Source organism: Amblyomma mixtum, chromosome 2 (assembly GCF_055824585.1).
Source record: "Amblyomma mixtum isolate Tamu chromosome 2, ASM5582458v1, whole genome shotgun sequence".
Taxonomy (NCBI): domain Eukaryota; kingdom Metazoa; phylum Arthropoda; class Arachnida; order Ixodida; family Ixodidae; genus Amblyomma; species Amblyomma mixtum.
In genome coordinates, this window is record NC_143013.1 from 226,572,396 (window position 1) to 226,639,729 (window position 67,334).

General features: G+C 46.9%; 1 protein-coding gene across 6 annotated transcripts; it reads left to right on the forward strand.

The window, feature by feature from the left end:
- The first annotated feature begins 28,814 nt into the window (after positions 1-28,814).
- Positions 28,815-59,949, forward strand: LOC149362793 (uncharacterized). 6 transcript variants are annotated; one of them, XM_089573218.1, is made up of 7 exons: positions 28,815-29,240; positions 32,531-32,722; positions 34,339-34,415; positions 40,149-40,319; positions 45,067-45,337; positions 46,214-47,304; positions 59,561-59,949. In XM_089573218.1, the coding sequence occupies exons 3-7, from the start codon at positions 34,353-34,355 to the stop codon at positions 59,813-59,815; spliced, it is 1,851 nt and encodes a 616-aa protein (XP_089429344.1). In that variant the 5' UTR covers positions 28,815-29,240; positions 32,531-32,722; positions 34,339-34,352; the 3' UTR covers positions 59,816-59,949. The 6 variants fall into 6 exon arrangements, with proteins under 6 accessions (XP_089429344.1, XP_089429343.1, XP_089429345.1 ...); XM_089573217.1 differs by lacking the exon at positions 28,815-29,240 and adding an exon at positions 30,317-30,468; XM_089573219.1 differs by lacking the exon at positions 28,815-29,240 and adding an exon at positions 30,317-30,468 and having other exon boundaries at positions 45,115-45,337.
- The last annotated feature ends 7,385 nt before the right edge of the window (positions 59,950-67,334 follow it).

Here is a 67,334-nt window from a genome sequence, read left to right on the forward strand (position 1 = left end):
CATCAATGTGTTCACACAGCAACTTACAACATTTCACCGCTCCCTCACATTGTCAAAAACGGACTCCTTCGGTTTTCTACAGCGGTCGTAAATACACTGTAACCGCGCAGGAACTTCAAAAGCAAGATATTACCACAAATCATCTGAAGGTCGCAGCATTGTCATCAATGCGTCCATAACACTAACCTATAGTATTTTACGGTTGCTTCAAAATTAAAAGTGATGTCCAAGAACCCTGGACTTGCAAACTTCCATCGTTACATGGTGCTTGCTGGAAGCTGTGTTGAATTGGTTTGCAAATGATCTCTATACCGCTGACTCGCACAAAAGCGGCTAACGAGAAAATTTTGAACTCCTTGGAGAGGTTGCAGTTGTATTGAAACCGTATTTAAAAGTCTTGCTTAAAACAGAGGGACAGATATGCGAAAATATCAATACACACGCGGGCAAGGTGCCCAGTGACTTGAGAGATGGAAAGTGGCCCAGCTTATGTCCTCTTATCAGGCGCAGTGAGAGTTGTAATAGGACCTGAAATGTACGGACGTTGTCGCCCATTTTCCTTAAGATTTTGGTTTTCCGTGAAGTTATGCGCCAACATGTTTAGGTCATCACTTATGTGTGTATAAAATAAAGATAACGAAACCAATTCTTGTTTGACAGCTCTGGCATTGGCTTATTTCCTCCGGCGAGATGCTGTCGAGATGCTCATGGGTAAAAAAAAAGCAATGGAGATGCTTAAGTCACCTTGGTGACTTAAGCCTTACTAAGGTCTCATATGACTGCTGGACATGCGCCCTATTCTCAGGTTATATACGCTGATCCCTTCTGAACAAAACTTTAGTTGCGAGACAGCACCTGCGTTGTGCACTTCTCATTCTTCGCTAGCGTCTTGTTTTCGCTGTTTTTCTTTCAACATGGGCATTACACCGTCAAAGAAGTTAATTTTCTCAGTCTGCAGCCATAGGTGCATTAAAATCCCCCCGCCCCAGCCTGCTTTTGGACAAAAGCACACAAAGTTTCAGGGGACGCGAGCCCTCCGCGTCTTTATCTGGTGCTCCCCACCCGATGTGGCCGGATCGCTTTTGTTCACTTTCTCAGCACCGTATGGGGGAATGGCAGTATCTTGCCTTCAGCTTACATATTGAAACCAACCACCCGACTACGAAGGCTTCTTGGTTTCTACTGATGACCGCGCTGCGTAGGTTTTCTCCGCCCTATTCTCTGGTTGTCCTCCAGGCTTTTGCGTGTCCAGAGCATCGGTCCTAATTGTCGAACGCATATATCTCAGCATTTCGCGCTATCGTCTTTCTTCTGTGCGCTGTTCTATACGGTAAGCTCCTCGTGCGTTTGGAGTAACACTTCTAGCTCACATCCGCTCATCCATTGCTATTCTTCGCTCAGCTTGACGTACCAGCTGCTGCATCGGCTAGTTGTGCCTTGATCTGGTCGGCTACCAGTAGATCTAATACCTGGGAGAACTATGACAAGCCCTGCAGCCTCTAAATATGAAGTTAGGCATCTGTGAAGGCTGGTGCCACGTGGCAGTACTTGCCCCGGAAAGCCTTTTTTTAATATTTTGCCGCTGAGTTTCAGTTCATCCAAGACCACCGTCATTATCTCATCATAGTCCCCATCTATGCTGTGTCGATGGATGGCTGAGTTGATAGTAGGTCACAAGCTCAGCCAGCGCTATGAACACGGGAACACCAGCGCTTCTTTGTAACCTAATAAATCTCGGCAAACCTCGAGATGGACCTCTTACACTTTGGTACCGTATTGGGTCAAATGAATTTTCCTCCGTTAGCCAAGCACTGGGCTGGAGTGGGAGGCACAACGGAATGCACAATTGAACCCGAATTGTGTCACCTTTCGCACTGTGTACGTTATATCAAAAAGTAGACTCCTGTCAAATGTACTAAAAAAGTGCACACCGAGGAAAATTGTTCTTAGTGCAAGCGTCGGTCGCGTGCCGTTGTCAGTCTTTTCATATGGAGTACACTTCACTTATTGGTGTTATGAAGGCATCCGCTGCTGCTACGCATTGCGTTCTGAAAAATGCGTGGAATCTTATTCACTTTCTAACAGTCGGAAAGAGGGCAGTTTGTCATCGATTTCTAGATCGGACGCTTGCACGTGGGGCAGCTAGAAGAAAGAAGGATAAAATATGATTTTATCGCACGTTGCGTCCGTTGCTATTCCAATATGCGAACCCACTTTGCAAAGCGACGAAAATCAGTAGTTGTGCAACATGGGTGCGTAACCAGACAATGATACAGCGTCATTTTTGAGAAACTACTTCAACATCGATTTTTTATCACCGTATAATTTAATACCTCATATATGGAGAGAGCGAATGGCAACATTTTATCGCCAGTTCCCAATATCATAAATCATCATGCCTATGCTGATGTGCTGCGTATTCTGGGTTTCAAAGACGCGGAATCTTTGCTAACTGCCACTTTTCATTAATTCCTCGCTGTCAAAGATTTAAAGATGAAAATATGACCACAATAGCCAAGATTCCTCACGTCTAAATGAAGTCTTGCAAAAGAAGCCTGTGAAATGTCCGCAGCCTTTCAGTATGGTTCTAGATTTGCTCGAGCTTTGCAATTTTTTTTTTCATTTTTTAAGTACATCGTGTCCCGCTTTTGCTCTGAATGTAGATGTAACCAAGCAGAAAGTTGCGTTTTAAAAAGAGACATATAGAAAGCTTGAAAGCTTTGCTGAAACGAAAAACAAGATAGAAACTGCGCAAGAGAGCCTGAAGAGGAATCGAGGAGAGCAGCGCGAAGTTATTGCTAAAGTTGTTTACAAATATCATTAGACGAAATATTTCAAAATATACCGAGTGCTTCGGACTTTTTTACGGTAAAAGCAAAAGCATTTGAACAAGGCCATGGCAGTCAACTCTTTTAAAGCATCGCCGAGGGAAAACTGGAAGCTTCCTTTTACTACCTAATTTTGTTTCTCTACAAAAGCAAATCTTCAAGAGACTAGTCGTAATTTCAGCTTATTTAAATCGTACTGCATCTCATAAATGTTTATTCTTTTTCGATATTTTGGTGTTGCGACAAACTGTACGCAGTTCTCGAAGCTGAATCTAAGCTGGAGCCTCAAGCATGAAAGTGACACCGAGCGCAGCATATACCAAATGGAGCGCACTTACGGCTTTAGCCGCAGTCTCGGCATCGGACCCTTGAGCCTTCAGCTGTAATTGCATGCTAGCAATCGAACGACGATGAATGCATGAACCCGGAAAGCGCGAATCGGTCCAATTGCAAAGACAGCAAAAAGGAGGCCAGCGAATGATCGAGGTCCGTGCGAGACAGTTTCGAAACCGGCCTTGCATCCGACACAAACAAGGCCTTTTTTAGCGAATGTCGGCCCACGTGACGAATGTCCTCGATGAAAGAGGAACGCGACACCTCGCCGCTTACGCGACGAAGGACACGCGTTCTCCGGCAGATTGCTGTGAGGTATGCTAGACGAGCTACGTCCGTGTGGACGACTGCACAACTAAACATGTTCAGCAGCAAGACGGGTATCCGAAATCGCTAATCTCCCGTGCGAGAAAAACCGCTAGAATGGCAGGCACCAGACGACCGCCCACATCACTGCGCAGAAAATTACCACTTGACCTGGATTTCTTCTTTCGCAGCGTGCATCTTTTATTCTTCATTTCTCTTTCCTCGCTCGCTGATCGTGAAGTTTTTCTGTTTATTTTTTTTTCTTTGGCAGCTTTTCTTTCCGGTATTCATTTCGTCTATTTCACTCTCCGGTGCACCTGCTCTAGCCGCAACTAAATCAATCTCAGCTAGCCCTTTGCTCTTCTTCCCCTGTGTTTTAAAATCGCCTGTGATATGTGACGCATTCAAAGTTTAGCTTGCGGTGCCGTGCCTTATTAAGTGTCTCACGGAGTTCTTGCACGTTAAATTCAGGCTGCTAGCTACCTTGCGCGCTAAAACAAATCCTCAAGACTCTAAGCTTCACAATGCAAATGAAGACTTTTATTGATTTTATTTTCTTTGGCAAAGTGCAGCGAGTCTACGTTTCATTAAATCTCTTGTGCCGGGAATTCGTTGCAGTATTCGGTCGTTATCAAGCAGCTGCTCTTCTTCACGATGTAATGTTTAGTGCAAGGTGTAATCGCTTTGGCATATTACCGCTGTCTACGTGCCCTGGCATGTGTTCTTGCTTGTGTAGATGAACATGTCGGGTCGGAACGAAGTAACCTTTTGCATAATGTTCGTTATGCATTATTAGCTCAAAATGTTATTAATGCCTTGCTGGCCCAATCACCAGCCTTTTCTTCGCCCTGCATTTCTAATTGGAGCATGGCTTGGATTGGAGAATTTTATAGGTATGACTGTTGGGTGGGTACTATTGTTTTCGAGAGGGAGGGCCTTATAAAACTGTGAGAGATCTGCTTGATGGCAACACGGCTGATGTTTTGCTGCTGACACTTCTTGGTTCGGTCTACGTAATCGCAAAACTTGTCTGATGACATCTGGAGCTGGTGCGATGAAAGTATTTATTTATTTATTTATTTATTTATTTATTTATTTATTTATTTATTTATTTATTTATTTATTTATTTATTTATTTATTTATTTATTTATTTATTTATTTATTTATTTATTTATTGCATACTGCAGGCCATGAGGCCCAAGCAAGAGTGGATACAATAGCAAACTGTAAACAGAAAACGAGCATCGCGAAATGACATAGAAGAGAAAAAGAAACTAACAAAAGAAACTAAAAGACAAACTAACAATGGTTACTTATCAGGTCAAGAGACCGTACACACGAAGCTGGTACGCTGTTCCAGTCACTGATAATTTGCGAAAAGAAAGAGTGCTGAAATAAGTTAGTCTTTGCAAAGTACGGGGTCAGAGAAAGGGGGTGGGAGTATCGGGTTTGTCTGGTGTTCTGTAGATTAAGATACGGCGAAGAATTAATTCCAAGTTTATGGTTAAATAACAAAAATAAGAATTTCAACCGAAGAAACTTGCGCCGGGACTAAAGGGTTGGTATGGAATTCGACTGCATTAATGCAGAGACGGAAGCAGTTCTAATGCATTGCGAAAGCATGAATCGCACAGCTTTCTTAGGATCCGCTCAAATGCTTTTATGTTAGTGAGAGTATACGGGTCCCATACAATGCACGCATATTCCAATTCAGTCCTTAGAAAGGTTTCGTAAAGTTTCGTATGTTCAAGCGCTGTCAGACTACTCGCCTTCTGACTTCAGCAGTTCACCGGGAGGAGACCAATCAGCGGTTACGGAAGTGCAAAACGCAGCATCCGAGATTGAGGCCGCAAGAAGGCAGGTCGTAGCCCATTTGTTTCCGGGGTATAGCAACAGCCGCTGTAAAAGAGAAGTCCTTCCAGGCGGGGAGTGGGGTGCTTCCAACTCTTGTGCCTCACCCCAATTCCGGAACAAGTGTTCTGCAGTCTACTTGAGTACTATCAGTTTTACACTCCTCAATACAAGGAGACCGAAAAGTGTACGTGATGATATGGCCTTTAAGAAGCACCACCTAAAGCGAAACTTTCCCCATTTGTGTATACTTGGATATCAGTGGACCGCTTCGGCGATGCCAAGTGCGGCGGCAGAGCAGCCCGTTCCGGCAAGATTTCTTCTTAAGCTGAACTCGTTCTGAGTGACGTACAAGCCTCCCCAACGCGGGTAACATATAGCATGAAAATCGTTCCGCTGTGAAAATTATGAAAATTATACCCTGTGCCCTTTGGAACGAACCTGTAAAGCGCAACAGTAACCAGAACCAGAGGAACCACCTTTTCAAAAAGTGGGCCTGCAAGAAGCTTCTCCGCAAATTCTGAGCAGTATCTAGATTACAAAATAGGTTCGTTTAAGGCGCCGCTGTACAGATAAACTCCTTGTCTATAAGTAGACGATAAGGCCAGAGGGCTGTTTAGGGGTAGTCCCCTCAATATTCCGCAAGGGACACTAATGTGATCAAAGGTTTTACGAGTAAACTTGCGCAGCAATGCTGCGTTACCAATTGATCACTGTGCACGGTTTCGACAAAAGGCAAACTCTCAATCGCTTCCAAAAAAAGCGCTTGCAATTATCTTTGCACCATATATACATTGGTCATTATTTCACTTTATGAGAGCAGTAACATTTCTATGAGACGTGTTTGTGTGTGTCTGCCCCTTGTTCCGTATGCCAGCGATCTGTTGTTACTGATCATGATCACACTCTGAGCAGAAGATATGCGTACCACCAACCGTTCCCCGGAGCTTTGCGGTGTCCTCGATGTCAGGATGCCACTTCCGTTGTTTCCTTGTGTGTGGCTTGACGCCTATGTGCGTCCGTTGACCGCGAGGTGTGGATTGCCAATTACCTTCGGTGAGCCATGTCGTCTCATCTCTATTGTTTCTGCAGCGTATGCCTTGATTCCTTCTTCGGTGAGATCCGCTTCTGTGCAGTCTTTGGCAGGCTCTCAATTGCGACTTCTGTGCTTTCATAGCAGATTGCATTGCTGGCTAAACACCCGCTCACACTTCGTTGTGGGCGTTCCTGGAAATGATGATTGCGGCGAGGTCATGTGCCTTAGAGCGACGCAGGATGCAATCATGTTAACCATACGTATGCCCTGCGCTTGTACACCGACCACTCCTGGGCCCCGTACCAGGCTGGCTTTTTGTACACAGCGCGTTCTGCATTTCAGCCTGCATTTGGAATTACTTTCACGCTTATAATTATCACTACGTTGTTTTTCAGACTAACCACTGCTGTTTCGTTTAATACACTCAAAGATTGAAGCGCTTGAAAATAAAGTATTGGGTATGTATTTCTTTACAACGTTGTAGTGCGGTGGACACATAAATCCCATTTTGCAGAAATTACGTTCAATAACCGGTATACTAAATCGTGTCGTCTTCCAATGTCCAAAAAGCTAGTTGTTTACTGCTCCTTGTTTTCATACTCATTTATTCTCCGTTATTCTCATTTTCTGAGGAGCACAACAACAAAAAAATCTTACTAACTTTATTAATAACGCAAAAGAAGATTTAACAGACATTTCTATCCAGTTTAGAAATATTCAGCAAACTGCATATAATTCCTGTAATCAATATTTATCATTACAAACTCCTGAGAGACCGCTTGCTTAGCACTAGGAAAGAAAATACGCTAGTACTTGCCGCACCGCACTTCAAATCATTAGGCAACATGGCCAATAATCCTAGAAAAATTCAGCGTTAGAAATCGTCAAAATGCGTGCCAGTTACAGCTTTGAAATGTGTATTAATAGCCTGCCTCGAGTGCTCAATGAATACTTGAAAGCATAAAAAGACGTTTCAACCAAATTTCTTAGATCTGAAGGCGTTGTTTAATTAAGTTATTCGTATGTTAGCAAAACACAGCACACGGTTCATAAATACAGCACTTTATAGGACAATCTGCCACTGCGGTATCAGAAAAGTATCTGTCGGGAACATGTTGAATTGTACTGTGGACCCTTCTCTTGGTGTCATTTTTAAAACTGCCAACTCTTTTTTTTTACCTGTGCTGCTTCGCTGTTGTCAATGCCAAAAGGACAAATATTTTAAGCATGAAATGCTTTTAGCCCCCGTTGTCGGCAGTGTGGTGACGTCACGCAGAGACCGAGAGCCATCATCCGGGCACTGAAATCCACTCATCCGGGCACTGAATTCCAGTCATCCGGGCACTCAATTCCAGTCATCCGGGCACTCAATTCCAGTCATCCGGGCACTCAATTCCAGTCATCCGGGCACTCAATTCCAGTCATCCGGGCTCTGAAACGAGAACATCCGGGCACCGTACGAGACTTAACGAGATTTAACGAGACTCTGTAAGCCCTCCTACGCGACCGGCATGCAAGCGCCGGTCGCTGCCAGTGCCTTCTCAATGTTTATCAAGATATCAGTCGCTGTGCGTTTGATAATGCACGGAATTATAATTTCCGATTTCTAATAACGCGTGCAAAAAGCACATAAATGCCACGATACACTTCGTTGTCATACGTGATCTCTTAGGGGCTTCGCGCATCGAAGCAAAGCCGCGCAGGCGCACAGGGGCCGGGGGAGAAGCGCTGCGTTCAAAGGGCAAGGCATCGCGCCGAACGGGTGGTGGCGTTCCTCCCTTCCATTAGGGTGCGGTTCGGGTGTCCACCGAGATGGCAGAGAATTACTGCGCCATTTCCTTTCCTCAAAAAACCTTGCGTTCAAATGGCAAGACATCGCGCTGAACGGGTGGTGGCGTTCCTCCCTTCCTGTACGGTGCGGTTCGGGTGTCCACCGAGATGACATTAGGCCCGTAAACATTTCATGCTTACTCTACTCTCGGTTACGGGAGAGGCAGAGATTTTTTTTTTAAGCTGTAATGAAACGGTATTTCTTCTTGGCGCCTTTCACATTGGGTATGTCATGTTGTAAAGAACAAACTAGTGAATGAATGAATTGCATAATTCTGTGTCCCTCACGTTCTCTGGAAGGAAGTATGGGATGCATCTACAAAAGCCCTTCTTTTATTATTCTTTCTCGTACTCCGCATGGGGAACCTATATCTCGGAAACTATAGTTACAATAGAGTACCAGCGACCCCGGCTGGAACAGGAATTTAAGGGGGTAAAATAAGGAATAAAATCAACGGACACACTCCAGGAACTTGCTTGTGGGCAATTTGCAATGAAGTGCATATTGCAACATCGCAAAACGACGAGGGACGAAGAGAGGAAAGCACATTGATTAAAAACATCTTTATTTGTTCAGTATTCTCAGAATATGTGGGTGGGCCGCCTAGTCCGGTAGTCCATTGGCTGCTGTGGCTGTGCTGGCCCTCCCCACCAGCCAGTGCTGACGGTCAGGATCATCGCTGAGCAGAATATCCTCCCACTGCTCCTCTGAGGCGTTGGGAATGGGGTCAACTAAGGGATTAAATTGGCATGCCCACACCATATGGTAGAGGTTAGCTACCTCTCCACAGTGTGGGCACTGCGGAGAGTATAGTGTAGGGTACCACTGGTGTAATTTAGCTGGTGTTGGGTATGTGTTGGTTTGTAGTCTCCTAAGGGTGTTCTCTTCTAACTTATTGAGGGATTTGTGGTGTTGGGTACTCCTTTCTGGTTGTTCTGTATGGCGCGAGATTGTCAGCATACACTGTAAACCTATCAGTTCAGGGCACCCTTCATGGTCATCAGGGGGAGACGCCCGGTATAGAAGAGCTCGGGCATGCCTGTGAGTGGCTTCGTTTCCTCCCGGTAGTTCCAGGTGACCGGGAAACCAGATGACTGAGGCTTGGTTGGGTGGATGCTTAGTCAGCAATGACAACCTCGACTTATGAATTAATCCGTAATTGAAGTTGCGACAGGCGTTCTGGGAATAGGTGAGCACAACGGCGTCGGGCTTAGATGCTACAGCCAATGCAATAGCTAATAGGAAAGCACAGGATAAGACGCGGGTTGTCCTGTGCTTTCCTCTCTTCGTCCCTCGACGTTTTGCGCGGTTGCAATATGCACTCCATTGTCACACACCAAAACGTCCACCTTCGCCTGTTACAGGTAATTTGCAAGCATGACAATACTATTCCAATTTATTTTAATTCTGTTGCATTTCAATTCTATTATTACTACTATTGCTGGTTAACATTTCACATTTTCCGCCTTTGAACACTTCATACGATTACTATTCATCGTGTGTTTTGTAACGCGCCACTTTTCACGCGACATGGGCTTTTCGCGTCGATGAGTCGTCTAATGGTTTCGCATTTAAAGACAAAACAATCTGGTGCTTAGCTGTTGCGTCCCTTTATTTGCGTCCCTTTAATTGGTCAGAAAGCGGTAGATGAAAGCAGAAGATCAGAAAGCAATTGAATGTTTTTTTCTACTGCTCTCTAATGAATAATATTTCTATTTGAAACCTTTCCACCATTAATTTTGCCATGGATCAAAGCTAGAAATAAAAAAAATCAGTGTAATAATTCTCTGCTGCTATCCTTGGTTTGGGGGACAGTTAGCTTGCTTTATTTGAATGTCACAAAGAGTGCTTCATTTTCGTGAACTTGTACGCTCGATAGCTCAGAAATAGCCTCAGTTCTGGCAGCCTTGATGCAATAGGTATCTTACGAGGGTTCTCGAGAAGCTTCCGCCCTTGCAATTCGGTCACGTCCCATGTGACGCATGCGGTGAAACAGTACGTACTGCGTCCACAGCTAAGGAGGAGGACGGCGCTGGTGAACGCTGTCAATCATAAAGGTATCTTTTGAAAACGAAGCGGGAGGTAATGAACAAAAATTTAACATATTAGAAGGCACTCAGAGGTGGAATATACGAATGTTACGACAAAGCGTAAGAGACATGTGTCTCTACATTCTGTAACATTTTTCCTCATCCAAGCATGCCTCCCTCTTTCTACTCACGTTTCTGTCTGTTGATAATTTTGTGAGTGCATACAGCCACACGTACTCTTCGGATGGCGTTTAATCTTGGTAGGTTAGCTTGACCATGAATGCACATTTAATAATTCGCGTGCCACTTCTATTCAAAAGTAAATATTGCGCTACGTTGCAGGAAACCAAGCATTTCTCGATTACAGCTACTCTATCAGGAGATACGGCACGATACTTCAGAAATTTGGCATTCATTATTTCTAGCGAGGAAATGTGATTTGTTATGGCCTTTACTTGGTAACTTCCAGTATCCCTTGGCCAACACGGCTGAACACAAATTCAGTTCGCAAGCTTTCTCATGTGATTACTGAAAGCAGAATGGCAGATCACATGGATTTACAGTGAACATTGTGGCCCTTTGAACCGTCATTTAGAGATTCGACTATGGTTTAGATGAAATGCCCATTTTCTTCCATTTACACTTAAGGGGCGAAAAGGAAATGGAATTTATTAGTATTTTTTGTTGCTATGCTGTGCGTAAGAATAGACAGTTGAAAAATTTGAAAACTGAAGATATCTACTCAAGTTATCATATCGAGTTATTTTTGTGGCACTTACTTGTGAACTTGTTTGCATTCATATTTGTAATAGCGCAAAGAACGGGCCTCAAGGAAGGACACCACGAGCGCTCGTGGTTTCTTCATCCTTGAGTCTCGTCTCTCACGCTGTTATAAATTCGAACGGTACGCGACAAGCCCCATTCACTGCACTTTTTTTTCATTTTGCGACATTTGTTGTAAAGAAATGCTCTGGTGGTTTGTGCTTCGAGTACAACATGTTTCATAACATGAAAAAAATGTGCATAATAGTCGTATTGCTGGTAAAGAAAGCATCAGCTTAGCACCAAATCTACCTCATATTTTTTTATTAGTTTAGAAAATCTTAGGAGTTATTAAAACTTAGATTTTGGAGGCCTTAAGCGTGTTTAAAAGTATGTTTTTGAAATTGAAATTGAAATTGAACTTTATTCCGTCGAGGCGGAAAGGGACTCGAACAAAAGTGAAAACATATCACTTGACGCGGTTCGAGCCCCCGTTTACAAGGCATACAGCAGTTGCACATTTACATGTATAGCAGCATAGTCACAAGAACATACACACATAGAAAGTGAGTCAAGACCTTCTTGTCCGGAAAGAAAAAATGGCATTTTCCATCACATCAAGACCACCATAATACACCTGAGAAAAGAAAAACATCTTTATACAATTATAGCGAGCATAACCATCACTCTTGTTGTATAAAAAAATTCTTCAGAGTTTGGGTGTTAACACTTTGGATATTATGACGCAGACGCCTAATTTTCGGGATTACCGTTGCGCTGTTGAAATGGTTTGTTGAGCCTGTCATTGCTTGCCAATTGAGAAACTGGATTCACAACAGTGTGCATTGCTTTAGAGTTAAGGCGGAGGCTTGGGGAGGTTGGTACATCATATGTAAGTAAAAGAGCGCTAGACACGGGGCGAAGGAAGAACAACTAGAAGAACAAGAGCGCCTTGTGCTGTGTTGTTCTTCCTTCGTACCGTGTCTAGCGCTGTTTTACTTACATATTATTGCTTTGGAGCCTTGTGGCACACCCCTCTCGCAAAGACGCGTTTTTGTCCCTCATGCGTCGAAGTATGTGATAGAGGGTGAATTTGTATGCGGCCTTGCTTATATGCCCTTATTCTTCATGCCACTTTGCTGTGAGAGGTTGTGAGCCCGGTATCGTTAAGATTACTTTTCATATACCGTGGTAGTTAAAAAACTAGATAGAAATATCATTGTATGTACCAGCTCTTAAGGAGTTGTATTCTTGAGCACAGTGAAGTTTTCCTCAGTAAACACCTATTACTTGCATGCAAATTAACCATATGCATCTAAATTCGCGTGACCACATGTGTAACTCGAGGGCCGAATATGAGGGCCCGAAACACGGTGAAAAGAAAAGCACTCGGGAGAGTCGCAAGCGTCACTTTTGTGGGCGCTGAAGAGGTAAAAAATAAGGGCAATGTTAAGCTATAGGTTAACCAATGTACGCTCCATAGAACCCCTCATTCGGTCGAGAGGAGAAAGTGACTGTTGAGTGCACCTTGCGAAGAAAGAGTTCCACAGCATGTGCTACTGCCTGCTTGAGGACATGACCTCCGCTGATTTACACGATGAAGGAGATGGGGCCAAAAAGTTCACCTTAAATATCTAAGAACGCTTGATTACATTCTTAGGTTACGGTGATAGACCTGCTCATTGTTATTTCGAATAAACTGGGTGCCCCAAGCGCTATATATGAGCCCTTTCTCATACAAGACAGCTGACGCCATCTGTTGTCGAGTCTGAAGACCGGAGTATAAAGCGCTGAAATCGAATTTCTGCTTGCCTGTTACAAATGAAAGATATGGGTTTAAATGTAGCTAAATAGTTTAAATACTTTAATTAGTATAAATAGTTTAAATAGAGTAAGCTGGAGAAAGTAGGATCGATTCCAAATAAAATTTCGATATTTATCAAAACGTCCGATGGTTTAAAAAGAGATTTTCGCCACCGGGATAAAATGACGAGAGAAATTATGGGAGCTTATTTCATAAGGAAGAAAGAGTCACAGTGTGTCATCTAGCCTTCATTGGCATTAGTTGATAAAGAGGTATCTTTTTTTAGATAATTCATGACTTTTTTCATTTGGGTCCTCAGGGTGCCTTTGATCGGAGTTCGCCACGTGGCATATGTTGCGATTGTTGATCATGATTTTGCTAGACCAATGCTCATTCCTCTGTTTGTTCACGTGATCATTATGTATAAATTCTTTTCTCTTTTCAATAAGAAATTCAGTTTCGAGTCAGCGCTCGTCTGTGTCTTCTTGCTTCGTCCATCGTCTTGTTCGCGCTGTACACCCCTACGATGTATTATTACAAACTCGCCCAGCTATCCATTGTTCTTCTTTGAAAGCAGAGTTGGAAATGCTGCAGTATTTGCAGCTGATAAATTAAGAAGATATTTCAAGGCGTCCAAGATGACGACTTAGTTCAAGTATCGAGTTGATATCTTGTTTCTTAAAGTATATTTCATTTATATCCTCAGCGTACACGTGGCAAGTGTTGGCGCGTGTCGAAAGACCATAGCCAAGCAGCTTGAATGTGTCCGGGGCGCTACAAAGGCGTTCAGAGCCCAAAAGCAGGTATATACCTTCTTAGGTGTACATCTGCAATTATGTAGCATTCGTGAAAGACGTCACCGCCAGAATCATTAAAACCTCCATAAATATCTGAATCTTCTATCGAGAAATATCAGGCGATGATAACATGACCGACTGTCCAGGCAATACAATATTACACAAAAAACGCCGATCAGAACAGCGGAAACGCTCCTCATCTCTGCTCACGAAATAAAGCATACAATTCTAGAGAAGGAGAAAATATTACTTTCTTTGATATGGTATTCGTCACATGATTATCGTGTCGAAGCGTCACAGCTGTAATGACTCTACTTCGGGGAAGAGTTCGTTTGATGAGCTTCCTGTGTATATGGTTTCAGGTTTGCCAAGAAAACTGAGAAATTGAGAAAATTTACGGCGAGAGAACTTTATAGGAGATACTGAGCGCTAATAACACAGGTGATAGTAAATTTCAGGTTCTTCTACTCTCCTTGCACCAGGGGTGCCCCGTCGGAGACGGTTGGTTCCAACTGGAAGACTGAAGCTCTTCGCACCAGGGGTGCCCCGTCAGAGACGTTCTTGTGTTCAGTTGAGACGCAGGGGTAAGGCGAACACCTCAAATTTTATGTACAGTATTTACAATAGATACCAGTTAAGGCACTAGAGACAAATTAAAACAGCAAAGGACAAACAACAAAAAGGTGGAACTGGCTAATACTAGGGGAGGCCCCTAGCTACTCGGCGTGGCCGAAGATGCGTAGCATCTCACCTTAGCGCAGAACCTTGCTTCCGGCTCCGGGGCCCAGTTTTAAAGCCCTAAAGGCCCGGCCCACATTCCGTAGCACCCAATCATTCTACATTCTTCATATCATTGGCTAATCGAGAGCGTGGTCAGCCCTCCAACTACCGTAGGGTAACACCCTTTCCAGAAAAACAAACGCACGGTCGTGCCAGCATGTGCGGAGTAGAACGTTCTCTCCACCACAAAATAAAAATAAAAACAAACACAAATACACATTCGTGCCAGAACGCGCGCGAATCGGTTCCGCGGGGCGGGTGGACACCCGTACTTCCCGGCGCATTCGCGAGCGGCCGCGTTCCAAGAAAAGAGACGCTCCGCTTTGAGTGCCCCCAGCCGCGTTCCAATGACCCCCGCGAACGCTACCGATCCCTTACAGTGATCAACACACACAATTTTATTTTGAAGGAAAAACCAGCGTGTGTGCACAATATACCAGCTCCAGAAACACGCAGAATTTGGTTAGGAATTGGCCAAGATTTTTTTTTCAAACAGTTCAAATCTGGTTGTAGGATTGCCTGGTATATTGGCCTTTTTGATACTGACATCTTGAAAACAAACCTACTATCAGTGATGTTTTTTTTTTAATATTCTTTCCCTGTTTAGCCCGTCTCATAGACCGTTCCGAGCAGAATGGAGCAGATTACTGAACAAGTAAATGGCCGAACTGAAATCGCCTTATATACGGATAGAGACCCGACTTCGCCTAAACACATTTCTATAGATGTAAAACGGACGTAAATATTTGGTACGCGCAGGGGGGAACCTAGGCTGTCGATATTATGACAGTGCGTCATTGAACACTGAACTGTGAATTTTAGACGAAAAATCTGTTATCGTCATAAAAGATGATATTTTATTTCTTCAATAAATATATAAACATGACTTAATCAATAAATATTTTCTTTTAAAATATTCACGGCCGAAGGAGTGCAGAGGTAGAAAGCATAAATTCCAAGGGGCTGAATTACTGCCAAGCAGGTCGGTATATTCTCACGCTTGTGAAGAAATCTGCTCGCTTATGACAGCTACTTTTAGGACCTAGCGAGCGTTAGAAATTTGACTCGAGCGTATCCCTCACTCGTCGGTGTAGCCGCAGATTAACTAACTTAAAACATCGATTTCTAGTTATAAGCACTGCAAGTGACCAGATAAGGAAGACGCTGAAACACGATATAGATTTTTATGGCGGAAGGGCACCTGGACCAAAGAGCGCCATGGCACAAAGTATTTTCGTTTCCCTCAAGGTGGGGTAAAAGACAGATTTCCCAGGCATTTTCACCCTGAGTAAGCCGAGCACCAGACAGGAGAAAGCTTGAGCCCATTGTATCACCGGTGGGTACCCGGCGGCGCTGGGGATCGAACCCCGCACCTCCCACATGCGAGGCGGATGCTCAAACGACTAGGCCACCGCTGCGGTATCCGTCTATCACCATGAGCCGTTTCACCTTCCCCCTAAATGAATTAGACGAGAATATTGTTGTTCTACGAAAAAAGTTTAGCATTTCTTCATCTCCGATAGCAGGAGACAGAAAGCGCAAGGTCAGTACGCTATTTACCAATGTATGTATTGGGAGATATACAGTAGATATAAGTGTAAAAAATAAATATTGTGCGACAAAGCTTTTTGTTGTGTCCCCTTATTGCTTTTGTGTGTGTGCGCCCCCGCGTCCTCCTCCTAACGACAGTTCGCATCCTCCTCCTAACGACCACTCAATCCTCCTCCTAACGACAGTTCGCATCCTCCTCCTAACGACCACTCAATCCTCCTCCTAACGACCGCTTGCCCCTCGTCGCACGCTGTCGCCGGATGCCCCCCCACGGTGCGCCCCCGCACCCTCCTCCTGTTCTGGGAAGCCACTCCCTGCCGTGGACGCTTCTCCACTCCCTCCTTTCTTCGGGCGGCCAGTTCGGCTCCTGCCTCGGTCGACGCTGGTCGCACCCTCATCGGCTTTAAATAAACGAAGTCTTAAGGTACCGTGTGCGTCTTTCGCTGCATTCAACACAGCGACCGGACACGACAGTGGCGACGAGAAAGTGGATTCGACCCGCGCTACGCAACGCTATTGACAAGCCATGGCTACGCGAGGGTTTCCCAATCAGATACCAGAGTTCAACGGCTCATCGTGGTCATCGTGGGTTGGACGCCTTCAGTTCTACTTTGAAGCTAACAACATCACAGACCCAGCCTTGAAGAGGGCCAACCTGCTGACGCTGTGCGGGGAGCAGACTTACGATACTGTCTGCGCCCTTATTCAGCCAAGCACACCAGCGGCAGTGTCTTACGACGACATCGTAAAAGCGCTGCAAAAGCACTACGACCCAAGGCCATCCGAGGTCTACAGCCGGGCTCGCTTCCAACGACGAGATCAACTGGGAGGAGAAACTGTGAGCGCCTACGTAGCCGCGCTCAAGAAGCTCGCTGCCGACTGCAATTTTGGAACGCTGTCGACAACAGCTACCGGGCAGGAGGGAGACGCAGCTTCTTCTGCTAACACCACCATTCTTCCCTTGGACGTGATGTTACGCGACAGATTTGTGTGCGGACTGAGTGACGAGTCACTGCAGCAGCGCCTGTTCGCTGAGAAGGACCTCACATTCAGCAAAGCTTACGACATCGCCGTTCGAGCGGAGAGCGCCGGTCACCAGCAGAGAGGGATTCGCCGGAACACCGAGCCGGTACACCAGACAAGCAACCAGGTGCGCAAGCCTTCTGTTGTTGTAAAATCGGTCAAAAAGGCACAACGCTGCTGGCGGTGTGACGACCAACACAACCCCCAGGGATGTCGATTCCAGTCAGCCACGTGTAATTTTTGCCACAAGCGAGGGCATATCGAAAGAGCATGCATTACGAAACGGAGACTTGCCAAGATAAAGTCACCTTCCCAGCCTAATCACAGCGTCAACGCCTCAGAGAATACGCCGCTATCTGATCTCCATGGAACAACATCAGCAACACCATCTGTGTTGTACGACCTGAACACCATGAATCTCGGCACGCGACCGAAGATTTTTACAGAAGTAAGCGTACATCACCAGCTGATTAAGTTCGAGGTGGACTCCGGCGCAGCCTGTACTCTGATCAGTGAGGACACGTTCCGAACTTCATGGCCATCTGACGCACCCGCCCTGCAACAAGACGACACGCACCTGCGAACGTGGTCAGGACAGAATCTGCCACTATTGGGCTCTGCCAACGTGCAGGTTAACTACAACGGCCAGACCCATACGCTACCTCTGCTTGTTGTGAAGGGCACAGGATCAAGCCTTCTAGGGAGAAACTGGTTTCCTCCACTAGGCGTGATGATATGCGGCAAACATCAAAACGCCGATGCGCTAAGCCGTCTGCCACTAGACGCAACTGTTGACGAACCATTTCCACCAGGAGACGTTCTGATGTTCGAAGCACTGCCAGAACCTCCGCTTACAGCAGGCACAGTTGCAGCATCTACGCAGAAGTGCGCAGCTCTCCGGCTAGTTTACACAGCTGTTCAACAAGGCAACGTGCATAAACTCAAAGGGGACAACTTCGACGCTTACCGCAGGCGAGCTACAGAGTTGAGCACCCATCGCGGCTGCATCATATTTGGGTCCCGAGTTGTGATGCCGAGAGAACTACGCGCACAAGCTATGTCTCTCATCCACGCCGGACATCGGGGCATCGTTGCAATGAAAAAGTGTGCCAGAAGCTACATGTGGTGGCCTGGAATTGACAACGACATCGAAACAGTGGTGCGAGAATGCAAGCCTTGCCAGAGCAGCCGGAGCGCCCCGCCGAAAGCTCCTGTCCCAGAATGGGAAAAGCCAGACACACCATGGCACACACTGCACATTGATTTTGCAGGACCAATTGAGGGCTGCACTTTCCTTGTGGTCGTAGATGCCTACACAAAGTGGCTTGAGATAAGGCAAATGAAACAGACGACTTCGGCAGCAGTCATTGACAACCTCCGATCACTATTTGCAACGTTCGGCCTGCCGCGCAAGGTAGTGTCGGACAACGGAACACCGTTTGTGTCTGCGGAGATCCTCAAGTTTTATCGCGACAACGGGATCTCATCAGTTACATCGGCCCCCTACCACCCAGCGACAAACGGACAAGCCGAGCGCTACGTAGCCGAGCTAAAACGCGCCCTTGAAAGAGATCAGACAGGCTCGCTGCAGCGCCGCCTTGCGCGCTTTCTCTTCAAGCAGCACACGACGGTTCAGAGCACAACAGGCGAGACCCCCTCGAAAATGATGTTCGAGCGTGAAATGCGAACCCAGCTCACAGCCATCCTCCCCGAGCCAAAGGCAGAGACGTTCCGGGAAGAAAAAGCAATTCCGCGCTGCGGCACGCTTAATGAGGGGCAGCGCGTCCTCGCCCGACAGTTTCTGAAAAAGCCACGCTGGGAGGAAGCTACAATTGTCAGACGCATAGGCCTGCGCTCTTGGCTCGTCAACATACATGGCACAGTAGCACGCCGACATCTCAACCAGCTGCGTAGATTTACGACGCCGTCTGAGAGCTGTCCGCCAGCGGAGAGAACACGTGCACCATTTTCCCACATAGCCTGGCACCTCTTCCCGGAAGAAGAGACTTCGCCCAGGACAGACCCAGGAGACACAGCGAACAACAGCCAGCCTACAAGTGTTTCTCCCCCGAGCGCACAAAGCCAGCGCGCCTCCACGCGTGAGCGCCGACCCCCTGCACGATACCAGGCAACTTTCTAAGGGGGAAGGAAGTGTTGTGTCCCCTTATTGCTTTTGTGTGTGTGCGCCCCCGCGTCCTCCTCCTAACGACAGTTCGCATCCTCCTCCTAACGACCACTCAATCCTCCTCCTAACGACAGTTCGCATCCTCCTCCTAACGACCACTCAATCCTCCTCCTAACGACCGCTTGCCCCTCGTCGCACGCTGTCGCCGGATGCCCCCCCACGGTGCGCCCCCGCACCCTCCTCCTGTTCTGGGAAGCCACTCCCTGCCGTGGACGCTTCTCCACTCCCTCCTTTCTTCGGGCGGCCAGTTCGGCTCCTGCCTCGGTCGACGCTGGTCGCACCCTCATCGGCTTTAAATAAACGAAGTCTTAAAGTACCGTGTGCGTCTTTCGCTGCATTCAACACAGCGACCGGACACGACACTTTTAATTGCCCTTTTGACTGAAGAACAAATATTTCGTTGGTAAACCACTTAGCGATGTAACCGGTATATACATGTTTATGGAGGTTTATGGAGGTTTAACCTCCCAAAGCGACTGCGGTTTGTCGAGACCAGTTTGTCGAGAGCGTACCATGCCACACTATGGAGCGCTTACCCGCATGCCTCGGCGCAGTGAGCAACGAAACGAGAGGCGCAAGTGCTCCAAATACAACTACACAGACCTATAGCCAAATGCAACCTTCGGATCCGCGGCACCGCTCAAATGCTATAGCACACGCCCCTTGCCATGCCTTTTCTGGCCCCGTCAATCTTTTCTTTTTATATATAAACTCACTCCGTCTGTTAGTCGTTTCACACCAAGCCGGAACACACACGAAGCAGACTTGGAGGCCAAGGGCGTTCGCTGCTTGCGGGAAATGAGCAGAAGGAAAATACAGAGAACACAGTGGTACATCGCGTTGCGCGACAGCCAAATCTTAGCCTTTATTTCGGAGCCTTCGGAAGCTGGGCACGAGAGGCTTGGCGGAATTCCTGGAGTGCCGACTCCATTGGAATGTGCCAAGACGACAATAATTGACACTGCAAGTTTAAAAAAGGCCCTTTAAGTTCTCATTCCCGTTTGCATCCCTCTTCGACTGAGTCTGTCGAGAGCGGGAGCCAAAAGCATTGATGCTGTAGATTTTTCATATATGCAGGTGACACCAAATTGGTGCTTTCCATTAGTTCAGCTGTTTAGCTTATGTTAAAAGTTTCACAATGGTCGCATATTGCGGCAAAAGCTCTAAATACAGGGCATTCATAATGAATGCAAAGAAAATATACATTATTCTCTCTTAATCTGGAATAAAAATGCGTATACAAAATTAAAATTGGGGCGATCTTGATCGCATTCTTAAAAATAAAATGTGAAAGCATTTGAAAGTTGCCCCTCACTTCCGCGCCCCCCCCCCCCCTGCTCAAAAATGCCAGGGGACACCGAACTTTTTGAAGTAGGCCCATTCCAGAATATGTATTGAGATGGATTAGTGGGAATCAGTAGATTATGTTAGGTATGTGGGGATTAGTGGCCGGACTGAAGTGGATTAGAGGCCAGTTAAGGTAAAGCAGTGGGCCAGATTAGTTTACTCCAATCAGGGTAATCTAACGAAAGGCAGGTGAAGATTATAATCCACAGATTTTCAAATTTAGTGTTCTTGATGACGTCATGAGCCTCTCGACCATGCAGGGAATTTGTTACCTGAAACCGGTAAATGTTTCAGAGCTGACAATTAAATGATATCACATTAATATAGTATATTGTCACGTTGTAGTGACGGCAGTCCAGCGGCCAGGAAGACACCAACCAGTCTTGGAAACGAAGCTCTTTATTTGGGCTGACTTGCGCCCACAAAAGAACTGAATCACTCGGCGGCGGCGTAAGCAACAAACGTGCTCGTCGGTCGTCGAACTACGAATGCCGGCTGCTGGCGGCATCGTTCAATTTAAAGCCGGCAAGGAAATTTTGAGATAACCGGTCGAGATCGTCTAGAGTAATCTGGAAACACGTAGATGCCGCTCGGGATGGCTGTGATCAATCGAGATTAGCCCGGTCGCTTCTCGCGTCGCGAACACAAATGATAACACCCCTTTCCTGCTGCCTTGCGCGAACGAACGGGCACTACAATGCTACGTGGCAATATTCACGTTTGGTTTGGTTTCTGAGGTTTAACGTCGCCCCCATAAAGATTTGACCAACTTTTCGATCACCACGGCTTCTTTGTCGTACACTGATATCCCAGATTACATGGGCCTGCCAGAGTTCTACTTACTTCGCTAGTGCGTACGTTGGAGGTGCCTAGCTGAATATGCGGTTACCTTGTTAAATGAGAAATTAGCGCATTGCCTCGTTTAGTCTTCTGGCTTCTCAAACCGTGCAGTGATGGTTTTTGAGCGGAATCATGTAACTATACTTCATGCGTTCTGTTCTCCAAAATTAACTTAACACTACGAACAAGGCGCTGCTTAGAGGTGGATTTAAAATTAGCTCTGTAATGTTCACAAGTTCCTCCTTTCTATTTCTATTCGCGAATTGAAAACTAGATTTGGCATACTTTTAAAGTTCTGTTTGATATAACAAAGTGCTGGGACCTTTTGCGACTGAAAACCGTTCTGTGATTGCCGCCTCTTGAGTTTATCTGTCGAGTGAAGAGGCTGCTTTCTCTGACGTATTTGTTATACGATATATATTTATGATCCTCGGTGATGTTCAACTTCTCGTCGTTCCAATTTCGGCGCGCGTCTCCGTCGTTCTCTGCTATTGATTTCTTTGACCGACGCTTGCATGGTCGTTCCTAAGATGGCGCCACGAACCTGTTTGCTCAAATGAACGTGGAAATCGTGTCTGCACCTATAATGTGAAAAGCTCACCGCTTGCTGCAGTGCAGACGGTCAGCAGCAGCGTCCATCAAGCTAATACCCAAGGTTGACGGGTTGCGTTGCTTCTATACCATATTTGAGCACCCACAGCAAAAGTGCTTGGTCTCCCCTCCCGTTTTCGAGGTGCCGCCGCGGCAGATTTGTAAAAACGGCTCCAATATTTTCTTCGCGGGAAGTTGCGAGCTGTGGCAAGCACGTCCTCGATTCCTTCTAAATTGTAGAGCTAAGATTGACGGCTTAGGGCATTATTCAGCGAACGTTGGTTTCGCTTTAGTTCGGCCATTTAGGTTAACCCCACCGTTCTCTACCTCTCTGTCTTCTCCCCTAAACGCAGAGCGAGATCTCTCTCTCTCAGCACATTGTCTCCTGCATTAATTAACTGGTCGCGGCCACTGAGTCACTTTATTAAAATCAATGAAGTAAAATTAATTAATTAGAGTAAATTAAATTATTTCTCTCAGTGTCAAGTTATTGCGGCTGACAATGAGGTTACATGTGAAAGGTGCACTAAAACGGAATCTCAACTCGTGTTTTTACAACGGGAACTCGAAACTTCTATAGAGTCCTGCGCGGTCGATTTCCCTAAATTAAATCGGATTAAACGTCCCAGCTCCTGCCCTTTCTAGAACTCGCCGCTGAAGGTAGGTGGAGCCAACGCGTGGAGTGCCTTCCAAACAGTCGCGTGGCGGCTTCGCTTTCGCTTTTATTTTTTTTTTCAGGTTTCAGTGAATAAAAAGATCCCGTAAAGGCAACATAGTTGCAATGTAGGCACACGGAAATAAAAGTATGCGTAGAATCTCTGCTTTCGCCGATCGCTGCGTATCAATCGGGTTAAAATGTGGGTTACATAGGGTACCATTGTGACTATGAGGTAGTAGGATACATATAATAATGGAAAGAAAATTAATTACGTTGAAAAGAAAATCAAGGCAATCGCTGTGAATCGAAGTCATATGACCTTTAGGTCTCGAGTCGGACTCGCTACCCCCAAGTCATTGAGGCATGCTCGTTCGACTTTGTTAAAGGGAGACCTGGTGTGTCTTGTGCACCGTGTGGTCTGGTATGCCTACAGATGTATGCTAAAGAGTGTGTGCAATTAGAAAGAGAGATTAATTGAGAGAGAACGTAAGAATTAACCATTAACGGAGTCGCGTCGCACGAAGCTTAAGCTTCCCCCTAAATTTTTTAGGTTTTCGTGGAGGCTATACACCGACATATTGACTCCGGGATTGCATTCGCATGAATATTCTAATTATGATACAATAAAACTCTAAAAATGAACACACAAAGCTTTCTTTATGGCATAGAGCTTTAGGTGCATCACATGCATCACTTCTCGAAGCGGTTGCCGCCGCTGGAATAATATTCCTGTATCAGGGACCAGTTTGAACTTAAGTTCTGCAATTCGGAGAAGTGCTGCATATTGTGAAGTAGCGGCGCAAACCTTTTTCACCGTGTGAGCGGCGGAGAATGGGGATCCATACCTATACACTGCCCGCTGGTGTATTCCGGGTGGTGTTGGCGGCCATTACATTATCGGCTGTTCATAGCCTGCAGGTCTTCAATTTGTACCGCTACGGTCATGCTCCTTCCTCACCACTTGTTTCCTCAGGCTCCTGTAGGGACTCAGTGAAGTTCGCGGTGCTGTATTTTGTTTGCCGTATCCGATTCGCGATAGTGGAATGCCCATTATTTTCTTTTTCTTGGGCCCTCCGCACACCCGCACAGAAAGGGGTCAGTCAACCCAGCGGGAGAAGGGGGGCGCAGAATGGCGGGGGATTACGGGAAACGTCAAACTCCCCTCATGGCCGGAGTCGTTAGGTCGCATCCTGTGTGCACGTGTTTACGGCGAGGCGAACCCGCGTCACAGTGAGTGGCTTTTTGTACCATGTCTGCAGCGGCGTGCTTTTGAAGCGCGGTCAATAGGATATGGCCACGCTTGCTGCAGGCATGAGGAGCGATGATGCTTAATAGATGGGTTGAAGTGGCTTTCCTGGAACTTGGGTCATCCGGATGTTGACGTAATCTGCATCATGGGAAAGTGAGAGTGTTCGCGAAGCTCGCAGCAGGAAAGCAAAATCGTGATGGTGGAAAGTGTACATACGATATGTGTACGGTGTCACCCCCTCATGTCCGGTAAAATGCTCGTCGCCGAAGTTAATGAGATCCCTGCCTTCGCCTCAGGCGTTATGGCTCCCTCGCGCAGTTGCTTTTCGTTTTCAACTGTTATTTTTGCTCCCACTGATGCTACTGCCGCTCCCCTCTGTTTCCTCCTGCCTTTATTTTCGCACATGCGATCCGCGATTTCACCACCGTCATGAACGTTTCAAACCATTTTCTGGCCCGTTTACGTTTTATTTTGGCGAATTCAAGACACATGTAGTGTCACATGACACTTCGCCTTTTGGGATAGGTGTTATCGATTCATCTACTCCTCCACCGACCTAAGACTCCGTTGCTATTCTTGCCCGTTCTCTCAATAATAACCATTCGCCAGCCCAACGAGATCGCCGCATGGCTTGGGCGCTTCCCCTTTTCCTTGCACTTCCCGCAGACATCGCTTAGCTCCACAACCCTCGTCATTCACTACATTTATACCGCAATGCTATCCCTTTTTCCAAGCGCCCGTATAGCGTGTTGGTGACTAAGCGCCACATCGTCACCCAACAAGTAGATCACATGCTTCCATGTCGTGTAGTCCAGCCCGCAGCGGCACCAGCCCTTGATGTACAGAGCCATCGAATTTTCCTTCATTACTGTAGACTCAACAAGATCACGCACAAAGGTTTATATCCTCTTGTACGTATCGACAATGCCCTCTGCTGCCTGCAGGCAGCAAAATTATTTTCATTTCTGCACATAGGTTCCTGCTACTGGTAAGCAGCCATGGAGGCTGCTAACAGGCAGGAAATCGCTTTTTTTCACTACCGGCGACCTCTACTACTTTATTGTGATGCCGTTCCGCCTCACACATATTCATTGAAAGGGGAAGGGCTCCTCTAACTGTCCCAGTGATTCTCTACTTCGAGGATTGCCGTAAGAAAGAAATGATGTGTCCTGGCGTGCTGGAACTTAAAGGATCAAGCATTTCTATTCAGAACGACTTCTCGGCAGAAACGTTAAAAAGGCGAAAGCTGCTTCGGCCAAGTGCAAAAAGCTCAGAGAGACGCTCGAAAGAAGGTATATTTACTTGAAGATTAACTTCGCGTTGATGAAGCTTTTAATGTCAGAGATGTCTTAGTCAACATGCGAGTGCCGGCTAGATGAACCACTCATTCAGAGAGCTAACGCTCTCAGTTTGAACAGCGTTTCATGCATGATCTCTAGAAATGCCAGAAGCATTGTGAATACAGTTGATAACCTATGTACTGTCTTTGTCAAAAATATACAGCCCAAGGTGTTTGCTACAAAGCAGTGTAGCGGTGCTCTAGCACCTTTGACAGTCCTAAGCTTGGGAGGGTTGAGGACTGAAGTTCCTCCTGCCTTTGTTAGATTAGGTTCGCTGAGTATGCGAGTGGAGCGGCGCTGTTCATTATCTGCTTCTGTTCAAATACTGTTCATTATCTGCTTCTTTCATATAATCCGCACATAATTTTTTAGCAACACAATTGTTCCTCCAGGTTACAAAGTGTACAGCCGTGACCGCTGTTCTCGCGATAGAGGGATCGCGGTTATAGGGAAGTCACCTATTCCTGCTATTCTTTATGACCAAATACCTAACCACGACAGCTTATTCTTTGCATGTATCACCTTTTGTTCGTGATACATGCAAATCTCTAGTGCCTCTGTCTACCCTTAAAAAAATTCAGATGGCACTTAATACTGCTTATGTGCTGTGAAGGCGAAAACAATGGGGTGTCATTGTGATCGTTTGACCTCTGCAAAGGTTGCGCACTGAGAAGTGAAGCGAAGACGCGCCTTCGAACGGTGATTTCAGAAACGCTGAATCCAGTATTCCGCTACATCCGCCGCTGCAGTCGTCAATGTTCCCCTAAAAAATCGGATTTTGCGCACCTCCGCCCGTCGCCGAAGTGCTAAACTCAAATCTCTCTTTCTGTTGACAGCGTGCTGTACGCGAAACTGACGTGATGCGGGTACTCAGACTCTACAATCACAAACACAGACGGCCAGACACTACACTGGCCAAACTCCGCAAGGTGGGGGGCCACGTGGGCAGTATGGCCCGCCGGGTTTCCAACAAACGCGGGGGATTACGAAATAAGGATGCCTTGCGGCTGCCAAACGCATTTGAATTCTCTGTTCCACTCCTTATCTTAACCTACGAAAACAAGAGAAGGATGCCCTTGAGCTCCTCCCTCGCAAAATTATTAAGCGCGCCTTGGACCTGCCCATCTCTACTTCAATCAGCCGGCTTAAGGCCCTTGGTGTGCTGCATACTTTCCGGGAGCTCCGGGAAGTGCACCTTACAAACCAGGACATGCGCCTGTCGCACACAGAGTCGGGTCGCCGCCTTTTTGCTCGACTCCACATCCAGCACACCACTCTTAAGGAAGACAGATTTCACATCCCAGAACTCTGAAGAAGCGACTTCTATGTGCGACCTCTTGTCGCCAAATCGTCACACAAAGATTATAATGGTCGGCGCCTGGCACGAGCGGAAGCCTTCACCCGACATTATGGCAGCAAAACAGGTGTATACTACGTGGACGCCTCCGGTACTCATCACTAGGGATGGTACATGGCCGCGGTAGTTCACAATATCACCTCAGTTAAAGGCCTCACCTTTAGAGCCCGCAGTGCAACACACGCAGAAGAGGTCGCAATTGCTCTCGCGGACTAACATGCCGATTCAAAATACATAATCATCGATTCATGAGGGGCCTGTCTGAATGTCGAACAAGGCTGCATTCCCTTCCTAGCCTATCGAATCTACCAAAATTGCATACAGGATACGGACCCCGCACACCATTACCTTATATGGGCCCTTGCTCATCAGAGGTTGGCAGGAGACAAGGAAGCAGACGCAGCCGCACGCGCGCTCGCTCACCGGGCCGTTTTTCTTCCCCACACGATAAGGAACCCGATTTTTTTCTGGCCCATTCGTTCAAAGATATTACAACACACTGTCAAGATAATCATCGCATTCGACCCCTCCCACGTAGAGGCCTCAAGAAGGCGGATGAGCGGCTCCTTCTCCGCCTTCTCACCAATACATTGCTGTGCCCGGCAGCACTAAAATATTTGACCCCTCCTTTAGCGGCAGCTCCCCGCACTGTAGCACGGTGTCTACGTACACCTATCACATGATGTGGGCCTGCCCCAGCAACCAGGCTACTCCCCCCCGTCCACAACAGTCGGTTCTGTCGGCAATCGCACCGGTGGCGCCATCTCGTTTGTTGGCCTTGAAGATTAAGCAAAGGAGGGCTTGCTGTGGCGGAGAGAGGGCGGAAGGGAGGTTTATAGACGCTCTTTCAACCTGTTTTTTAATGGTCACAGAAAACTTAGTTTGGCTAAACTAAGTTTTCAGCAAACTAAATTTTCTTTGACCATTAAAAAACCAGTGGAAAGAGCGTCTTCAAACCTCCTGAAGCCTCCCTCCTTTGCTGAATCTTCAAGGCTAACAAACGAGATGGCGACACCGGTGCGATTGCTGACTGGAGAGCTTTATTTCCTTCGCTGTTGCCGCAGACGATGCGAATATGCGACTTTTTTTTATTGATTCAGGCAAGCAACCCAAACAGATGTAGCATGAAATAATTCTGCCGACCAAATGTCATTTCCGTGTGAAATTTGAGCTCGAACAGTGCTCCCCTTTAGCTGCGACAAGCATTCTACGTCGTGCGTTTATTTGCGCAACACGAGATACGATCCGAGTTTCTACTTCGTCTCTTGACAGGCCTTTCTTACCTGAAATGCTGGCCAAATTCTTATCTGTGTGGCATAGTCGGGCACTGATATGCCGTCTTTAAATTCGACTTCTTTAAATTTAGAGGAAGTATCTACAGCTCCACAAAAGATGAATAAAGAGCACACAAGGTGGCGCACGCGCTCACTCTAGATTTATTGAAGAATGCAGCCATTGTGTTTCCGGCGTCGCCGAGTTATCTTGCCTATAGTCGGATACAACTTAAATCTGCAGTGAAGCTGCGCCCACATTCAGGACCGCCGAACAGAATTCCTCCACGACGAAAAAGTAGTCCGTTGTTGAAACTTTTCTTGTGTACCGAAATAAGAAGCTTATCACAAGAAAAAAAGGATAAGCTCTGGAGTTCTGGTACCTGGCTTGTTTAAGATAGCTGAACATTAAAAAACTGACTTGGTTTAATGTAACGATCTGCCAGCGGAGTTATACACGACGCCGCAGTCCGTGGTCCAGTGTTAGCAACTGCTGTTTTTTAAGTTGTATCATACCATAGTTGTCCCGCCTGCATAGTTATCTTTGCTGATACAGTAGTTTACAGCAACATTTAATTAAAGAAATAAAATCTCGCGTTTGTGAGGCACTAACCTCTCCTCTTACGGTAATGTAAGTAGAGAAAGAAAATGTTCCTTGAAACCTTGTTCATAAACTTAGCTCCAATATTTTACCGCCTCGCTCAATGTGTATTTCAAAAAATCAGAAATAATTTCGTTGGTCTTGTATTTTTAAATTCTTTTTGTATCCAGGAAAGCGGTGCAACCCAAATTAGAGCACTCTTTAATTTATGGCTTGGTGTAAAACTTATTTTACTTTGCGATTTGGGCAATATAAAAGAGATTCCATATTTATGATCTTTCCCACGTCTCCGAAATTTCTATGCCATTGTACAACGTTCACCGTGACCATAAAGCTCATTTCGCATGTTTTGAGAAGAGTTTTGTTATCTTCTCATAGATGGCGCGTCGAGTCCGATAGCTCTGCAAGTAGGAGTAGTCTTGATCGCCCTCCTATGCGAGACTGGCTGACGCATTTTTGCCATTGCCCTGTTTGCCAGTTTTATTTGGCAATTTCTCTCGTAGTATCGTGATATGTCACCTGATACGCACGTTGCGTAGCCTTCATGCAACGTTTCCTTTATAAAAGGAGCCCGGAGCAAACCAGGAACTAGTAACCCCCCGTTGTTATCTAGGAGTCGTGGCTTGCTGCAGTTCCAAAGCTCGACGCGGTTGCTTGCCAGCATCAGATCATTCCCTGTGACGGCAAAGGCGAAACAAGGTCGAAGTGCTTTATTTATTGTCCCACTCTAAGCCTACAAATCATTCAGCGGGGCATTTGTCGTCGCGAGCTGCAAGTGATTGCGAAAAAGTACCTCACTTTCGTTATTGTTGAAAAAGCTCACAAAACACGGGTAAGTGGTAGAGCTGCGGGAGCGGAAGATATCCAGGTGAGTTTGTTTATTTTTCTGCACCTATTAACCAGTTACGAACAAGAATTAGCGAGCTCTAGTGTGGCTCTGTTTGGTATCGGTAAGGATACAACTAGGCCTAACTCTTCAGTTGTGGATATGGTACGCTTTGTAATTAACCTGTAAAAATTTGTTGGCAAGGTATGAAGCGCCCAGTATGAATGAATGTATTAGCGTAAGCTGCAGTAAAAAAAACAGACTTCATTTAGAGTTTTGAAACATTCGCTGTAAAATGCGTCAAACGCATGCTTCTGGTCGTGCTCACTAATTAAAACGCAAGTTGACATGAAAGCTGCTTGTATTAAACCAAAATCAGAATGCCTTGCACGAGAAAAACGAGATGCTTCTTGAATCATTCTTTTCTCGTCGAATATCAGCTCTGTTTCTTCATTTACGAAACTCCTGCAGTAAATGATAAGGAAGGCCAAATTTACTTCAACACAAGGCTGAAGGACTTATTTCTAAAGTTCACAAGGTGTTCTTGCTCTGTGATTTTTAAAGGTATTTATTTTGCCTCCTTTAAAAGTCGAGCACGTAAACTTATTTTAAATTAAATCGCAAACATTCGTTCTGACCTCCGGCCCAAGGCCAATCAAACGCACTGGCGCAGGGAGAAATGTCAACTCTAGGTGAACCCTGTGCCATTTATAGAAACCACTTTTGGCCCTAATGCTATCCTCCTTGCTTAATTAACTAAATTACTAACGACAACACACTTCAAGACCAATATATTATAGGTTAGTTTGTGCCGCGTTGATTTTTATTGAGCACATTACTCCTAGAACGTGCGGGACTCGAACGTTTCAGGAAGCTAAGACACAAAAGTTTCTGTCGCATTTTACGAAACAAGAGTGACAAGTTTTTTAACTCGCGGGTTAACTTACAGGTAACCCTATACGTAGAAGCATGGCGAATCTTCATCGAAATTTTGTACTCCTTCGTTGTGAGTACTTATGCAGAGGACCGCGCTGAAAACTAAGAAAATGGAAAGGATTCAGTGTGCGCGACGTTTTTTTCTTTCGGCCACTGCACTGAAATACTTTCCATTACAGCCACTCTCCAGATACATTGCGTGGTATCCCGGGAGACCGGCACGTGTGTGGTCGCTAACTTCGGCGAGGGTGGAAGCTTTACTGGACAGCTGGACACCTTTTCCACCTCCAAATCGGAGTGTTGCATAGCCCTGCTAGGTCAGGGTAAAGCTCATGTAAGTCGTAAGCGGGTGCATACCAGGGTATCAACGTTTTATTCTCCTACCTTTTCGATATGTCTTACTATCAGCAATGTTGCAGCAGCCGCTCAACGGAGTATATTCAACCGGCATGAGTTTCTGCGGGGTCCACATTACAAGTTATGAAAGATTCATGATTCCAGCACACGTTGTACGTAAACGAATGCCAGTAATAGTCCGCCGGTGAAAAACAATGACTTGTTTAGCGGGATTGTGCGCAGGCATCTAGGGATTGTAACGTTAAAAAAGCAAGGAAATGCGAATTTTAGCCCCTCGTGCTTTGATTTTCGCCGATGTTATCTTCGCGTTTCTGGCCTCCATGATGGCCTGACTAAGTGCTGAGAAAGCATTACTTGGTTATGATCGCAGTTTCGAGTCCGCATAAAGTGGACACAAACGAGTCGGCAGTCTTTGCATCGTTCGAGGGAGGGAGAGTTAGAAGTAAAAGAATGTTTGAATGTGATATAAGATGATAAAATGTAAATGCGCGCCAAATTTGCTTAGTATGGAGAAATTAGTTAATTAATTAGGGGCGAAAATAAGCAACCAACTTAGATGAAGCTTTGAAATAGATTATAAAGTGAGTAATTAATATTAATGAATGAAAAAAGCGTTGGTCGCGGTGGAGAAATTAGAGGTGATTGAAGCCATAACAGACGGAAATGAAGCGAAGAGAGGCGACAAGTGGGGAAGAGGCGCCAGTGCTTTGCTATTTTCCCAATGCGGGTCGCCTCAGTGATATCTTGTTTTTGCACAAACCTGCATATTGAGCGCTCATGCTTTTGAGGTAACTGAGTTTCCTAGTTTTTGTTTCAACCTTTCTTTTTCAAAATGAATGTTTACGCTTTCTTCCTCAGTTTTTCAGAGGAGAGAGAGACTGCGCTATGATGAAATTCTTCATGCTCTTTAAAATGACTAGTGAAATTAGGAGAAATAATACCTGAAAAGGAAGGAAATGTGGCCATAAACGAAGGAAGAAAAGCAGCGGAAAATTTCTGAGCTTTTTCAGCGTTGCCAGCTTATCCAATCCGACCGGCCTGTTTGCTGCTTCAAGCCTCACCATTGGTTACTGAATACAATATTCCATTGGTTAGCGAGGTTAATGTGATTGATGTGGGATACACTGCCAAACATATCGCATATATTACTTACTGCTGACTTTGGAGTGAAAGATAATTTAGGAGCTGATAAACGAACCTAGATCAGTACCTGAAGTTTTGACGCCAGAGCAGTAGCAGGCTTCATTGTGGCAAGATTGCATCCGCGAAGAAATCAGCAATGTCCTTTTATTTCCAGTTCTTTTTTTCTCTTCGTCGATTGTATTTGAAGGCCGCCTCTGTACTAAGCAAGCATATCACCTTAGATTCCGCGGTAGCAACGCAGCGATGTCCGTTGTATAATTGACGTTCTTGGCAACGCTCCACGAGAAATTTAAATTAGGACTGCTGTAACTAGTTTACAATACTGCAGTCTAAAGAATGAGGTCCACTCAGGCCGCATCGGTCACACTTATTTGCGCTAGTGTTTCGCCGATAGCGTTCATTCCATAATGTAGTACGGGACAGGCATTAAAGTATCTGCCATTGTTTAGCGCCCTCCTACAAAGATAATCGAATGCCTAAAGCCGGAGTAAGAATGTCAAAGATTCTTCCTTCTTCCCACCTCGCTTCCTTCGAGGTGCTAGCTTAATTGGCGATGGACTCGTAGCAGACAGCCAGACGATGAACAAATGATCACACACGGACCAACAGAGGAACTGGACTTTAATTACACTTTAAAATAAGCTGTACAGAAACAAATACGCACAGAGAAGAAAACGGACCTACTCACTTAGTTACCAAAGTTGTCACAAAATTATGCTAGAGCTTCAAGCTCGGCAAATTATAATTGCGCAAAGTAAGTAATCCTCAGTTTTTGAAATTTGAGTTACGATATTAGTAATGAACTTTCTGTTTTTTATGGGCCGAGCACAGTTTTCATCAAAAGCCAACGAGGTACGCATGCTTCGTTCTCGTTGTGATTTTTGTCTGTGGCGCAGGAATCCCTTCGTCCGACAGTGGCATCTTGGTGTTCCACGAAAACGTCGTTTTTACTACGGTCCACCTGCTGGCAGTTTCAGCCTTGGAGGAGAAACCATCGCAGTGTTTGCTCTTCACTGCACCTCTGGCGGACAAACCTAGAGCACGACGCAGCCAACTAACCAGCCAGAGGCTTCTCCACGCCATCGCAGGTCAGGAGTACACGTTACGCAGGAAATTCGCACGTGACACTTGGCATAGCGGCTTAGGATATGCAATGCGAGGCCTTGTGCGCCATTTCACTTGATTGCAAGTGATGACCACCTTTTTTGTGTAAGGAAGGTCCTATGAAGTTGTATTTATGGCTGATCTAGATCACCTTAAGGTCGAGACATTCAAGAACCAGTTGAAGCGTTCTTCAATTTTCCAAAGGCTTCCCAGTGAACAAAAATATTGCCACGTATCAATGTAGTGTCCGTTCGTTCGCGCAAGGCCGCAGGAGAGGGGTGTTATCATATTTGTTCGTGACGCGAGAAGCGACCGGACTAATCTCGATTGATCACAGCCATGAAGAGCTGCATCTACGTGTTTCCAGATTACTCTAGATGATTTCGACCTGTTATCTCGAAGTTTTCTTGCCGGCTTTAAATTGAACGATGCCGCGAGCAGCGGGCATTCGTAGTTCGACGACTGACGAGCACGTTTGTTGCTTACGCCGCCGCCGAGTCATTCAGTTAATTTGCGGGCGCAAGTCAGCCCAAATAAAGAGCTTCGTTTGCAAGGTTTGTTGCTGTTTTCCTGACTGCTTAATTGCTATCCCTAAAGTGTGACAATATACTACGTGCTATTTGTCCTAACAGCCATCACAAGGAGATGGTTTCGTCCTGAACAATAAGTGAAGAATTTAAGTTTCTGAGAGTGCTTTTCTGACTGGTGACGTCAGCTTTTGTATACTGAGCTGGCAGAAGGGCTTCAGCGAGAAAAAACGCTGGAACGGGCAGGCCTGTGTCTATGCTTTAAACGAATAATAAAAGGGGCCTGTATTCCCCCTTTTTTACTTCTTTCAAGCAGGGCCGCTGAGGAGCTGCTCGCGCTTTCACCTCATTTAACTGCAGTACTACTGGCAGCAAAAGTTTTCAGGGTGCGAATTCTAAAAAAAAGTATATTTTAGCTCCCTCTTGCGATTATGTTGCCTGGTAATGTTCCCAGCGAATGTACAGTCGGCGACAAAAGTCTCCAGCCCGCGTGATCCGCAACCGAAGCCCACCGCTCTATTGTTTGCCACTGGTCGAAGACCACACATGTGGTGATGAAAGTGACAATCCTCTTCTTTCACCTGCACAAGTCTGGACTCAAGCCAGCGGCTAATAATGGAGAGATCTGATTTTCTTGCGGATCACATGATACAGAGACTTTTATCCTCGACTGTACGCGTTGCGTACCTCAACACATTGAGCCATTGGATTATTAGGCTTCACAAAAATAACCTAAATAAATAATAAATAAAGCGGCAGTTGAATGCCATAAACATTTGCTGCCAATAGTGCATGCTTCCTATAGCATCCAGGCTGAGGTGAGGGCACTGAGCAAGGAACGGTTCTATGAACAGTTATGTGGTTAAAATGAGGACAAGAAATCATCAATGCACATGAAGATAAGAGACTAGCATTTTACGGCTACTGCAAACAAAGCTACCTACTGCTGAGGAACAAGTGTGGTAGTTGACTGCGCGTCGTTATTGCAGGGGTAATGAGCGTTTTTGTGCCTGAACTGTTCTTATACAAACGCCGGGGATACTTAAATCCCGCTAAATGCTGGTATTTCGCAGATCGTGGAAGAGGTATGAAGCCCGGCTGCCTTGAGATGAAGGTGAAATCGGCCAGAAAGCGAATGTCCGGCAAAAACGTGAGATCATTGCCACTTATTTCGTGTAGTTCATAAGGCATTTTCATGACATTTCAGGTTCGGTCCGCTTCGGCTCTGTTCCTCTTAAAGATGCTTTAGATCTTCTTCAGGCTCACACCTATACGGAGAACGGCATCGTCACCAATAGTGATATTGTGCTGAAGGCACTTTCAGTGTACGTGGGCCATTAAATAGAGGAGCTCACCCGTGAGGCTGAAACTCTTTCTGCTTGCTGAGCCGTCGGTATGTTGCAAGTAGAATGTACAGAGTTTCCCCTTTTGTTTTAAAACAATATAATAGTTGGTTATCGCCTTGTGTTAGTTTCAGTTGTGTCTGTATCAAGTGGTTGCAGTGCATTGAGTTTCACCTGGTAGGATTGGCCCTTCCCCATTTCTTGTAAGATATTTCGCGGTCAGCACTCTAAGTAACTGGCAAAACACACGACCGAAACGCCAAACCTCGCCCAAAGGCAACAAAACTCGCGCTTCTTCCTGGTAGAGCAGCTATCAAAAGGAAACAGAGAGCTTTTTTTGGGCGTTGCGCACTGCAGTCAAAGCAAAAGCATGCAGATTTGTTTTGCCGAAGAATAGTCACATTTACATGCGTAAAAAGGGAGGCTACTAATCCGTTCGTGTAAAGGATTTGTCGGACCTAACTAAGCTTCCTAAACTTTGGGCTGCTAAACTTTGCTAACTAAACTTTGGGCTGCTTTTCACTGTGCCTCATAATTTTTGTCTTCTGAGTGGCTTTTGTTCTCAGATCGTTCCACTTTTCCAGATTCATTCCTTACGACAACTGATCGTCGATTCACTGTTCTTTATGTAAAAAATAGAAGCTTACTGAAGCAGTTGGACGAATTATGCTTGGTCGTTACTATATTAAGGAATTTCATAAATGTTGTCGCTTGGACCGAGATAAACATTTCACAAACCTTTTCGCACCAATATTGGTTACCGGGATACAATAACTGTGTCTTTACTCGTCTTTACTCGCGGAATAGCGGTTTTTGTTAAAGACAGTTGGGTTTCTTTAACCTACTCTCTCTCTTTGACCACCGCTGAATCAATTGCTGTCTGTATTCACAATGAACGCTTTGACATCACCTTGATCGCAACTTATCAGCCACGGAGGCAAAGTATAACCTCTTTCATCGAGGAGCTGGGCAAGACTGTTTCCGCATGGTCATATCTGTATGATATATGACGTCAATATCGACCTAGTAAAAACAAAAAACAATTAATCTTCGAATATTTGAACACTCTTGCCGATGCTGACATTGAAACTAACCTTCCTACGCGCGTTGTACTTTTCGAAGATGAAGAAGTATCATCTTGCCTTGACCACGTGAACGTCCTCCTTTAACACTATAGATCCCCTCCTAGTATTGTTGAATACTAAATGTCCGACCATTTCTTTCTTGGTTGCCGTGTTCTGGGACAATGCCGGAACCAGGGCATTGAAAGTGAAATTTGACACAGGCGAAGTGCACAGATGTCGGCATGACATTTCCATGGAAAAGTACGACAGGGATCTGTTCTTTACAAATATGCTTCCGAAAGCTCTCTTATCTGGAAACCTCTTTTCTTGAAAACTCGTATATTGAAATTATCCTACAGTCTTTAACTTGTTAAAAAAATTGTGACCATGAAACAAAGAGAAATTGGATGTTCATGGATTACGAACTCAGTTCTGTCAGCGATTGCAGCAAGGAAGCTGCCTTGAACGCTTTGTACGCGCTTGCCTATGTATGCTCAGTTGAGGGCGCTCTCAAATTGGGCCGCTAAAGGGCAAACACATTGCTCCAATCAGAAAGGCACAGATATTTGCAGCGGGTTTTCTGACATCAAAAAAGGATCCAGCGAAGTCGTAGAATGTTGTTATTCGAATACGAGACTATGTGCCTAGGAACGCATCGGAACCGGTTTCTCGCAGTTTCGGCGCGGTATCTCTTATACTACTTTAGTGCTTTTTCGGCTGCTGGTTGGGCTGTACATTCTATAGTGCAAAGTCAACTGTCTCAGAGCACGCAACCAGTACTGGCATCAGTAGTTTTGCCGCATTGCACGAAAGACGATCTTCGCTGCATTCTTTCCGGCTTTAGTAAGCGAAAAATCTTTGGCTGTGCTGGTATTTTTTTAGTTGCTTTACTAAGCAGACAATTTAGATGAAAAGCACCGTGTTCTGCTCGCGACTATTAGAGCATATATTTCCACTCAAATAGTACCAGACGCCTTGAATAAGTCGCTGGTTATCCCTCTGCATAAGAATTAACTAAGGATCAAAGTCGAAAATTGCCGTGCCACCTCGATTTTGCCATTTCTTGCGCTTGTTTTTGAAAACACATTTACTTGGTGGTGACGAGTTTCCTTAAGGCTTATGACGTGTTCTCCTGTAATCAGATCTGTTCTATCTAGGGTTGCGGCACACAGAAAACACTTGATTACCTCTCGTCTTTTTAATAGTGCAATTGAAGGAAACGGATTCCTTGTGCATTAGTTTGGGATGTTTCCAAGCCTTTCGATTCCGCAAATCATAACTTGTGGTTAGATAAAATTCAAAATTATGGCTTTAGAAGACCTTTTCTGCGCCTTCTTATCAGCTAAGTTTCTACACCTTCGGAAATTGTTGTTCTGGGTAAACATAAAACCTTTTTGCAACAACCAAGTTCTGGTTTTTGCGCAAGTATCTATAATTGTGTCATTATTGATATTGACTTTTATGTCAATGATTTAAGGCCATCCTGCAAGCGTGCAGTGTATTCCACGATGCAGATCAAAGACCATGCGACTGCATTATCATATGATCAATACAATTTCGAGGAAGGTATGGAATGGTTCAGCAGTAACCTAATCACAGTGGACGATAAAAAGACAGTATATATTCATCACTGGGGAGAGCCGCTCGTTCACGGCTTACCAGTTTTTTTCCACATAGAAAATTGTGTGCATTTTAAATATTCTCTGCTCAGGCCTATCTCATCTACCAATTATTCGGCGTATTCTTTGATTCAGACATGCCTTGGAATAGCTATTTCTATTCATGTGCTCTCAGCTACGTAAACACTAACGTTTGCTGCGGTCTATTAAGACTATTTGTCTTTTGTATGTACTATCGCGCTCAATATGAGTTGCAACGCGCGGTCATCGACCGGGGATCGTTCCGTGGTGTGCCTCCTCCAAACAGACACTCGGAATTCTGGGAGAAACTTTTCCCAGAGCGGGGGTGCTGTTGTTTCCTGGAACAGCAGTTTCTCCTAGAATCCGAGCGACTGTTTGGAGGAGGCACACCACGGAACGAGCCCCGGTCGATGACCGCGCGTTGCAACTAATATTGAGCGCGATAGTACGTAATCAAATTGTTTACGCCTTAGCATACAGTGCGTTAGGTTATTGTATATTTTTCTTTCACTTTTGCTCAGAGTTTCACAAAAAGAAGGCGGACTGTCTACTGAAATCTGCCCTTCAATACGTTCATGCATGGTTTGTCCCGGGATCAAGGGAGCAGTGTTTTTTCAATTTTTACTTATGCCTGACTTTTCTCGCCTCTTCAACGAAACCCGTGTATATATTGTAAGACGGCTATTTATCTAAAGGAACTAGGACAACGGGAGCAGCGGCGAAAACAGACCGAGGCCTGCCAGTTCAAGCACAGACAGTCGCAGCGATGGCAATGCCCCTAAAGCGCAGGTTCATTTTCGTCTTTCGCACGAATGTGCGTGTTCCTCTTTACAGTCGCCCCCTGAGAGATGAGGTGATGGTGATATGGCAGGGTCGTAGTAGGGCTTGAGGCGCTGTACTTGAACTCTCTCGTGTACGGGGCGGCGAAGATCGGGAGGAGGCATGAGAGGCTTCACGACGTAGTTAACAGCAGATGTCTGCTCCAAGACTCGATAAAAGGCCTTTATATTTGGCAAGAAATTTTGAGGACATTCCATGAGTATTTGATTGTATCCAGAGTCACGCAAGGGTGCCAGTAGAGAAGTGTGGTGCGGTGTGAGCGTTGTCGTGACGAGATTTCTGGCGATACTGGGTGTGTGAGTAGTGAGTAAGAGGACGATTTGGTGATAGTCTTCGGCATGTTGCACGTCTTCCGAAACAGAGATATATTCGGAGACATCACGTTGCTAAGGAAGAAAGAGTATCGGTTGTACCAGACGGATTACGGCTGTAAATGAGAAAGAAAGAATAGAAGCCGGTGGCGGACTACGTAGCGGTATTATATGCGCAAGTCACATACGGAACAATAATTGACAATAATTGGAATGGTTAGAAGCGACGTACATAGAGAGCATGTGACCGAGGGTGCGGCTGAATCGCTGGGTGAGGCCGTTGGTCTGTGGATGACAGGCGGAGGTCGTTCGAAGTGTGATGTTGCAATGGATGAGCAGAGCTTTGACAACAATTGAAAAGAAAACGTGGCCTCAGTCGACAACTGTGAGCAACATGCCCGTTAATGGCATGCTCTGGATGGAATGGCGTGGTAGGGAAACACGTGGATGAAAGAAAGGCAAGGCACACACACGCGCCAATTTTCAACTTTTAATGCATGGCTGTCGATGCGCCGAAATTATACACGGCAACACGCCCCTCTAAAACCATAAAATATAAAAAATCACCAAGTGGATGCCAGACACGACATCCAAAATATGAGAATGTGCCTGAGCGTTAAAAACAACCGAACCATACACAAGCGAACGTAGTACGTGGTGAACTCCTAGCTGTAAACAAAGAACTAAACAATTGTAAAGTAAATGGGCATTGATGACCAGCAACACGGCAACGAAGCTAACGAACAATAGCTTTAGTCATGTTGCAAACAGGAAAGCCTTTTTGAACAAGGGCCTTCCGTTGAACGTTGCTAGGCGGGGTACCTATTGGCGGCTGTCCTATCCAGTGATTCTGAACTGTCCTATCCAGTGATTCTGAACACCCTTGGTTGCATTACAGCTATGACCACAGCCTTCAAAAACTCCTCTAACGCCGCTACTGACTGAGCGGTGGGGTTAATTTGTGTATTTAAATAGAACCTTGTGGCTTACTGAACCCCAGTTATCGACAAATCATCATCACGTGTGAGGATGCATTGTAAGCATTACACTAAGGGGTCTGGCAACACACAGCACTGGTTATTTAGCTGCATTGAAACTCTAATTTCTTTTCTGTTGGGGAGAACTACAGCAGAATGCCAAGAGCGTAACAATGCTGTTCTTGCACGCGTTCGCTGCACTGTCTCGCTGTAGTCGCTCAAAAACCCAGCAGTTCCCGTTGCCCTTGAAGGGTTTCTTGCAGCGGCTTCCGAACACAAGAAACGTCTAGAATTAGTTATCTCAAATCACGCAATCAGTAAGGATTTATGGCCTCCCTAGAAACCATCTGTAAAGTTTAAGCTGATGGATAGCATTTAAATAAATAGCTGCAGTAGCGTGAATTATGAGCACAGCTTTATCGGTCGGGTATCCTTAACCATCGGTGGCACTGCTCTGTATACATATGGAGCATAACCTCTCCTCGTTTTGTGTCGTTGGGCTTTGGCTAAAGGCGTCCGTGCGGCTTGTGGAATTAGAAAACTGTGCAGAGCGGTTCGCAAACGCCCACCTTCATGCAATATTGTCTACTTCACTATGGTCCTCGATTATACTTGGAGCACTAGCAAAAACACGGCTCTTATCACTAGGTGCGTTTATTTAAACATACTGATACGCGAAAAAGCTGTAGAGCTGTTTTTGGCCTGCAGGTATACCGCATGAAGAACTATCCACGAGGGAAGTGCGTCATCATCAATAACGTGGAGTTTCACAACCCCGATGAGTGGCGCCATGGCTCGGACGTTGATGCACGCCGCATGGAAACCCTGTTCAATGCTCTGCACTTTGACTGTGACGTTCACCGCGATCTCACTGCTAAAGTGAGTTCTCCATGCTGAGTGTCGCTATTTGTTTTTGCTTTACTCTTTTTTACCATTTCTATTTTTCATTAAAACGGCATTTATTTGCTAATGCAAGCCTAGTATCCGGACACCCTGGTTTTAATTGTTGTGTGTCTTGGCCTGCGCACCCGCATATTTTTTCTTCCTTATTGATGTCTTCATTATAATTTAAATAACCACTAAATTGTTTGTTAACGTTCGCAATTTGAAATAATGTGACGGATTATTAGGCAAATTTATCACTATTTTTTAGGGCTTAAGCTATTTTAACGGTTACTCTTCAGCGTTCACCTGTCCAGTCTCGACTGTCAGCTTATTGGTCATTGTCAGCTCGAAGGTGACTCTACCATTGATCATCAGCTGCGCTTACCTTTCACAGATGTACACTTTTGGCCAGAGGATTCACCGTAAGTAGTGATGCAGGCCAACGTTCCTTTTGGAGCTTGCGCTGCAATATTTTATAGTACTTGAATAGGAACCCACGTCTCTAACACAGGAGTATAGCACCAGGATAACAGCAGAGCTCCCATGTGCTTGACACTCAAACTGTACCCTCGAGCGGTAGACCGGTCTCTGTAGATCCTTCATTAAGAAAAGCACACTGAAAAGTTATCAAATAAAGGAATAGCCAACTCTACTTCATGCAGCAGTCTATTCATGGAGTAGCACGGATAGACGTGGAGCCTTTTTATTGCCCATTTATTAGCCAGTGTTAAGCCTGCCTTTATATGCGTTAAGCTTGTACGAGGGCATAGTCTTAAGGCACTTCGCATAATACGTTGCAGCCACCTTTTAGAGGCCTTCTTTTACGCTACTGCATTTTAAAGATGAATTGAAAACGAAACCTTTGAAACAGAACAACCGAGCGTAACGCTGGAAGGTGGACATCAATATCAATGACTTAGGCACGCGACACGCATTCTGAAACTTCCAAGAGCGCACAACACAGGTGAATCTCCTGCGATTTTCTTTTATGAAGCAGATACTTTAGCCATGCAATAGCGGTAAGCGTGCTAGAACACAAAAACGCGATCAATTCTTTAACATGCACGTAAAGATTGTAACTCGCGAATTCTACATGCGCACCGAATAAGCTTTTGTTCATGAGCAATGTATTCGGTGCATTTTAAAGCACTCTGACATTCACCACAGAACTGTACTGTTCGTTGTTTGTCATGGCGCTGTATCGGCGGCCGTTCCGGCTCAGTCACCTTTGTTATCTTTGCGCAATCCTTCTCTGGTTCCGGCGCAAGGGCGACCCTTATGGGAGTGCGGTCACTATCTTCCAACTCGGAAAGCCTGTACGCTTATCAGGCCCGCGCTTGCAGCCTCATTTCCTTCTTTCCGGCAACCTTTGCTGGCTTATCCTTCAGAGCTCGTCGCTCATGCCATCGTCACTCGGACGTTCACATTGCATGAAGAGCTGACAAAGAATAAAAAATGAAACTAAGGCATAGTGAAAGAGAGAATTTTTGGCAGCGCCACAAGACGAGTTAATTTTAAGGCAATCATTGTTTCCACTTATTAATTAGGTGTTCAAACGCTTTCCTCCAGACCCGAAGATAAAAGCGAAATGCTAAAAAAGATTTATCCTTCTTAGCCAAGTACTTTTAAGGAAATGCACATATGTACTCGCATTTTGGCGCACATTAATAGGCACGTAGTGGTCGATGTCCACCTGAAAACTTTGACTAATACGTGCATCACGGACAGCTGTGGAAGCCCCCTTGCTAAAAGTGGTTTTAGTCACAGATGTTCACGATTTGCCCCTCGTTTAAAGGAGAAGAGTTCAGAAACAAATTTGGCTGGCCCAGAGAGCTTTTTGAAATAACTGCGTTTGATGAGCCCATTCTGATAACTTTCTTTTTTTGCGCACACCAGAGAAACGCAAATTTGTGCAATCATCCCGTATCACACTAATGTCGTTTCGCAGCGCTATTCTATCAGTGCTGCTTCATCGTAGTGCTATATTTTTCAATTTACTCATTAACTCATTACTCATTATAAAAGCCGAGTCCAGTGCAAACCTTTCTAATGGCAGCGCAGCAATTACAGAAAAAGCACGTTGGCGCTCTTTCTTTACATCAGTTCCGCACATGTTTACAACCCAACGACAAGGAAATAAAAATAAAATGTGCATAAAGCCCCTCGACAACACGGCTGTGAAAACAAAATTCAAAGCACGAGAGAATGATAGGAAGCGACGTTTACTTCATGCCTGGAATAAGGAATCCTACAAGGCTGTGACCGCGCATTTAACCCGTCTGTCCTAAGCACTAACTGAAACGTAAACGGATATGACAAAGATAAACTGCTACGTCCGCGATAAGTAGTTTAGCTGACAGGCGGCGAAAATATTTTTGTTTGTTTTTATGTGAAATACTTCCGAGCTTCCTATGGTTACACATAATGCTGGATCAGTTGGAAAAAGTATTCACGAGGAGCACATCAGTGCCAAATAGAATGCATCCTGCTGGAACATAACTTTCTAAGCTTGAGTCGCAAGAAATGAGGAGAGAAAAACAATGTCTTCATTGCGCGTTGCGCATATGTAAGACATCGGGTGATACCCGAGGTATTCTTAGCGCAACGCGTCTACAGAACAACCAAAATTTGACAGTCATGTCGCGTATGTCGTGGTGATAGCTAGCTGGAATTAGCGCAGCGGTGGTAGGTAAAAAACTCTATCTGAGCGCAATAATTTGTGTTTGCGACTTAGCAGTCTTAGCTGAGTGCGCAAATGGTGATCGTAAAAGATCTGCTTTTATTGCAGCAGTTGTTGAAGGAGTCATGCTATCAGTGGCTTTTCTAATCTTGTGAACTGTAGAATTTTGTTTATCTGTGCTATTAGTAAGATGTCCATTTGAGTAAATGTATTGTTGCAGCGACAGTGCTTTCATACGCCTTCTTTTTCGTTCTGTTGAATTTCGAAGTTTTGGAGAACTGTGTGACGCCTCTGTATAAGGAAATGTGCCTAATTAGTAAAAATACTTGAAAGTAAGCCCCGCATGTGTTGAATCCGTGCGGCTCCAAAATTATACGGCAGCTTTTAATGCGACAGTTTCCAGAGTAATGAGAAGAGTAAAGAGTAATGAAAATAAATAACTCGAATCCCTTAGAAGGAACAGAGACATGAAGGGATTAAAACGTTGAATTAAGTAAGGGAGTGTTAAAAAGTATCTATTCGACTGTAAGAAAATAAAGGGAATATTAAACACATAGATTGTTATCAACTATTTTATCTCTTTACTACGTGGTCGTTAAGAACATTACCCCTACCACCAGATATCATGCACCAGGTGCATGGATATCATTATATGCTGATGTAAAGGCTTCGTCTGTGATATACCGGGTGTTTCAATGGACACTTTAAGAAATATTTATAAATAGGCTATTTGGGGCAAAAATATGGCTTTTGCGGCACAGTGCTACCAGTGCTGGTGAACACAAGAAAAGTGGTGCATTGTCTTAAGTAGTGAGGTGGTTAAGTAAAGTATAATAATTAACTTTTTAACTATTAGAGTTGGGCGCGTAGTTGTAACTAGAGATTTGTCGCTGGTCGTTAGTAATAGCCATATCAGTTTTTTGAATTTCGAAAACGCGTTTACCCTCGCCGCTGCGACTCGACAAAATCTGCCTGCATGGCACGAAAATACATGCGATTTCGAAAGCATCCCGGCAAAGCAACCCCTCCAGTGCATGTAAATAGGTAGTCGAAAAAACCAAACTTTGTCGAGCCACAGCGCCAAGAATAATCGCGTTTTTTTAATTTATAAAAACTGATATCGCTATTACTAAAGACCGGCTACAAATCTCTAATTAGAACGAGGCGCTTAAGTAAGCTTGTTAAGAAGTTAATAATTGAAAATCGGTTAACCAGCCTGCTACTTAAGACGATTCACCAGTGGTCCGGTGTTCGCCAACGCTGCTAATACCGTGCCGCAAAAGCCATATTCTTTCCCCTAAAAGCCTATCTATGAAAATTTTGTGAAATGGTTCGCTGAAGAAACCGGTATGTATGCCATACACCTCATAAAATAACATGTTTACCACTCACAGCGCGAAGTAGGTAGACATTAACCTCAAGACAATTTGTTCTTTATAACTATTTCAGGTGGCTTAGAGGCATAAAGTTAAGAAGAAAAAAAGCTATTGCTAAAATTCACACTAGAAAAAGCTGGTTCGCGTATCAGATCGGTAGTTGTAATTTGCATTGAAAAGTAAATAACTTTTACTTGGACGCATCCGAACTTCACATCGCTAGTATCACTCAGAGTGACGATAGGACAACCGGCAGTATTGGGGCAAGTTGACATTACAAGTTTTTCATAATGGGACCTCATTGAGAAATGGACTGAAATTTCGAGAGAATAAATTTTGCACAGTGTGAATAATTTCCTGGCATTCGTTTTTTCTGCCGTCGTTCAGCAACGCTGCTGCGCATATTGAAAACGAAATATGTCATAATTATTTTTGTAGATTTCATTTGCGGAGATAGCCTACACTCGAAGAGCACGACTTTCACCGGCAGAAAAATAGATCTAACACGGAAGTTTACTTACACTTCTCTCCTTGAAATTAGAATTTGTCCTAAATGTTTACTCTATAGGTGATGTTAAGCATAGCAGAGTGCGCTCTTTGTGCTCATCGTTTTGCGGCTGCAGCGTTAAGCTTTACCAATTAAGCCTCACAATGAACTACAGGATGCAGTTGGATCGCCTGTCAGGTGGATAAGGTAAACATCGAAATACATCCCACGACTGTGACTGCGCAGCAAATGAAGGCTGTACTCGAGGAAGCGGCGAATCCTGACCATTACAAGGACGCCGACTGCGTGGTTGTGGTTCTCTTGTCTCACGGAATGAGGGACAACATTGCCGGAGTTGACGGAGTGGCACTGCGCCTGCACGAAGACGTCTATGAGCTGTTCAGCAATGAACGTTGCACCACCTTGATGGGGAAACCGAAAATGTTCATCGTGCAGGCCTGCCGTGGGGGTGAGTACACCCCTCGGTCATTGTCTGAGCACTGCCTCGACTACTGTTTTTCTAGTCCTTGCTGCTTTTCTGCTCACCACTGTACGCCGCCGATATTGTAGATATAGGTATAAATTGGCTTTCAAGTAAAGAGGTAAAAATGCTAAAAGTGGTTGCTTCCTAAAGTAGGGCCTTCTCAAACCAACAAGAAAAATTAGAGTCGCAGCCCGAAATCAATGTTCTTAAACACAAACCAGCAGAAATGTTTCGAGCGTAACTCAAGGGTTTCACTCGCTCGAAACAACGCTATGGTATGGTTGAAATGTTCGTTTCTCAGAATCTGCTGCCCATATTGCCACGTTTCATTGTAGTGTTTGTTCGTTCGCGCTCAAGGCTGCAGGAAAGGGTTGTTATCACTTTTGTTCGTGGCGCGAGAAGCAACCAGACTAATCTCGATTGATCGCAGCCATGAAGGGCTGCATCTAGGTTTTTCTAGATTACTGTAGATGATCTTGTCCTGTTATCTGGAGGTTTCCTTGCCGCCTTTAAATTGAGCGATGCCGCGAGCGGCGGACATTCGTAGTTCGACGACCGACGAGCACGCTTGTTGCCGCCCGAGCTCGTCCAGACCCAGCGAAGGTTTTTTTCGGCGCTGGCTTCCTGAGAAGTTTCATCGACAAGTGCAGGCGGGCCCCGGATCCACTGCGACCCGGAGGTTCCGCAACCAGCCTCCCCCGCCCAGGCGCCGTGCCTTTGCCGGTGCTCGGGCAAACTGCGTGAAGTTCGTGCAAGCAGCAGCCCAGCCGGCCACCCGTGACGTCATGGGAGGCCCGGGACCGGCTACCCCTCCCGTGTTCCGTGCGCCGCCCCCAAAGGCGCACTGTTTTTCATTTACAGTTACTTCCGACGCGACAGCTGACGACATCGTCGACGGCATCGAGTTGGTTGTCGGCCCGAAAGGGCTAGAGAGCCTCCAGCACCATGGAGGCATGAAGTTCTGCGTCGCCATGGCCTCGGCTGCGGCGGCGGAGAAGATGCTCGTGGAAGGCGCCTTCAACGTGAACGGCACTTCCGTCCCAGTAGCCTGCGTGGGTCCTGCCGTGGTCCACGTGACGGCTTTTCGTGTGCCGCTGTTCGTGGGAGACGCGGCGCTGGCAGCGGCACTGAGCTCCTACGGCAAGGTGCTTGACATCACCCATCCCGTCCTCAAGGGCCGTCGTCACGTCGGCAACGGGACGCGCGTGGTCCGGATCGAGATGAAGCAGGCGGTGCCGAACTTCTTGACCGTCCAGGGCCACCGCGTCATGTTTGACTACCGAGGCGTCCGGAAGGTGTGTTCCCGCTGCGGGCAGGACGGCCACATCGGCGCGGCGTGTCGAACGCCGCGGTGCGCTCGCTGCGAGGTGTTCGGCCACGACACGGCCGGATGCGGAGCGGCTTGCAGGCGCTGCGGTGGAAGCCACGCCACAGCGGACTGCCTGCGCCCACGGTCCTATGCGGCGGCCGCCGCCTCGAGAAAGGAACCGAGCAAGGACAACGTGGTCGCAGAAACGCGGAGCGCACCAACTGTCCGGACGCCTGTTGCCGACGCGGACCTTACGACCAGCAGCCCGAGGGAGCCCGAGCCCACCCCCGCGACGGAGGTGCCCGTGAAGGAGCAGCTCGAGGGGACGCCTTCAAACGAGGTGGAGCCGTTCGGTGCTGTTTTCGCGGAACCCTTGCCGCCGCTACTCCGCACAGCTTCCTTCAACACCGAGAGCAGCAGCGGCGATGAGTCGAGCGTGGCGTCGGGCGACCTGGTGGACGTACCGGACAAAGTCACGCCGCTTCGCCTGACAGGCGACTTGACGTGCGGCCAGGTGTCAGGAACGACGACTCTTGGAGGTGCGGACGACGCGCGCTTCCCGTCACCAGCCAGCCACACCCTCCCATCGGCGACCCTGGCGTCGGCTTCAGCTGCGAGCGTCGCCAAGACCACGCAGCAACCGGTGAGCGAGGCCGCAAGCGCCGACGGCCCCGAAAACATGGACTTTTCCCGACCAGACTTCAAACGTGCCCACCCCCAATCATCGGAATCCGAAGGGACTGTTAACGAACGTTCTAGCAAAAAAGTGCCGCGCGCGCCAAGCGCCGCCCATGGCAGCGCTCTTTAGGTTGTATGCTATGCCGTCGGTGCTCTTGGCAGTCATGGCGGTTGTGCATCTCCTCTCCCTGAATGTTCGGGGATTTCAATCCGTAGACAGACAGAGAGAGGTGATGCACTTTGCCAGGGCTAGGGGCGTCGACATCCTGTTTTTACAGGAATGCAACTTCCGTACTTCACTTGATGTGCTGAATTTCACCACCCGGTTTTCTGATTTTGCTTATTTTTCGTTGACTGATTTTCATATGTGCGGTGTTGGTGTCGTTTTTGTAAACCCCTGCCTGCGCGCGGGTGCTCATTGCACTTTCGGGCTGGACGGCCGCACTCTTGCGGTCGACTTCACACTAAACCAGCGGCGGGTACGTGCGTTGGTTGTATATGCGCCAGCACGGCGGACTAGTAGTTCTGATTTTTTTGAGCGCCTCGACTCATTCCTCCTTGATCCCTACCCCACTTTCATCGTCGGTGACTTCAATTGTGTACTTAACATCGACCGTGACGTCCGCGGACAGGGTCACGGTCGCCGTTATTGCGGTGCCCCCGCGCTCCGCGATCTCGTGACTCAGTTCCGCTTGTCTGACGCGTGGGTGCAGCTTCACGGGGATGCCTTTGGAGCGACGTTTGAGAGAGCACAGTCAGCGAGTCGGATAGACAAATTCTATTTTCCACCAGAGCTCGCTTCTTTTGTCGTTAGCTGCGAAGTTCTCGCGTTCCCTGCAGGCACGCCGGTGATTTCCGATCACCACCCCTTGTCAGTCAGGCTCGACTTTGGTGAGGACACCCCACGTACTGTTACGTGGCGCATGGACACGAGCCTACTGGCGGACCCGGAAAGCGTGGCGTCGCTGCGTACGGCGTTGGCAGCATCGTGCAAGAGCTTCGTTGCGACTGATTCATGGGACACACTCAAGGCTCGTTGGCAGGCAACTCTGGTGGCGGCCGGTCAAGACCGCAGACGCCTGGTAACTCATGCACTAAATGACACCCTCAAGCGCATCCGTATAGTGCAAAGGGGAGCACCCTTAACCTTTGCCATGAGCGATTACCTGAGTCTACTTAAAGCACGTTACCACGTGTTGCTCTGCCAGTCATCACGGGCAGCTAGTCGTGCACACCAGCTCGGGCGGCCGATATCAGACCCGGACACGTACGCGCAGGCACGGCAGAGGAATTCGCTCCCGCTACTGTGCCTTTCGTGACACTCCCAGACGGCACCCAAAGCAAAACCACGGCCGATATCTGCACGATCTTCGCAAGCCACTTTTCGAACCTGTTCTCTACGGACAGTTGGCTACATCTTCAAGATGGTTATGACGGGCTTCTACAAAGTTTTTTTGGAAACTTGCCACGAGTAGCTGAAGAGTCGCATGAAAACCTTTGCGCACCAGCCACAAGCCAAGAGCTGCACGCCATCCTGCAGAGTATGAATGCAGCCTCTGCCCCCGGTCCAGACGGCATTCCAACAAGTTTTCATTCAAACTTTTTTTACGAGATCCAAGGAGCGCTCCTGAAGATGGTCAACGGCTTCCTCGCGGATGGGTTACGTCCAAACTCTTTCCGCGAATGTCGCATCATACTCATTCCGAAAGCGGGCGGTGACCCCTCCGACCCGCAAGCATGGCGGCCCATAAGCCTCTTAAACGCAGATTACAAAATAGTCACATCTTTACTGAACACAAGAATGCGGACGATCCTACCTCACCTAATCCACCGGGCTCAAACCAGCAGCGTCCCTGACCGCTCTGTGTTTGATGCATTGGCACTCACTAGAGACCTGTTCACATTTGCCAGCAGGACGGGCTTCAGCGGGTGCTTTGTTTCACTAGACCAGGCGAAAGCATTCGATCGGGTGGAACACTCGTATCTGTTCGGAGTACTTGAAGCTTTCGGATTCCCTCCGCAAATTGTCAGCAGGCTGCGCTTACTTTACGCAGACCTGAACGCTCGTCTCTCCGTAAACGGCCACCAGAGCGCTCCCTTCTCAGTCACCAGGGGCATAAGGCAAGGATGCCCTCTCTCCCCAACATTCTTCGTGTTGTGCCTGGATCCACTCATCCGGCGCATTAACGACAGCCCATCCATACGCGGCTTCCCTCTGCCTGGCCAGGGCCAAATCAAGGTATCGGCCTCCGCCGATGACGTGTCGCTTTTCCTCAAGGACGAGGATAGCTACGCCGCTTTTTCACGGCTGTTTCTCGAGTACAGCGAGATATCTGGGGCCCTATTGAACAGGGGAAAAAGCAAGGCACTAAGGTTTGGCACCTTCACACCGAACCTTGCGGGCGAGGTGGAGTGGGTGCAGGGAGTGAAAGTCCTGGGAGTAGTATTCCTCGCCAGCGGAGAAGTAGCCCTCGAAACCTGGACGAACCTCCGCACGAACGCTGAGAAACGCCTCTCGGTGGCGTCAACTTTCCGCCTTTCAATGGCAGAGCGCTGCTATATAGTTAAGTCCACAATCCTAGCCGCATGTTTTTTTGTCGCCCGCGTCGCAAACCCACCGCGCACGTTTGCGCGCAGGCTAACCTCGGCCTGTGGCTCTTTCGTTTGGGCGGGCAAAACCGAACTTGTGTCACGAATGTTCATGCGCCTTCCATCGTACATGGGTGGGTTTGGTATACCTTGTATCCGCACCATGTGCAATGTGCTCGCCTTGCGAGGAGTACGAGATCTTGTACGCAACCCAGACTATCCCGGGAGAACACTCCTCACATACTTTCTGGGTACAGCGCGTAACGTGTTTTTTTCACAACACGTGGTTGGCCCTACAGCCGAGCAGCCGCCGGCATTTTTCGTTAATGTGCGTCGCACACTGACGTCGTTGACTGCCAGCGTGCCCGATCTGGATGTTGATGAAACCCCGCCCTCCAGAATGTGTGAAGCACTAACGGTCGCTGCGCTGACCCGCGAACAACTCCAGAAAACGAGACGGGCACGCTGGCGCCAACTGACCTCAGCTACGCTTCCTGCAGATGTCAGGGACTTCGGCTGGCTGCGAGGCTGGCGGGTCCTGCCCACAAGAGACCGCCTTGCGGCGTGGGGCGTGGCGCCCTCCGCCCGATGCCCGCAGTGCGGTCTGCTTGAAACTTTGCAGCACGCAATGTTTGAGTGTGTAGTTGCGCGCACCTTTTGGACATTAGTGTCACGCATGTTTTTAACCCGCCTCGAAGCGCGCACTAGTTCACGCGAACTGTTCACAAATATGCTCTTGTGTGTCGGCATGTTCGTTTTGTGGCGGCAGCGTGGAGTGGCATCCTTAAATGGGCGTCCGCAAAGAACAATGTTCCCAATGTTGCAGCGCCTGCGCACGCGCCTCTTTGAACAAGCATGCATGGACGCTCTGTCAATGAGCGAGGCCGAGTTCTTGCGCAAATGGTCGACATACTTTATCGTCCTGCGCGGCGGTCGAGTATCGGCATTTTTACTGCATTACTGACGTGCTCAGTGCTGTGTCACTGCGCATGTGCTTGACTGATCAGAGAATTAAGTTCATCTGTTTTGTTTTGTATTTTCTATGTTAAAACAGAAAAAATAAACTTCTCTTTCTACGCCGCCGCCGAGTGATTCAGTTCTTTTGAGGGCGCAAGTCAGCCCAAATAAAGAGCTTCGTTTGCAAGTATTTCTGGTGTCTTCCTGACCGCTGGACTGCCGTCACTAGAACGTGACATCTGGTGGAGGTGCTGGGTAGCCTCCCATGTTCCGGACACCCCCTACAAGTCGAGACGCCAGCCCTTTGAGTCATCAACCACAGGACCTGAGTCCAGTCCACCGCGCAAGCCGACGCCTGCAAGGGGACGCACCTGAGTTCGGGACCCTGCCGGACCCTACCCGGAAGCGAAAGCAAGTACCAACGTCCATCATGACCTTGCCCCAGACGACCACTCCAATCATTCTGCAGCAGCCCCGGGTGCCACCAACCTTCGACGCTTCGCCTGGCGCCGACCCCGAGGAATGGCTGGAGCAGTTCGACCGTGTGGCTGTCTTCAACAACTGGGACGACGCCATGAAATTTAGGTACGTCTTCTTCGCCCTGGAGGGACCAGCAAGAGTCTGGTTCGAGAATGAGGAAGCCAGCCTTGCCAACTGGGAAACCTTCAAGGAACAGCTTCTGAAGACCTTCACAAACGTCGTGCGAAAGGAGAGAGCCCAGCAGCTGCTACAGTCTCGCATACAACACCCAAACGAGACCGTTGCAGTGTATACTGAGGAGATGAAGCGTATCTTCCGGCGTGCCGACATGCACATGAAGGAAGAAGAGAAGGTGAAGTTGCTTATGCGAGGAGTTAAAGAGCAACTATTTGCCGGCCTCGTTCGCAACCCACCGAAAACCGTCGCTGAATTCGTAGAAGAGGCATCCACAATGGAGAAAACTCTCGACGCCCGAGCCCGCCAGTATGACCGCCAGCAGCGCTTTTTGTCAGCAAGCTGCATGGACACCGCTAACAATGATAACCTGCGGGAGGTTATACGTGAAGTTGTGCGAGAGGAGCTCCGACGGTTGCTGCCAACGGGAACGCAGCCGCAACTTTCATCGCTCACTGACGTCATCCGGGACGAGGTTCAACAGGCCTTGGGTGTGACGCCGACACCCACGCAGCCTCTGCAGCCCCCAGCCATGACTTACGCCGCAGCTGTGCGCCGTCCTGCACCTCGACGACGGGACCCAAGCCCCTATCGCCCTCAGCCAGCTGCGTTGGACCGCCGCCCACTCGCCCCAACCCGCCCGTCCTACGAGCGACGCGCGCGGCCGAGGAAATGCGACGAGTGGAGAACTCCCGACCAGCGCCGCCCACTATGCTTCCACTGTGGCGAAGCCGGTCACGTCCTCCGGCACTGCCCATACAGAAGACTGGGCATCCGAGGGTTCTCTTACGACGCTCCACGACCCCGACCCGGCCAGCGACCAGCCGAAATCGAGGAGTTTTTACGTCGGGAAGAATACTCATCGCCGAGCCGCCTATCACGTTCCCCGTCGCCATCGTACCCGCGCTTTGTTTCTCCTAGCCGAGGTTATGCCGTGCGTGGACGCTGCCCCAGCCCACGAAGGTTAAACTAAATAAAGCAGCCTCTGTAGGTGAGGTTGCTTCTAAGCGCAATGACAAAGATCCTCCATCGACGAGTACTCAAGACCATGCCTCAACTACGACGACAACACCGACGACGACAACACCGACGACGACAACACCGATGACGACAACACCGACGACGACAACGCCGACGACGACGACACCGACGACGACGACGACGCGGCCAGACTTGAAGCTTTTACCGCTGCCCAGTGAAGTAACGTCGCAGTACGCCCACCGCAGCCTCACTACTCGACGAAGCCGAGATCGGACACCGAAGACAACGTACAATACCAGAACGCGAACAAGTGACCTTGAAGTTACGGTCGACGGTCACGCGGTTACTGCCTTGGTGGACACGGGAGCTGACTACTCTGTCATGAGTGGCCCACTCGCTGTCCGACCCAGGAAGGTGACAACAACCTGGGATGGCCCGCTGATCCGCACCGCAGGTGGCAACCTGATTACGCCGTCAGGACGCTGCACCGCGAGAGTTACTGTAAATGGGAGAACCTATGCGACAACCTTCCTGATCCTACAGCAATGCTCGAGAGACGTGATTTTGGGAATGGACTTCCTGAACGAACATCGGGCGATCATCGACCTTCGATCTAAGTCGATCAAGCTTTCCACGGAAAAAGCCATACCTGTTGCGACGAGCGCGACTCATCACGTTGCCTTAAACGTCCTCGATGAAGCATTGAGCGTGCCGCCCCGATCAAGTGTTCTCGTCGGCATAGGTACTGGAGACATCGAAAATGCCGAAGGTGTTATCGAGGGGAACACCTAGTTACTCCTGGATCGAGGATTGGGCGTCGCGAGGGGAGTCGCGGAAATCCGAAATGGCCGAGCCCAGGTGTTGTTAACCAACTTCACCGAAGAATACCGGCATCTAAACAAAGGTACGACGATCGCTTTCCTCGACGAGCTGGCAGACATCAGAGACGTATTTGCCCTACCCGACCAACCTGCAGAACTATCTGAACAAGGCCATCAACCCACGTTCGACATCAACCCAGCATTACCCCGGAGCAGACAAGACCAAATACGCAGTCTTCTTCAAAGGTACACCGATTGCTTCTCATCAGCATCGAATGTGCGACGAACCCGGCTTGCCAAGCACCGCATTGTCACAGACGAACACGCACGACCACTGCGACAGAGCCCCTACCGCGTATCGCCGTTAGAACGCCAAGCTATCCGCAAGCAAGTTGAGGAAATGCTTCGTGACGACGTCATCCAGCCATCGAGGAGCCCCTGGGCAGCACCGGTCGTCCTAGTGAAAAAGAAAGACGGCACCCTTCGCTTTTGCGTCGATTACCGCCGCCTGAACAACATTACGAAGAAGGATGTCTACCCCCTCCCCCGCATCGACGACACACTGGACCGGCTGTGCAACGCTAAGTACTTCTCATCGATGGACCTGAAGAGCGGCTACTGGCAAATTGAAGTCGACGAAAGAGATCGCGAGAAGACTGCGTTCATCACGCCAGACGGACTCTTCGAGTTCAAGGTGATGCCATTCGGCCTCTGCTCTGCCCCAGCGACGTTCCAGCGAGTAATGGATACGGTGCTCGCAGGCTTGAAATGGCAGATTTGCCTAGTCTACTTAGATGACGTTGTTGTCTTCTCCTCAAGCTTTGAAGACCACCTCAAAAGGCTTCGGATAGTGCTGGAAACGATCAAGTCTTCAGGCCTGACACTGAAACGAGAGAAGTGCCACTTCGCTTACGAGGAGCTGCTGTTCCTTGGTCACGTCGTAAGCAAGGATGGAGTTCGCCCAGACCCCAAGAAGACGGCTGCGATCGCAGAGTTTCCACAGCCTAATGACAAGAAGGCTATACGCAGATTCCTTGGATTATGCGCTTATTACTGGCGATTCGTCGAGAACTTTTCGCGCATCGCTGAACCTTTGACCCAACTTACCAAGGCTGACGTGCCTTTTAAATGGGAAAGGCCGCAAGAGGAAGCTTTCAACGAACTGAAGCGCCGCTTACAGTCCCCTCCTGTGCTCGGGCACTTTGATGAAAACGCCGAAACCGAAGTTCATACCGATGCAAGCAGTGTGGGCTTAGGAGCGGTCCTCGTTCAGAAAAATGGCAGACAAGAGAAGGTTATCGCGTACGCTAGCCGTTCACGGTCGAAAGCCGAGGCCAACTACTCGACCACCGAGAAAGAATGTCTCGCCATTATTTGGGCCACGTCGAAATTTCGCCCCTACCTGTACGGACGACCATTCAAGGTTGTGAGCGATCACCATGCTCTGTGCTGGCTAGCCAATTTGAAAGATCCCTCCGGCCGCCTTGCTCGTTGGAGCCTGCGCCTTCAAGAATTCGACATAACTTGTACTGTGCGATGTCAGTGCACGTTAAAGAACCCCAGGTGGTCGAAATTTCCGGAGCCCTCCACTACGGCGTCTCTCATAGCCTTAGTCGCTTTGGGACGTTAAACCCCATAATCCATAAGCCATAACTGTAGTCTACAAATCTGGCCGCAAGCATTCCGACGCAGACTGCTTGTCGCGAGCCCCCGTCGACGCAGCACCGGAAGAGGAAGACGACGACGCTTTCTTAGGACCGGTAAGCGCGAGCAGTTTCGCGCAGCAGCAGCGCTCGGATCCTGAGTTGCAAAGCCTGGTTGATTATCTGCAAGGCAAGACCGCATCGCCTCCCCGAGGGCTCAAGCGCCAACTGTCGTCCTTCGTCCTTCACAATAATGTCCTTCTGAAGAAGAACTTCGCGCCCAACAGGACAGTGCATCTTCTTGTCGTGCCCAAAAATCTCAGGCAAGAAATTATGCAGGCATGTCATGATGAGCCGACTGCAGGGCATCTCGGGATTGCTCGCACGTTGCACCACATCCAGGAGAAGTACTATTGGCCGCGGCTAGCTACCGACGTTTCGCATTACGTGAAAACGTGCCGTGAGTGTCAACGACGCAAAACGCCTCCGACTAGACCAGCCGGACTCCTGAACCCCATACCACCGCCAACTAAACCCTTTCAGCAAATCGGGATGGACCTACTCGGCCCCTTTCCTACTTCATCATCAGGTAACAAGTGGATCATCGTGGCCACCGACTACATGACCCGCTACGCCGAAGCAAAAGCGTTGCCTAGTGGTACCGCAACAGAAGTTGCAAAATTTTTTGTCGAACAAATTCTCCTCCGACACGGCGCACCCGAAGTACTAATCACAGACAGAGGAACAGCATTTACAGCGGAACTGACGCAAGCCATTTTAAAGTACAGCCAGACAAGTCATCGGAGGACAACTGCCTATCATCCGCAAACCAACGGACTCACAGAGCGTCTGAACAAGACCATCGCAGACATGCTCTCCATGTTCATCGACGCCGAACACAAGACGTGGGACTCCATTCTGCCCTACGTGATCTTCGCCTATAATACTGCCACCCAGGAGACAACCAGGTTTACTCCATTCCAGCTGGTATACGGCAGGAAGCCCACAACAACACTCGACGCAATGCTCCCGCACGTTTCCGACGAAGACAACCTCGACGTCGCCGCCTACCTTCATCGCGCCGAGGAAGCCCGAAGACTTGCACGGCTTCGCATTCAAGACCAGCAGCACACCGACGCCCGACGCTACAATCTGCGCCGACGAGACACGCATTACAAGCCAGGTGATCGGGTTTGGATATGGACGCCAGTTCGCCGCCGCGGATTGAGCGAAAAGTTGCTGCGACGCTACTTTGGCCCGTACAGGGTTCTCCGTCGCATCGGTGACCTCGACTATGAAGTCATCCCCGACGGCACGACAGCATCTCAGCCACGCCGCCCACGCCCGGAAGTCGTACATGTCGTACGCCTGAAGCCATATTATGAACGCTGAAGGACTCGAAGTTTCATTCTCCGTGTTTATTTTCATTTTAAAGCATCGAGACGATGCTTCTTTGGAAGGGGGGTAATGCCACGTATCATTGTAGTGTTTGTTCGTTCACGCTCAAGGCTGCAGGAAAGTGTTGTTATCACTTTTGTTCGTGGCGCGAGAAGCAACCAGACTAATCTCGATTGATCGCAGCCATGAAGGGCTGCATCTAGGTTTTTCTAGATTACTGTAGATGATCTTGTCCTGTTATCTGGAAGTTTCCTTGCCGCCTTTAAATTGAGCGATGCCGTGAGCGGCGGACATTCGTAGTTCGACGACCGCCGAGCACGCCTGTTGCTTACGCCGCCGCCGAGTGATTCAGTTCTTTTGAGGGCGCAAGTCAGCCCAAATAAAGAGCTTCGTTTGCAAGTATTTCTGGTGTCTTCCTGACCGCTGGACTGCCGTCACTACAACGTGACAATATGAAACGGCGGAGACGATAACGGGAGAACAAAATGGCTGTGGCTCAGCTCGGCTGAGCCGGGTTAGAAGGAACGAAAGGGAACCGAACCAGTGGCCGATGTCGACGCGGAAACGTTGGCAGCATCCGCCGCCCCTTTCCGCTTGAGATACTCTGCCATACTGCCGCCTCAACTGTAGTTGCGGCGCACACGAAACCTCCTTTTCAATCCTCTGACATGTTATCAGGCGCGCGACACAGCTGGCGATGCGAATAGAGACGTCACCTCCGAGATTAACTTGGCGGCGGCGAGCGCAACAATGAGGCAAGCGGTGTGACTTCATACCAAACGGCGGCGGCAGCTCCGCGGCGAGAGGCGTGATGTGACGTCATGCCAGATGGCGCGGCGAGCGCGCGGCGTCCGCCAGCTACGGCGGTTGCAAGGCAAAGGCTCAAGGCCGGTCTCTGTGCCTCCTCGGAGCACCGCCACAGCGAAATCGCATATTCGTGACCAGTGTAGTGTTCGGTGCAAAAACAGGCCACTTCTTTATCGTGGGGTTGCATATTTAAGAAGTTCCTATCTGTCGAAAAACGAAACTACTTCTAAGCTTGGCAATACCTTGTAACTTTTTCCCTGTCTTAATGAGTTTTATTAGGCATGTTGCAGTGTTAGGCGTATGCTGCGGGAAGCGCTTTCCAAAACAAATTGCATCACCCGCTCCTATTCTCAGCACGCTTCTGTCGGTCCTGTCTTCTTCTTCTAGAGCTTTGCCTTCTTGCTTGTAGTGCCTTTCAAATACAATTTATCTTTGGAAGAGATGGCATGCTGCCATTCGCAGGCCCGATGAAGAAGAATTCAACTTCACAGGTGGAGGAAAAATTGCGCGAAAGCGCTGCCAGCATTTGGCGCGTGGGAAATTTCGTTTCTGTACTGGCACTGTGCAAAGTAGTTGATTAATGAAACAATAACTCAATCGTCAATTGCTCTAAGACACAGTGGTGCGAAAAATTGGGCAAGGTGTAGAAATTTAAAGACAGAGCAGAGTGCGAAGGACGCAGTACGAAGGAAAGTACTCTCCACCTGTGCTGTCTCGCAAATAAAATTTTATTCAGAAGAAATCAGCATATATCACCTGAGACTACGGCGCATTTCAAGCAACACGAGGTATACTTCGGGAATTCTAGTGTACAATGAACTTCAGTTTCTAGTTCTGAGCCTTATGTTCAAAGAGGGCCACACATGTTGGTTCAACAAGGAGCGCTAAAAAAAACCTGTACTGAGTTTCTCTTTAAGACACTAAACATTAGCAAAAAACGGCATAGCCCTCTCATGTCTGTTCTGAACTCATTAATTCATGTGCCCATTCCATCCCTGAAGGGGTTTCCTTGCAGGTGCGCGAACTGGCCACGGCAGGCTTTCTACAGTCGGTACTGACAAGAACGTGCGAGAAATTAATTTCCAGCGTCAAGGGCCAGCGAATCATGAATGCTGAAGGTGATAGAACGGAAAACAGAAAGAAAAGAGTGACTACTGCCTATGTGCATCGCATGGAGGGTAATCTACAGAATATTGGCAGCCTATTCAACGTTAACCCGTTATTCTCGGCACCCATAAAGCTACACTGCCTCTGTGTCTTTGCAGGCGAACGTGTCAATGACAGGAAAAAATTTCACTATTTTAAGTGCTCGTTGTGCCACATTTGAAGATTAGCGGAGTGTTTTCGGTAGGTTGATTAGAGGTGTACGTTGTACATAACTGGTGGTTTTCCAGTATCCGCCTCAAAGAGTGCCAAGGAGCATCGTCAGACGTGTGAAAACGCGGCGCTCAGTGTGAAAAAAGAGGTTTTAAACCAAATTTGAAGAAACCTTCGTGCTATAACGGCACTGTGAACAGCTAAAAGAGAGAGATTGTGAAAGCTTACTTTAACAGAAAGAAAACAAGCACATGTATCAGCACGCCCTCTGTCACACTGCACGACACAGAAGCACGTTTCTTGGCTATCTGGTGCGTCACAGGTCGTTTCTAAGAGCTTCATGGCTGAATCCTTGGTTGATTGCCTAATGATTACTAGACATGTGCCGTATTCTAAGGTGATATATGTTAATTACTACTGACTAAAATTTCAGCTGCGAGACAGGGTCTGTGCTGTGCATGTATCTTTTCCCTGCGTCTCTGTGCCTGCTGTAGTTTTTGCTTCGATATTAACGTCACCCAGCTAGCCCAATTTGCCACCATACCTAGGCGTAAATAGTCTGTGGTATTTTTGACGCCACCAGAAAAAAAAATATATAGCATCTTCCCCATGAGTGTGCGCCAGCCTCTCGTGCCTTTCCAAGTTATGAAATTCTTAGCTTTCAGGCTTCCTTGACCTCACAGTACCTGCTCGTCAAGTGTACGAGAATACAGGAACGCCCTTAATGTGTGTGAGATCGAAGTGGTCCTGCAGAGGAAACTGTGAGCAGCCACGTTATCGAAATATAGTAACTCTTCCAATCTGAGTACGGGTGGTGTCATAGCTCGGAGAGAAGACGAAGCAAACGTGATGGTGGAAAGTTCCTTTCGCGCAACCATCACAAATCGCGACTGGGAACAGCGGCATCGTTAAATAAATGAAACTTAGGGAATGTGGTCTATGTTTTTAAATTCATTCAGGTTGGAGCTAGGATGAATATCGTTTTATGAACACTGCAGTTTTTAGCGTATTACAGCCTAATTGCGCGCTCTTTCTATTACGTATTGTTTTCCAGCATGTGAAGATTCTGGCACCTTGGGCCCATTGGACCAAGCGGATGCTATCCCAGTGCTTCTGTCCCAGGATAAGAGACTCATCACCGAGCCAAGAAACCACCTGTATGCCTCCGGATGTTCAGACATGTACATCATTTATGCCGCCAGTCCAGGCTACAAGGCATACAGGAACAAATTTACTGGCTCTTTCTTTCTTAGGACCCTCTTCGAAGTGTTTTGTGAGCACGCTTGTGACGAGAACTTGGCAGATCTGATGTCCCGAGTGAGCCACAAAGTTAAAAAGTACTGCGTCCAATCCGAGAGGGGGCTTCGGAAGCAGACTCCCAGCGTTGAGCATATCGGTTGGGAGAAAAGGCTGTACTTCAACCCTGGACATCCGGACCCTGTGATGAAGAAGACTCTGAACGAAATCTTTGCAAATGCTCCATCTCGTGAGCAGATGACAGGTCATAGGAGGGGTTCATCCATTAGGCCAGAATAGTGGGGGCATAGGGTACACCCTTTCAGCTAGGCTTCACCTTTTACTCTGCTTGCAAGGCAAGACGGACTAGCCTGCCGGTCTTGTTACTATGCCGAGCAATAGGAAGTGATAAGTACCCGCCTACAAAAAAGTAGTGCTTTTGTAAAATAAACGGTGGTGGCTTGTCCTAAGCCAATACCGAAGGCAGGCAGCATCTAATCAGTGTATCACTTCTGCTTCGATAATCTGTCCCGATATGGCGCTTCCTGCTTGTGAAAACAATTGATCGCTCTTACTCGCCAGGAGCTATTGTGCCTGCAGCCCATGATATCCAGCTTGCTGCGCATGCTCAATTCTGGCCATGCTCTTCCTACATATTAATTTCCGTGGTTTGAAATAAACTTTTGTATCCCAGAGCTCGTGTAGCCCTTGAGTCTTCCTGTCTTGCGTCCTCGTCTCTTGGTGCGCTGTACGCTTCCGTCAAGACAAACCAACAAGCGCAAACTGCCACATCAATCTGCGTGAGCTCTTAGTCCTATATTTGCAGTTATTTAAACAAAACTTTAGTAGCAGTCGGCAGATTCCGGGTATTTACTATTATTTATTTATTAACTTCATTTCGCGATACTGTCGCGCCTTAGTGATTTTTACAGACGGGGATTTTATTTTACACGCAGGCATATGTGCGTCGGGGCACTCAATGTTGAAAGCGCTCAAAATAACACAGCAAAAATATTAAACAAAGTTACATTGAAAAGAAATAAAAGAATGCTGCATAATCAACGTTAAAGATTCACTTTATGTGTGTCATATCACAAGAATAGAAAATACGTACAGAGGCAAGTAAACAAAAATAAGACAACTACATCAGGTTTTCGTTGTTGACAACACAATTTTTCCTGTTGTTTCAAAGAATTCCTGGATAGTGGGAAGAATAACTATAAACTCGTCTAACAATTTCTACTCCCCAATAGACTGCGAGGAAAATGAAAACTAAGGTAGAAAGGAGGAGACCGCTTAGGCTTCGCCTTAAGAGTGGACGTGATAGCGCCTTCGCCTACTTTTTTCGTTTTTTTAGGCCTTTTCTTTCTCACCTCAATTCTAACCGATTACCAATCCGAAATAACATTACCGATCATGGTGATCAATTATAATCACAACCACCGATCGCGTTACTGATTTCCAATCACATATATCGATTACCAATCACAATCACTATTTAGGCTACACTGCTAGACATACAACATCGCTGCATCATCGTACACAGGCAGAACATTTGCACAGGCAAGGTACACAGGCAGAACAGGCAGAATTTATGCAGTTATATTTTGTTTTATTTTTAAGTTGTTATAACACCAGTGCACATCCCAAACATAAGTTACTAAGTCATATACCCACCACAACACGTTCACTAGCTGCCCCTCTAATAGGCTCGAGCCAATGTTATGAGAACAAACAATAACTGCGCAAAAGCACAGGAGAACCAAGAAGAAGAACCACAACCACACGGGACAAATGCGTTGTGGTTCTTCTTCCCTCTGACCGCCCTTTTTGCGCAGTTATTTTTTGTTCTCATAATGTCGTACCAACTAGGCCCTCACCGCACTCTTCTTGAACCAATGATCCTCCGTGGCCTATGAACCGGCCATAGGTGTCATAGGCCACGAAGGGTAAGTTGTTCAGACGTGTCCTACTACTATTTTCGACTTGATGGGAAACGGCGACCGATAAATGTCTATGCCTCCAATAATGTAGCCCAGTACATCAGTCTGTTTGAAGGTGTGGCTAGTTAACTGAACTGTGACTGAGATTTCGTGCTAATGGGCAACTTTATTCCTTTTGTGATCCTAGTGATCGTGACAGTCCTGATGCCCGCAGAGACAGAGGCTGTGATGTTTGCTCACAGGTTACAGAAAATGTAGGGCTGATCAATGCAGGAGATTCATACCGTGCTTCTCGATCATTTACGCCAATAAAAGTGCACTGTCACACTCGCCCGGATCGGATTTATTCATTTTGTGCACTAGTTTCACGCGGGCTTGTTTGCGAAACTATACCGGTTTTATTTTCTGATTTTTGCATGGTGGTTGCTCGGCTCGAAAGCAAGGACCGTTTAAAATTTAGACCTCAGTTGGCACTTTAAAAGTTAAAACTCATCGCTTGTAAATGACCAAGATTTTATTATTCGTGTGCACTCGGAGCAGCCATAGTGTTTTTCTGACAGCCTACCATTGTTTGCCAAAGGAGAAATGTTCAAGCAGAAACTTTGGGTGGAAAGTATTGAAATTGGTTGTGTTGAGTCATTTTACGGGAAACATCAGCAGCAGGATTTCGTTTAAGATATCAACAAGTTTGGTAACGGTAGACAGGCTGCACCCGAAACCATGTTAATAGGCATAGAGAATAGCGTTTTGCTCAACGAACTGTGTAACTGATTTTAACATAGCGCGTTCCTTAACATGCCGGTAGAAAACTGGGCGAAATAGACCTATACTTTGATTTGGAACATGCATTACCTGATAAGTGTAGCGGTACTATTTTTTAAAATTTTCAGTCCACTCGAAGGCACCTCACAAATATTTGTTTACAATACCCAATGCAGAGACACTTGCTGAAAGGTTCTGCATAGCGCTTCAGAAAAGTGTTTGGGGTTCCTTCAGGAAGGACGCATTCTTTATTCATCATCATCATCAATCTGATTGCGCCCGCTGCAGGGCAAATCCCTCTCCCATGTCTCTCCAATTAACCCTGTCCTTCGCCAGTTGCAGCCACCGTATTACCGCAAATTCCTTAATCTCATCCGCCCACCTAACTTTCCGCCACCCCCTGCTGCGCTTGCCTTCTCTTGAAATCCAATCTGTTCCCCTTAAGGACCAGCAGTTATCTTGCCTTTGCATTACATGCCCTGCCCAAGCCCACTTCTTCCTCTTAATTTCGACTAGGATGTCCTTAACCCGCATTTTTTTCCCTCACCCACACCGCCCGCTTCCGATCTCTTAATGTTACACCCATCATTTTTCTTTCCATAGCTCGCTGCGTTGTCCTAAACTTAAGCTGAACCCTTTTTGTTAGTCTCCACGTTTATGCACCATAGGTGAGTTCCGGTAAGATACAGCTGTTTTATACTTTTCTCTTGAGGGATATTGGTAAACTGCCATTCGTGACCTGAGAGAACCTGCCATATGCGCTCCACCCAATTCTTATTCTTCTAGCTATTTCCCTCTCATGATCAGGATCAGCTGTCACTACCTGCCCTAAGTAGACATATTCTCTTACTACTTTCAGCACCTCGCCACCAATTGCGAGCTGCTGTTCTCTTGCTAGACTGTTGAATATTACTTTGGTGTTCTGCATGTTAATTTTTAGCCCTACCGTTCTGCTCTGCCTGTAACGCATTGTTCATGCTTTGCAGTTCATGTCTTGAGTGACCTAGCGAGGCAATGTCATCAGGGAATCGCAGATTACTTTGGCCTTGTCCATTAACTCTTATCCCAACTGTTCCCATTTCAGGCCCCGGAATACCTCCCGTAAACAGGCAGTGAATGGCATAGGCGAGATCGTGTCTCCCTGTCTGACACCCTTCCTTATTGGAATTTTATTGCTGACTTTATGGAGAACAGCACTGACAGTACTCCTGCTTCCATTACACTTGAGGCAGCCAGCGCAGCGGGTTGCTTTCTATTGCTTTCCATGAACGATTGCTCAAATGCTACTCGCAGGTGTAAATCTCGACTGGAAAACCATACTAAACAATTCCACTTGCTGTTCGTCTTCGAATGGAGACAACGCTTCTGGAGTGCTTCCTTTATCACCAATTTTTCTCCAGAATTTGCGAGGAAATTTTTCATGAAATTGCTTAGCGCTGTACTGCACAAAGGCTGCTTTACTTTTTTGTGCCTATTCTTTCAGCTCTTTGATTTGTGCATTAACTTTTGGGGAATAGCCTTGTACCAGGCTTGGTTGGTTGTAGTTGCTAAAGGTTTTGATTATGTGTTATGAATTAATTACTTTTGCGTGTTATCTGTAGATTGGGCCTGTTTGGGGACTTTTTACTAAATGCAAAGTGCCTAATGAAGGGCATAACGGGCGCTTTCCACTGTATCTGTATTAAAAAATATTAGCATAGATAGCCTTCTGTGCACCGCTTCTGAAAGCCAAAGTACTCGTGTGCAAGGTAAGTCATGATAGCTGCATCGTCTGCTTTATTCAACACTGTACACACGCTTTGTTGAACTGCTTCGAACGATCTGTCACAGAAGCGATAGCGTACGCAAAATTGCCTCATGGTCAAACAAGCAATCGTTAATACCCATGCTAGTCTTTTCTTTCATAAAATGTTGATGGTGAGGAATAAGAATATTCATGGCGGAATGGATTGTGTGGCTTTCAAAGCGTGCCGTGGAAAAATGTATTTTTGTGTACTCAACGTGAGGTCAAAGACCTATTTCTCAAGCACTTGACCCAAACGAAGCCGAGCACCAGGCCAAGAGAGAGCTTGTACCCACTGTATCTCCGGTGTGTACCTGGCGCCGCTGAGGATCGCACCCCACACCTCCCACATGCGAGGCGGATGCTCAAACCACTACATCACGGCTGTGGTCTTGATTCATAAAATGGAAGCTAGGACATAAATACAATATCAAGGTTAAAGTAGCTTGGGCATATGTAGGTTCGCAAACAACTTTGGCCGACTTTAAGGGGACAAAAGGCTGAACGGGATATTTTTATTTCAGGTGGATGGGCAAAAACACCATTTAACGTCTAAAAACTTGCAGTCCCCTACGATTGTTCCAGCGCTTCCCAACAAGTATTTTAGCGTACACTAAAGAAGATGGTAAAAATTAAACACATCGGCCAAGTGGATCTGTACACTTCGCTTACGCAAGCCAGTTCCGACATTACTCAATATAGCACTAGCCTGCTTCTAGGCTTTGCTCGTCTGACGTTAAGGAATAGCATTTTCTCCAACTCAGGAGCGCAGCCACATCTGTGCTGCCAGTTATACAATCTTTTCGAGCAATGGTGAAGCCAGGAGGAGAACATTCACCGTTTTTGATCTCAGCTAGCATGCAGCTACGTCGCAGTGGTACAAATAATGTCAAGGTTTCGAGCGATCAGAATTGTCTTTAGCTTTGCAAGTTTTTTCACGAGGCCGCGCGCGTTCAACAACACGGCATGGTGGCGGCGGCTTCTAGCTACTCGGGCTGGTGCATAGTCTGACTTCCGTTTTTGGTGAGTATAACCACGTCATTGCCTTCCCCAACCTACGTGCATAAAAACGTTTATTTTTTACGTCATCGTATGACATGGAGACCCTCTCCTTTTGGTCATGATTTACTTTAGTTAGTTACCGCAGCTTCTTCCTAACTTACCACGCCGCTAAGGAAAATTTCTAATTAAATATTCATTTGTTCATCTTTGCGCATTGTTCGCGTATGTTAGTTGCATCTAGTAATTCAACTGATTTCAAGGCAACATGCGTATGCTTTGAATCGTCAGATCCTTCCTTTCGTCCGACCTAGCGGATCTCTTTAATGGCTTCCATTTTCATTTGTAACTTATTTTCAACGATTCTCTTTTCTGAAGCATTTTTCAGGCTTAAAGAGTTCTGACTATCTTTTTCCTTGACTAGGTATGTGATAAATTACGCCAGCGGCCTTTCTTTCTAATTCTGCAACTTTTTATTCAAGCACAGAACTATGTGCTCTAGTTTTTCTATCCTTTCTACGCATTTTTTTTCTAGCTTAGCTATTATTTATATATCTTTAATCTATTTACGTGGATCTTTGATTGGTGTTCGTCTTCATTTTTTTTTATCTCTTGGATACCATACGCGCTCGCTTTGAGAAGCTTTTGAAGCGTTCCGATATGCGATCCGGGACAACTCTTGACATCCTTCGCCAGTAGCAACAAGGATCGCATAAAAACCAACAGAATAGAAAGGGATTCAAGCAGTGGGCGTGGGCAGGGTAGCAAAAGCAGAGAGACGTTAAAGCTACGTTTCCGCAACTTGGTTGCGGACAGAAACGGATGTATTTCTTCATCTTGCCATCGTTGCCGCCTCCACCCTAAGGCCCTCCGCAGACTGCGTGGATTATACAGCAGAATCTCTGGTTTGTTAAAGGGGTGTCGATGATTTCAACATCCAGGCTTTGTCGCAGGAAACATCGAAATTTTTTTGTCTCCTACCCTTATTGGTGTTTTGTCTGCTGCAAGTGACCTATTTCTCGCTGCGAAAATCATATTTAGGATTTTAACATTCATCCCTTCCACTTTGGATTCAAACTCATGATGTCTAGCAGAAAATGATTTTCAAGACTGTCGGCCCGAATAGGGTCACGGTGCAGCCTCGCATCAGGGGCTCCTTCGCAAAAAAGCTTTTTCTCGCCGCAGTTTTCTTGCAAAAACAACGGACGACCGCGGTAGCTGTGTTTTATCTGTTCCTATTTGGTAGATTATAAATCCTAGACATCGATGGAGAGTGGAACTTTTTTGGTAGATCATGGTAATCTAAGGTTAGAGGCCAACTTCTCGCTCTCCTCAATGTCCGTTTATGGTGGGCGTCGCAGGCCTCTGGGGCCTGTTCATTTTTCCAAATGTTTGCAAGATCCGTGTTGTTCTCCCGCTTACGACGGAAAGACAAAATTGTGGTAATTAGAAGCATAAATACATTCACATTTCAATGTTATGCACCGTTAAGAGTGATCACATATGGCAGGTGCCTAGCCAGCAAAAAATGCAATACATAAAACGATACTTCTGTTCTGGTTGCAAGCATGCAATAAAGCAACGGGAAAACCCCTACATCTAAAGGAGTGTTGGGTACGCAGCATTTAAATAAAAAGTTAGTCTCAAAATGTGGAGTGTGGTTGTAGGCGCCATTGTGTGGTCATTTAGAATCGGCGTTCCATGGAATACCAAAATGACCTAAATGACGTATACTAGAAGCCCACTCATTGGCTTGGCACCTATTTGACGAACCATTATAACATTTAGCAAATTTCTGAGACGCGCATACTTTTTTAACTGCGGTAAGTGCTTTCTAGCCGCAGTTTGTAGTTGTTGAGTTTCCATCGTTTAAATTTAACTGCCATGGCGAAAACACATTCCACAAAGGTCTGACGCTATATTGCCAGACCACCATGTGTATTTAAAGCGTAGGTTGTAAATGACGACAGGCTAGAGCCAAAAAACCACTCTCAACGCTCCATGATTAGCATTTAGATTAAAAAATACAAATGCAGAAGTTTTTCTTAAATGCACCATGCAATCTCAGCAAAAGTACTGGTTTATGCACTACGTTTCTGTCTCAC

What these genes read in the sequence shown, in the direction of transcription:
- LOC149362793 (XM_089573218.1), top strand. Translation starts at nt 34,353, where the DNA reads ATGAAGCCCGGCTGCCTTGAGATGAAGGTGAAATCGGCCAGAAAGCGA. An exon ending in AGCGAATGTCCGGCAAAAAC is followed by an intron (nt 34,416 to 40,148) that starts GTGAGATCATTG and finishes TTTGGCCTGCAG; the next exon opens with GTATACCGCATGAAGAACTA. An exon ending in CGTGCAGGCCTGCCGTGGGG is followed by an intron (nt 45,338 to 46,213) that starts GTGAGTACACCC and finishes TTTCATTTACAG; the next exon opens with TTACTTCCGACGCGACAGCT.